Source organism: Curcuma longa, chromosome 18 (assembly GCF_044706935.1).
Source record: "Curcuma longa cultivar G26 ecotype Majalengka, Jawa Barat chromosome 18, ITB_CL_G26_1.1, whole genome shotgun sequence".
In the NCBI taxonomy this organism is placed as follows: Eukaryota; Viridiplantae; Streptophyta; class Magnoliopsida; order Zingiberales; family Zingiberaceae; genus Curcuma; species Curcuma longa.
This window is the reverse complement of record NC_133878.1, coordinates 1,434,260-1,506,348: the sequence shown is the minus strand read 5'-3', so window position 1 is coordinate 1,506,348 and position 72,089 is coordinate 1,434,260. Positions and strand designations below refer to the sequence as shown.

The window sequence follows — 72,089 nt, the reverse complement described above, 5'->3', positions numbered from 1 at the left end:
TTGTGGATTACTAAAGAGTCCATAGATTATAAGATGATATATATCCAACTAAGCAACTATTAAATAGTATTAATTTGTAATCTTTGGAAATCTGAAGTTGCATGATCAAGCCTTGGAAAATCAAAGAATGCATGATCAAAAACATGGAAACCGAAGAGTTACTTCTTGCATGATACTTTACTGCATGGTCAAAACATGGAAAACGAAGGGTTGGTTCTTGCATCATATCTACACAAATCTTTAAAACTTGTTAAGAGTTAACATGATATTAATGCATCTTGTTACTTTTTTACACTGTAAAAACAGAACATGTAAGCTCTTGAGAGCTAAGTGAGTGAGAGAGGAATTGTAAAGAGTGTAGTGTAGCAACTCCAACTTTAATCTAAAATCTCATTTTTTCTCATCTACGCTTCCGTACGCAACAAATTTGATATCAGAACTAAGTTAAACATCCATCCATCCTCCTCCTAACTATGGTCCTCTTAAAGATAGAGTAGGATTCTTGGATTCTTTGTTATTTGAAGCAAGGTGTTTCAACCGTCATCTGCATGAAAAAATTCCAACAAAGCTTGTGCAGGAGATTTCTCTTTTTCTTAATTAAATGACATCTACTTTGTTTGCATATTCTCCGAGCCAAGTACTTTGAAGGCGAAGATTATGAGTTCTGGAGCAGTCAAATAGAGACATTCTTTATCTCTTTAGGCCTCTGGGATATTATTGATGACGACGAGTACCAAGCCCCAACTAGCAACGATAAAAATAATGAAAAGCTGCTAAAAGAATACAAAAAGCAAAATGCGATGGCACTGTGTTACATTCAACAAGGAGTTGGAAAAACTATTTTTCCTCGTATTTTTGGTGTCATGAATGCCAAAGAGGCTTGGCAAATATTAAAGCAAGAATTTCAAGGAACAGAGAAGACCATTGCAATAAAACTCTAGTCTCTATGGAGAGATTTTGATAATTTAAGAAGGGAGGAACAAGAGACCATATATGATTTTTCTTCACGGGTTTCAAATACTGTCAATCAAATAAAAGATTGCCGAGACAAGATTCAAGATAAAAGAATTGTTGAAAAGGTACTTCGATCTCTTCCTCCTAAATTTGATTATGTTGCTGTCGCAATTGAAGAATCAAAAGATTTATCAAATATGACTATGTATAAGTTGATTGACTTATTTGACATTCATCAAATAAAACCAGAGGATATATATCTAAAGTGATACAACGAGTATCTAATTTTTATCAAATGCTACTTGACGTGACCCCTTAAATACTTAAATAACAATAGAATACCTAAAGTGATACAACAAATATCTAATTTTTATTAAGTGATACTTGTTATAACCCTTTAACTACTTGAATTCAGTTAAAAACTACATTTAGAATTTAATCTTGAAAGATTTATTTGACATTTATCAAATAAAATCATAGGATATATATCTAAAGTGATACAATGAATATCTAATTTTTATCAAATACTACTTGATCTGACCCCTTAAACACTTAAATAACAATTGAATACCTAAAGTGATACAACAAATATCTAATTTTTATCAAGTTATACTTGTTATGGCCCTTTAACTACTCGAATTCGGTTAAAAACTACACTTGAAATTTAATCTTGAATGACTTATTTGACATTCATCAAATAAAACCATAAGATATATATCTAAAGTGATACAACGAGTATCTAATTTTTATCGAATATAATGCTAATTGACGTGACCCCTTAAACACTTAAATAACAATAGAATATCTAAAGTGATACAATAAATACCTAATTTTTATCAAGTGATACTTGTTATGACCCATTAACTACTCGAATTTGGTTTAAAACTACACTTGAAATTTAATCTTGAATGACTTATTTGATATTTATCAAATAAAATCATAGGATATATATCTAAAGTGATGCAACGAGTATCTAATTTTTATCAAATGTTACTTGACGTGACCCCTTAAACACTTAAATAACAATAGAATACCTAAAATGATACAACAAATACCTAATTTTTATTAAGTGATACTTGTGATGGCCCTTTAAATACTCAAATTTGGTTAAAAACTACACTTGAAATTTAATCTTGAATTTGATACGTAATTCGATATCGTACTTATTTGTATTCATCTATAATATTTATTGATAATCATCCACAATTCGTAATTTGATATCATACTTATGAGTATTCATTTATAATACTCATTATTATTCATTTATAATACTCGTTAATTTCTTGCAAGCATAAGCAATTGCTAAACTAAGGAAGCAGTTCTGAATGTTGTTAAAAAATAGCTACAAGATCTAGTGACATTTTGTGATTTGTATTAAACAAAACTAGCATTAGTATAAAACTTTGTTACTTATATAATAATGATCCATTTTTGTGGTTAAAAGTGGATAAATGTAGGGGTGCAAACGAATCAAGCCGGTTCGTGAGCTTTTCGAGCTAGTTCGAATAATAAATGATTCATATTCGAAATTATCGAATTCGAGCCGAACTCGAACATGTTCGATAATTTTTTAAGCTGAATTTGAATCTATAATATTATTCGCGAGCCGCTCGAATTAAGACATTTCGGACTAAAGTTTTATTTTGTTCGAATTAAGGTTCGAATAATTCGAATCGAACTCGAATAATTTAAGGCATTTCAAATTAAAGTTTGATTCTATTCGAATTAAGGTTTGAATAATTCGAATCGAACTCGAGCTCGAATCATATTTCGAATCAAACTCGAGCCAAAATTATCGATATTTTCGAGCTTCGAATCGAATTCGAATATCATATATATGTTTTGAGCTCGAATTCGAATATCAATATTTTTATATTATTCGATTCGATTCGACTCGACTCGTTTGCACCCTAGTTAAAAGTTGGATGTTGGTTATGTAATTACAACTGAGAAATACATTATGAAGTGATTTATGCATTAATCATTAAACTGTTGTGTTTAGTGGTAGTTTTATATATGTTGTTATATGTTGTGATTTTATACAACTACAAATGCACCTTGGCAAATTTTTTCCAAAAATGGTTTGAAAAAGTACTCAATTTTAGGCTCTTGGAACTTAATTTACCTCAAGTGATACCCAATTTTGTGATTATTTGAAAAAGTACTTAATTATTTATTTCTTAAAAGAAACATGTTCTCCACTCACCATGGAATATGAGTAAATACTTATTTGACATTCATAAAATAAACAAGAGTTCATTTTCGATACTCATCCGACCATTTTTGGTACTGTAAAAAATAAACTCTACTGATTGCCCGTAGAGTTGCACAGAAGCGAGGGAAGCTCGACTATTGTGTGTGTGATTCATGAAATAAAAATATAATACCTAAATAGGTATAAGAAGTACTTAATATTAATCAATTAGTACTTATTTTGGCCCCTTAAATATAAAAAAATTCAACATGATCTTCACGCACGAGTAACATACCATCACTACAAAAATGCAAGAAAAAATTCAGCATGATCTTCACACATTAAACATGAAATTATCATCCCACCAAAATACTGTTCTACAGATTCATAATATCATGACACCAATTTAAAACATAATTATATCTCCATCATCACTAAAACTTAACAACTGTCATATAAAATCATCGAAGCACTGATTTTGTATGATAAGTCATTTCAATCCTTTGAACAAACCTCGTTTATCAGACAAAATGGCCGAAGCAATCCGAGCTCTATACCCTTCGATTGATGTATCCCATTCTAGTTTCCAAAATATTGGATTATCTTGGGCAAAACATTCACCCCATAGACAAACATAAACACCACAATTCAAATCATTTCCTTGTTGCCGACTCTTTACAGCAATTACTTCACCTATGTCAATATCACAATGTTCCACATTCCAAAGATATCTGGACAAAAATTTTGCCTGCACAACCAATTCAAACAAATATATTTATCAAATCAATCATAAAAGATGTGTACAAATTTTTAAAAAATAAAAGTAACTTATTTTTTTATCCAACTTACAAATTTCTTTGTTGCACCTTTGTAAATAGGGCTACTAATAGAATTTTTCAGCGTGAAAGATTTTTCGCTTGGAGTATACACGAGCAAGAACCAATGTGCTTTGTAATGCATAGGGAAAAGTATGTATTTACAGCGTTCTAAGAGCTCTTTCTTTAACTCTGACAGCTTGACCAATGAACTCTTGATCAACTTTGATAAAAATACTAAAAAATTATTATTTGTAATCCTCTTCTACTTGGTATTTTCGAGCATAGTAATCACATCATTCTATAAAAAATTAAAAAATAATCATTAACTATCACTATGATGATGATATAACTCAAATACTATTAAGAGTATGTACCGGGACATTGGGAGACATGCAATATATTTCATGCCCATAGTTATTTTCTTTGTTGCTCAAAAAATTAAAATAGGCATGAATGAGATCAGATCGTAGTTCGGTGCTAAATAAACATTGCAATAACTCATTCTCATACAATAATACGTCATCATCTTGCCAGACTACACCACTACAAAGCCAAAATATCAAACTTAGCAACTTAAAAAACATAAAATGATTAGCCAAATAAGATTTCAGAAAAATAAAATAATATAAGATATTTTTACCCCAAAATATCTCCGCAGATGTACTTCTCAATAATATTTTTTTCTTCCGTTGATATTTGATCATGCCCATGAAAGTCTAATCTTCCTCGGAACTCCTGTAGAGATTCCTCTATAGCACTATCAGCAATATTTTGAATATCTATACTCATATCATCTTATATAGAAACAAGAGAATATAGAAATTTAAAATTCAATCAAAAAAAGTAAACACTACCACACTCGTCAAATATATAAAATATATGTAGGTATTATAAAAAATAATTACTGAAACTACCTGATCCACGACTTGTGTCAAATGTTGTTTACTCTTTCGCTTTGGGGCAGTACTAGGGGGTGTCATATAGTCCGACCGAATCTTTCTTTTTTTCAATCTATCTGTTCTTCTCTGAACAGTCTTCACAATAGATGATTTTGGATTATAAATAACCATCTCTTTCCCTTTTCTATGTTCATTGACACTTTATCATCAATAACTTTATTCAAACTTTCAACAGTAGAAGTAGGATCAGCATCCACAGCAACATCTTGCTCAGTATGACCTTCATCATGCATATATGGGGCATCCTCTTCAACCATTTTATTTTTTCCTTTCAACACTTTAATCTCATTCTCAAGTCTTTTTATGTGATCCAACAATTCTGAATTACCAAGTCGAGAATTAACCTGGAAATAGAAATGTTAATTAAGCATGCTAATTGGTTGAATAATAGACTCTTAATAAATTTGTTATCTTGGATTAAAAATTGTTACCTCACCAAAACTCTCTATATCATCAACAATTACTTTTTCCTCCTGGAGTGGTTTGATTGACACAATCTAAAAGTAAAAAAAGATAAATTGTTAGTTCAATAACACATTTAAACCAAATTATGTAAAATACCGAAACTTTTAGAGATTTATTTGTAAATATCCCTAATTTTAGGGGTTATATGTAAATAACCCTAATTGATTTATAAAGATTAAGAGAATCAATTGGGGGTTTAATTAGAGTTAATTGGATAGCTCAATTAGCTAAACCCAATTTAATAAGCCTAATGGATTAAAGCCCAACTAAAGATTTATCGGTTAAACAGTTGATTGTAAATAATCGAATCCTAATAGGTAAGGATTAACGGGTTAATTGGTCATTAAAGGCTTAATATATAAAGGATTTGGGTTTTAATTGAGGTTAAGGAGGTAACTAATTAATTTAAATCTTTAACCTAACTAAGAGGCTAATTAGATGAGCCCATTTAATCCCTATCTTAAGCTAAATGGATTAGCCCATTAAAGATCAATTAATATCTATTACAATAGCCTAATTAAAGCCATTATTGGTTAAAGGATTTAAAGGTTATTGGATTAAACCCGTTAACCCACTAAGCCATTAAACCCGTTAATATTTCCTTCTCCCACCCGCGGCGTAACTTCTTCCCAAATCGCGATCTCGCGATTTCTCCGCCCGAAGCTTCTCCAGCCGCGAACTTCTTCCTCGCCGACGAAGCCTTCTCCAGCCTCTGATCCCTCTTCTTCCTCCTTCGCTCGAAGCTTCTTCTTCTTCCATGCCGGACGCCGAGGCTTTGTGACTTCCTCCTTCGCCCGATCGCGCACTCCGGCTGCAACCAAAGAGGAAAGGGCGAAAGGAGGAGCCAGCGATTAGAGGTGGATTTCTGTCAAAAGAGGGCTACCGGTGGTGAGGATCTTGATCTGTGGGCTGGAATCGGGTGCGGCGGCGGCGATTGGTGCGACGGCAACAAAAAACGAGAGGATCGGAGGGGAAGATCGATGGTAATAGCCATAGTTTTCTGTTCGCGTTGGGATTCATTTATGATTCTTTAGATTCTGGATTTGGATTTGGATTTATAGAGCTACTGGAGATTGATCGGAGCAGATGGTCCTTGATCACTTTCAAGAACCGGATCTTGGAGCTTTCCACAGCTACCTAGCATAGGGCGACCACGATTGAATCAGAATATGCCAAGGATGTCTTCTCATCGATCGGAGGTGAGATTTCTAATTTTGATGTGAAATTTTGGTTGGATCTATTAGTGTTTTGTTGAAATGAAGGTGGCTTGTGGTAGCTTGAATTGTTAGAAAAATTGATCTGTTAATTTAGGGATTTTAGAATTATGGGACTGATATGATGATTGGGATTTTTGGTTGATCAGATTGGTGGCGGCTTTGATTGCGTGGAATTGAGGCTGGTAAAGCAAGGGCTCTTAGGACAATGGAGCTGATAATTTTGAGGTAAAGGCTTTGGAAATAATTCTTGTGGGATTTACTATAGCTGTTAGGCTTTGATTTAAATAGGAGATTGATTCTGATCATAAGCCTTGGATTGAGATTGTTATTGGTTGGGTTTTACCTAACTGTAGATTGATTTGGTTTATGTTAGATTATGTTGTGCTATTGGATTTAATAGATTAGGATAGAGTTATTAAGATGGAGATTATAAGCTGTTGAAGGAGTTAGTAGGTGTTGGAAATGCATCTATAGATGATTACTATTGGTAGTTACTGTTAGATTAGGTTATAGATTATACATGAGGTTAGTTGTATTGATCGATTCGATTAATACAACTAATTGATTGATTAGTTAAACCTTTGTTAATATCGACCTAAAGATTAGATTAGTCTAAACCGAGTTAAGGTTAGTTAAAGAGGGTTAAAGTAACCCTTAGAGTTTTCTTAGTTTGGATCAGGATTTATTTGATGTATCATTGCATTTAGAGTTGTTATTACTCTTTTGCAGGACCTTGAGCGATTATAGAACTTCGATACGATACGAGAGTATTTTTCGGAGGTTCTATTCGATGTGCGATTACAGGTGGATAGTTTACTGTATTTAGTCAATACAATTCATTTCTTATTTTAGTGCATGCTTTCTTTTTCATTCCTGTTGATTATGTTATCTTTTGTGCTCCCATACTTGTTATAGATTAGACGCTTATGATACTCATGTCTATCACATGTTTGATCTTATTTCTTTGACCTTATTATCAGTTCTGTTTATACTCTTTGATGCTTGCGGTCATTGTTTATCTATGCTTATGATTACTGTCTCTAGTTCAGTTATATTATCATCATGTTGATACCTGTGATCAGTAGGACTTTTCATTAGTACCTACACATGTTAATTAACACGGTGTTAGTTAACATGGTAGAGGATGATTATTCTGACTTATTCATGTCATCATGACGCATGAGCTTGATTGTAAATCCCAAAGATGTGGGTGTATCTTGCCGGTAGTTGGCCTATAGTGATATAGGTGGTTGTTACCCTTCCATCACGGTGATGGTGACTGTATGACAGTACGCAGTCGACGGCTGTATGGCCTGTACGCAGCCAAGTCAGTGGCTTGATCTCGACACCGCGATGGGGTGGTACTCAGTCTGGCTATATGGCCTGTACGTAGCCCGGCTGTATGGCAGTGTACGCAGTCGAGAGTGATTCTCTGGACGAGTATTGAGGACAGCACTGACCATAGGATATTTAGCTTATCATAGCTACGGGATCACCGGACGCGGAGCACTGATCCCCGATTTGGATCACCGGACTACTTTGTTGTAGGGCGCGGAGTACTGATCCCCAGATGCCGGCCATCCCAGCCTCAGATGCTTGCACGAGTGCTGTAGTGAGTGGGGCAGTTGCATCATATGCACACATTTGCATGATGAGATTTATATACATGCATTGGACCGTATGGGTGTGCATTATATTATGAAGTGATTGTGTACGTGTATTGATACTTGGTTGACACATTGCATATATGATCATGCATATGGATTATTATGTATACTTGAGATATGACATTTCTGATATGATACCTGTAGGAGTTACGATACCTTATATTGTTCTCCTGTTATTTACCGTTATGTACCTTTCATATCTGCTCTACTATGATTTACCTTATTGAGCATGCATTTCTTTCTGATTATCCACTGAGTATATTTGTACTCACCATTTTGGACTCTGGGATTTTTCTGTCTTCCCAGATATCAGGTAGGAGACTACAGTTGATGCCGAGGAGATTCTGCCAGTCATGCTATCTCACAGCAACTTATGGTTTATTTGTATTCGGGGGTATTGTATCTATTTATGTGCATGTGGGGTGATTTTATTACTTGTAGTTCGAGTTTGTACTTTCGTATCCGTATTTCGGATTTTGTGATTTCTATGTGTCGATGAGTATTCGTTTTATCCTTACTTTGGATTTATCTTTAGAATAGATATGTTTCCACTGTACGAATCGGTTTTAACGAATTTTATTCGTTAGCGATTGTACGGATGCATTTCATATATAGTAGGATGTGTTGAGTGACCGTGTGGGTCACATTTGTTTTTATTTCCTTGTATAAATCCATAGTCTGTTATGGATAGGCCGTGTGGGCCTTTTATATATGTATGTATCCAGGGAATTGTCATAGTTACTGGGGAGATGCTGTCGAAATTTTTCGGACGGCCGTCTCTCGGGGCGTGACATATACAATGATAAAGAATAAATTGCGCCAATCTTGTTTGGTCTCACCTCCATTAATACTGCCTTTGCACCTTTAGGGTTAATAGGAATTTTGCTCTCTCCCCACTTGAATAATCGAGGAAAGCAATGTAAAACACGAAGTTGACCAACCATAGGAACTCTTTCATAAATCCAACCCTATACAAATACAATGATTAGCATTTACTCACTCAACAAATAACATATAAGTGTTGAAAAAAATACCATCAGTCCAACTATGCAACCTCCCATATATGCTTTCTCTTTTTTGTCCACTTTGGAGTATCCAAGATGGTCTTTAATTTCAGCACGTAAAAATCTAAAAGTTGTGTCTCCCCAACCATACTCAAAAAATATTTTCAAATTGTCCAAGTATGGAAAAATAAAATTAGGTGTACCAAAACTGCTAATAGAAAATATAACACAATTAAAAAGTAGCAAAATAAAAAACCTAAAAAAATCATCAATTTCTAATTTATTGTTTGCTAACACAAATAACTTCTCTATGATGGCATTTCTCTTAACACATTTCATCCCCTTGAAATGTCGCTCAAGGAAGTTAGAACCCAATTTCAAATCGATGTTAACCGGTTGACCAACGCTAGGTAAACCTATAACGATTGAGAACTCCCTAGAAGTGAATGGCACCATGATATTGCTTCCAAAACAAAAGCTGCATGTCTCTACTTCGAAGCGTTTAAGCATTGCATAAACTCTTGAGATGCTTATAGAAAGCTTTTGAATCTTTAACCAAGGTGCAAAAGGTGAAGCCTTAATCTTCTTTAATTGTAGTTCACCCAGTTTGGGAACCAATTATTCCATGACTAACATAAATTTTGTTGGGGAACACCTTGAGTAACCTTCTTTTCCACTTGGTCCAACATCTCCGTCATTATCATCCGTGTGTTGTTTAGTCTTAATATTTCCATAAAATAAGTTAATAAGAAACACAATGTAACATATTAATCTACGTAATACATTCAGCAATATAGGGCAAAATCAATACCACAATAAGTATCGATTGACGAAAGTCACAAACATATGCCACTTAATATTAACTTTTAAATAATTTTTTTGACATCAAGAAATTATCAAATTTTGGTATTTAAATGGCTAAAACAAGTATCTATCGACTAATATTAAGTACTTTTTCTACTGAATTAGGTATCATTGTTTTATTTCATGAATAACACAAACAATAATTGAATCAGGGTATTTAATGAGCCAAAATAAATACCTATTAACTCACATTAGATATAAAATCTTTTGTAGCAATTTAGGTATCATATTTTTACATCATAAACGCCAAACAAAAGTCACTATTATTAACTTCAAAGTATAATTTCTTTACAATACCAAAAATTAATTTAGAATATTTCAGACACAAAATCAAATACCTATTGACTCAAATTAGATGCTCTTTGTACCAATAAAAAAATTATGTAATTATCACAAAAAATTTACCTAAAATTGTATGTAAAATCAGTATCACAATAAGAACTGATTGACGAAAGCCACAAACATAAGTCACTTAATATTAACTTTTAAATAATTTTTTTAACATCCCTAAATAATCAAATTCTGATATTTAAATGACTAAAACAAGTATCTATTAACTAACATTAAGTACTTTTTCTACCAATTTAGGTATCATTGTTTTATTTCATGAATAACACAAACAATAATCGAATCAGGGTACCTATTGACTCACATTAGATATAAAATCTTTGTAGCAATTTAGGTATCATATTTTTACATCATGAACATCAAACAAAAGCCATTATTATTAACTTCAAAGTATAATTTCTTTACAACATCAAAAATCAATTCAGAATATTTCACGCACAAAATCAAATACCTATGGACTCAAATTAGATGCTCTTTGTACCAATAAAAAAAATATGTAATTATGATAAAAATTTTATCTAAAATTATATGTAAAATTAGTACCACAACAAGAACCGATTGATGAAAGCCACAAACATAAGTCACTTAAGTTTAACTTTTAAATAAATTTTTTAATATCCTGAAATAATCAAATTTTTGTATTTAAATGGCCAAAACAAGTATCGATTGACTATCATTAAGTACTTTTTCTACCAATTTAGGTATCATTATTTTATTTCACGAATAACACAACCAATAATCGAATCAGGATATTTAATGAGCCAAAATAAGTACCTATTGACTTACTTTAGGTACAAAATCTTTTGTAACAATTTAGGTATCATATTTTTTACTTCATGAACTTTAAACAAAAGTCACTATTATTAACTTCAAAATATAATATCTTTACATCCTCAAAAATTAAATCAGAATCTTTCAAGTACAAAATCAAATACCTATTGACTCAAATTAGATAGTCTTTGTATCAATAAGTAATTATCATAAAAAATTTACCTAAAATTATATGTAATCAAGCATATTTACCTTGTTTAATCTTTTTTGTGCACTTGCTCGTTGCTCTCCTTGCTGCTCCTATTGCATTTGCTTACTGACGTGGATCGCTAGTGGTTGAAATAAGGGAGACAAAATAGTTTTCAAAGGGGGCGAGCAAACAGTTTGGTCAAGTGGGGGATGCATCAAGGGTCTAGGGTTATCATTGGGAGAGGAAAGACGACGACTTGTTGAGAAAATCGCTGCTATCACATTTGCTGCCGCAGGTCGCTAGTGGTCAAGGTAGGAGAGCCGATGGTTTTCCACGGCGCAAGCAAATGGTTTGGTCGAGATCAATTGAGAGTTTCTGTTAGGGGAGGTAAGAAGATGGGTTGTTGGAAGATGAATTGGTGAGAGAAGATGGATAAAAAAATTAATAAAAACTATGTAAATAACAAGGGTAAAAATGAGAATTCAACCTTGTAGGGAGTTAAAACTAAGATGGGGTAGTTGTCAGGTATTAAATCCTAAAAAAAAATATAAGGACTGAATTTAAATATAAACAAGAGCAGAGCGATTTTACTCTAATTCACCCATAAATTAATAACAATATATCACAAATTGATTTGTTTAGGCATCACTCTTCATGTAAAGCAACTGTCCTCTTTTATAAATTATTTGCCTAGGTCTTTTCTTTTTTAAAATAATTTTAATTCTTTTAACCTTGTACAAAATTGTTTTGATCAAAATTAAATTATCTACTCAAAAGATTATACATATTATAAGTATTCAGAACTATGATTGAATGCTAAAATAATTATCACATAGATAGATAAATTGATCAAAAACTCTTTTAAAAAATATAATCGTTGAGCTGAGCTAAATGTAATTTGATTGAATGCTAAAATATACTTATTATATTGATTAATTGATTATTTTTTTAAAAAATCATAATTGTTGAGCTAAATATAAACTAGAATTATCACATAAATAAATTGATTAAATATTGCTAAATAGAATTGCCATATAAATAAATTGATTGATAACTCTTCTAACAATATTTCTTAGTTTTTATTACTTTTTTAGTTTTGTATTAGTAGAATTAATATTTCTTATACCCATTTGCAACTTATAAGAAATGAATTTTTGATAGGGTGACAATTTGTAAAATATGAGTTTTCTCATTCGGATTAATAAAGATTATATAAGATAATATAAAAATAATTATATACTTTTATAAATTAATCCTATTGGGAACATAATTGACTAAACTTTTTTATAAAATAAATTAATGTATTACTAATATATTTATTTTTATTAACCACATTTTGAGTGTAAATTGGATCATATTATTAAAATATTTTCAATGTCGTAACTTAATTTTTAAAACTAAAAAAATAATTTAAAATAGAGGTTTTTTTTGGGGAGAAATTCCCATTTTTCGTCCAAATTCTTCCTTTTCTGTCCTTTCAAGCATTACCTATAAACGACATGTTTCTTTCCCTCCGTGCAACCGCGTAGCTTTCCATAAACTCTTGCAACTCTCAGATTGTTTTCTTAGTTTCCCTTTTCTAGATTCGACGAGATCCGAAAACCCTAATCCAATTCTGCTCCTGACGCATCGGATCTACATCCTCTGCCCTATAGGAGTTGTGTAGATCTCGCTGGGGCGGCGGCGGCGGCGATGGGGAAGAAGAAGAAACGGTCCGAGAAGGTCTGGTGCTATTACTGCGACAGGGAGTTCGACGACGAGAAGATCCTCGTCCAGCACCAAAAAGCCAAGCACTTCAAGTGCCATGTCTGCCACAAGAAGCTCTCCACCGCTGGGGGAATGACCATCCACGTACTTCAGGTCCACAAAGAGACGGTCTCCAAGTAAGCATCCAACCCCCTTTCAGCCCGACTATCGGAATTAGTCATGGCCGACGATGGCTAAGGTTATTTTGGCGTTAGGTTAATAGATCAAATACTTTTCTCGAGTAATATTTGACCGATCAATTATAAATTTTGACATCCTCATCAGAGACCGTATTGGTCATTTGCAATAGCATACGAACGTATTCTCATTTAGCTAATTTTCTTAGGTGCATGCATGATGCATATGTAAACTCACTTATTTTATTTTTAGTTTTATATTGTAAATCCAATCAAACATATGTTTTATATTAGTTAGATGCTTTCTTTCTTGCTAGTTAACCTGTTTGTTTTGAAGCCTAAAAATCGATCATTTCTGTCATTCTGAATCTCTAGCTCCTTTTTAACAGAGTATCACTGATTTGTCTTGCACATTAACAATCTAGAAGTGAAATTGATTAACAGAAAGTTAATCGTGCAGTTTTCATATGCAATATATAGGTTATCATTATAATTAACAATCTTGCCTTATGTTATTTCCTACATGAATGAACATCTGCTCCAATTGTGCATTTCTCATATGCTGTATATAGGTTATCATTATAATTGACAATTTTGCTTTATGTTATCTTCTACATGAATGAACATCTGATCCATGTTTTATTGTCTTTTTCACTGGTCAGTAAAATCATGATCTATGTTGCATCTTGTTTGATTCTATGAATATCATTTTTCCTTTCATCTAGGGTCCCTAATGCTAAGCCTGAAAGAGATTCAATAGAAATTGAGATTTATGGCATGCAAGGAATTCCTCATGACATCTTAGCAGCTCATTATGGAGAAGGTAGAATTCTATATTTGGTCTTCCTTTCATGACCATCTATTAAATTTTCCACATATGAAGATATACACTTGTTTGTATCTTTGGTCGATGTTACTTTTACTTGTGTGTGTGTGTGTTCAATTTCTACTTTAAGTTTATTTGCATTTTCTTAAGTTTGAGGATTTTAATTCATAATTGATATATCTTCTCTTTAATATTCTTGGACTCTATTCATAGCTACCAGTTAATGGTATATTTAGTGTATTCATTCTTCATTTGCTTGACATGTATTTCCGTATCTTCTTTGGACACACAGAAAATTGCAAGAATGGGCTATGTATGACATATACATCTTTGAGTCCAAGCATTTGGCCATTTAGGCGGGTTATCTTCAATTTTGCAATTTGCTATATGTTGGAAAATTTAATCATTCTAGCACTAAGTCAGCAAAGTGTTTTGTTATGCTGTCATTCTGTTAAGCTGCTTCTTTCTCTATTTACTGTGGTGCTAAATTTTCAAAACCTGTCCTTCTACAGTTTGATAATTTTCGTTTTTGGATTATCTAAAGGATTTGAATTGCTATTGTCGATACATTTCTTATGTTTGGCAGTGAGTTTATGATGACATTTTCTATAGATGAAATAGATATAGTGGCTTTTTTTTACAAAGACCCCACTAGTAACATGCCTTCCACTATATTGCTACAATTGTGGCATATATAGCATATATTCTAACTCTGTTGACAATAAGCAAAAGTAAACAATGCCTAGTAACATTTTCACAATTTATGTGGCTTAGTGTATTTTCTTTATTTGATGAGTGCTTCCTTTCTGCCACATTAAAGAACCATGTATAATCCATATCTCTGTTTAGTGACTGAAGATACCTTACTGATTTCTCCACACTTACCCTAATCCTCTGTCTCACTCACGCCAATCCGCTCACAGATCAGTATCTTTGACCCTTCTTTCCACATCTTCTTCTCCTTCATCTTCCTCGATTTTTCCTCTCCTCTACCTTTCCTCCTGCTGCATTCCCCTTTACTTTTATGTTTTTCAATCAAGTCATGACATCATCCTCTTTGCCTTTGTCTTCATCTTTCCTTCATCCCTAACCCAGCATCTTGGCCAGGCCCATGTCACACCCTCTCAACTGCCCATACTGTCCTCTAAAGCAATTGAAACAAAATAATATAGTCAGGTAGGAAAACTGTCCTCGCACTGCATTTTGCTCCAAGAAAAAATGTACCCAATTGCTTGCATTATTGCATCCTGAACTCGTTTCTTTAAGATTTCATCACTGCACAGATGTTATCCAAATTGTGGGAGTTCAGATTCGTTAGTTGGCAGAACCATTTCCGAAAAGATGGTTAATATTATTGGTATTTTAGTACTTGATGCTGTTAACTGTAGTTTCTTTATCAAATGGGGAGTTTATTCATCAGGATTCTATCAAAGAATCCTGTGCAATTAGTATTTCAGTCTAATGGTTGAAATTTGTTAACTTCTAGTTTATCTTCATTTCTCTATTTCACTTGCATGAACACTATGGAAAACTAGTTATCTTTTTGCTAATTTCTTAAGATAATTTTTTGAGGATAGTATTGCCTAAGATTTACATTGCTTACTGTATATCCTTATCCTTGGAGATCCTTTAACTGGTATTCCATTTTGTAGATTGTTTATTCTGTTGAACCTGAACAGAAGAGTAGATCAAAAGTTGTTTGTCTGGTGTTTTTCTTTTTCTATTCTTTTAATTGATTATAGGTCAATATTAGGACTAAAGCTCCGAACTTATTTATTTGAGGTCTTAACTACACAAATAAAAAAAACTGCTCAAAGTAAGAAGAGCTTGTGTCCTATAATTAAATGTGGATGGATTGTTTTTTGACTTGTCTCTAGTTCCTACTTCAGATTGTCTGTGTGTTCACTGTTTAAACTTGTACTTTCTAGCCATGGGACTGAAATGTTCTACCCTATCCAATTTAATAAAAAAATAATTACAAATTGCAAAAGATATCTTTAGTAAATTTTTTAAAAATGTAAAAAAGTTTGAGAAACCCAATTCAGCCCAACTCTAATGTAATATTATCTAAAATAAAAAGATTGTGTATAAAGACAAAATATCATAAAATCATTTACAAAAAAAGGGGGAAAATTATCCAATATTCAGTTCACCCAAGGAAAAATTATGGAAATTTGCAACTTGATTGATCAAACTTGGGCCTGAACTCGGTTGCTTGTTTTAATAATAAGCTAGGTTTAACTTTTGAGTGTGTTGAGTATAAGGTTAATATGGTTAGTTGTGTAGTGGGGCCAGTTTCACTAAGGTATTTTTATGATTAGGCTTTGATCATGAGTCCTTTGTATACATATACTTATTCCTTTAGAACATATTTAGAATATTCTCTTTCCCAAGCTTAACATGGTATTAGAGTGACCCTTAAGTTGCTCCCAATGTACATTATTTTCATTCGCTTTCCTCCTGCGTATTATATATATTGCTTTGTTTTGTTTGCATGTCAAAACACATCTCCTATGAGTCAATGAAAATCTGAACAAAGAAAATTTCATGTTTTCAGTTTAGTGTTTTTAACAAAGGGTAATGTTGTTCTATTCATTTTCGAGGAACATTTAAATATTGAATGTTTTATCCTTAGTTTGCTACCTAAGTTGTGTTATCTAGTATTCTTTTAGGATTACTGAGTGCTTTCCTCTCAGTCTATTACATGCTACTATATGCATCGCTTCAGGAGAAGCTTATACAGGAGATCTGTTCCATATTTCTTATCCTAGTTTCATTTCATCAATTTTCTCTTTATGCCTCTCTCTAACTGATGTACTGATCTAAAGGCAAAGGAATCACTGGTTGCGTGCTCCATTAATCACAGTAACAATTGTTAAAGTTTTATTGCATTAAGGTCACATCTACATCTCCATTTTTGTTGTTCAAGTAACAAGTTGAAAATATATAATTTCTATGATCTATTTTCCCTCTTGAGGGGAGTATTAAGAGATGTGCTGATATAAAGTAAAATGACAAATTGATAGTGTGGTATTGTTTAACTTGAATATTTTGGGTTTATTCTAATAAAAAATTCATGTTATTTATTTCCATTTTTTGTGTGCATGTTTAATGGTCATAAAATCATTATGTTACTTTTAATATGTTGGTGCAGATGAAGAGGTGGCAGCAAAAACAGCCAAAGTGGAAGTTCCATCAAGTGGGCTTGTTGGTGGAATAGTTCCTGGTTCATTGGGCATTAGATTTCCTCCCCCACCTGCATATGGTGCAGTTCCTCCAATGTAATGTTTATGCTGACTTCATTTAATTATTTGGAAATGTATTGTTTTGAAACTTTTAGTTTTTGTGCCTTATTTTAGCTCTCATAGTTCATGCTCTTACATGATGCATTTCTTACCAGATACAATCCTGCTTTCGTGTACCACGTCCAACTTGGCCTATTCCAGATGCTCGACCACAACCTTGGTTTCCTCAAGTGTCTGTTCCAATTACTCCAGCTGTTGTAGTTCCACAGCAGCCCTTATTTCCTATTCAAAATCCTACGACTTCTTTGATCTCCACTTCTACCCCTCTAATTGAGTCACCATTACAAGCTGGCCCCCCTGGCCTACCCACATCTACACCGGTGATAGTGTCTCAACCTCTGTTTCCTATTAATAATCCAGCTGGTGTTCCTTCTCAGAGTTCCCCATTTTTAGCATCATCGACGGCAATAATTTCTTCAAGCTCCCTAACATTGTTAAGTGGTGCAGTTGATGCAAATTCAACATCAAATACTTCTACAGGAGGTGGTTATGTTGCACCAAATGATCCAGGTGCAATATCTTAAAGTTTCTACATCTATGTACATTGAAATTCAGTGTGATTGCAATTATTTCCATCTTATGATGATTAAAATTATCTGGCTAGACCATCATGGTGCCTCCTTTTTTCTAAATCTTCAAAGGGGTATTCCTTCTTGGCAATTTTTGTTTTTTTGTTTTAAATAAAAAATGTGGTATCCTTTATGTTCTTCCATTAGCCATCTAACTTTTCCAAAGAAAGCCAAAATCGGATATGAAGTCTACCAAAATCTTGAAGACTATTTATCATGCAGATGATCACAGTAAAGTTTAAATATGCTGGAAAGCCATCTAAGTTAGATGTTGTTTACGAAACTCTCTAATTGATTAAAAAAGATAAAAGGGAAAAATGTTTCACTTTGCAACTTATTCTCTTGGAAAGCTTAGCTCAATGTAAATGAACCAAATGTTCCAAGTTTCTTTACAAAAAATATCAACCAAAAATGCCCATTTGAGCGAGTTAATGTATTACTTTTTCTTTCCTCTTCAGATGGTGCCTTGTATGCAAACTCCCATATGTATGCTTCTGGTCCGAACACTGAGAACCCTTCAATTGGACCTCCGCCTGTGATATCCAACAAGCCCCCTGCCTCCCATGCCACCGCAAATGAGGTCTACTTGGTTTGGGATGATGAGGCAATGTCAATGGCAAGTTTCTGAAGCACCCATAGTTTATTGGTTGAAACTTTTTTTTTGAACTTGCTACTTAATGCATAACCTTATTCTTGTTTTATATATGGTTTCTTAATATGGGACTATTGTGCAGGATGAGAGAAGAATGTCTCTGACAAAGTATCAGGTGCATGATGAAACGAGCCAGGTAAGTTTTTATTGCCTCCTGTTTTTCATTTTGATGGATGTCAAATGGATTTGTAATTTGGGTGCAGATCCAGAAGGTAGGAAACTTAACCAGAAAAAATAATCATTAAAGTTAATTGTCCTATATTTCAATGTATCCATCCCATCTTAATTCCACTTCTGCTTAAATATGCAGTAAGAATGCTTTTATGAAAAATTTGTTTATTTTTAAGAGGAATTATCACCCTTGTGAATTTTCTATGAAGCTTCAGTTTCAAGTGAACTCTATTACTAAGAATGATATTCTTCTATTTCCCAATCCTCAACATTCTAGTTCTCCTGGTGTTTTCAAAGTTTTTTCAATTGGATTTTACATAATTTCTACTTTTAGTAAGTTTTATAAAACTGACAAGCTTGTGCTGCAAATGAGCGAGGGTTGCCTACCTAGCACCAGGCCTGTGCGAAAATGTGTATGTGCCGTGTTCTGATCTAGTTTGTGGTTTTATTGATTATCCCTCTCGATTCTTAATGAGTGGGGGCTTAAGTTGAACAAATCAAGAATATATGCCAGCAGGCTTTTCTCAATTTGTAGCATTTCTTGTTATCTGTTTTTGATCACATTGGCGGCCAGAATGGTACAGGTCAGCTTTCATTCAGTGCAAGTTCACTACCTCAGATCAGTTAGATTATTCAACTTGAAGAACAACATTACTCTTTTTGTTATTTCACTCCCAGTCTAATTTATCTTTTGTTTGTTTCATGTTACACCCAGATGACCTCCATTGATGCAGCCATAGATAGAAGGATATCTGAAAGTTGGCTTGCCAGCCGCATGACATTCTAAACCCCATTGTATTGGTGGAGGTTTTGACCCAGTTCCTATTTGTTGTCTGAACAACTCGAATAATGAAGCACCAAGGTCTGCTCCCTCTTTTGTATTAGACCGGCATATTAGTATTGGAATGTTTGGAGGTTGGTTGAGTGTGCCATTGTATGCGCATGCCTCTGAAGACTTTAGACATGATGCAGACTTTAGAAGTCAGTTACTCTTGATAACTCTTAACTAACATTATCAGTTGTTCGCCAAATTAATACCATTGTTTCGAGTTGGTGTTGGGTCTCTGTGTAATCTCTTGACCGTGATGTTAAATTTGATTCTAAGTGCGAGTTTGATAGTCTGGATTTGATTCTGGAAAGTGTATCTGTGACTTTGGCTGTCTGAGACATTTTTTTTTTAGTGGGATAAGGCTTGGTTGTGTTGTTGAAAAAACTAGAACGACATGAAAGTGCCACTATAATCATTGTGTTTGTTATATCTATATAGCTACATATGCATCTGATTCACTGTCACATCGCAACTTTAATGACTGATGAAGTCACAACACGCATAGTTTTTTTTTTTGCATTGAGATATTTAATAATTTAATATGCCTGCTAACTTTAATGACAGATTATGAGCCATTTACAGGGAGGGATCATTGGAAATCGCGCTTGACGAACTTTATGGTAAGTTGTTTTTTCCCGTCGTTGGTTACTTTATGTTCTCTGACTTAGTCTGGTAAAAGATTATGTTCTGGGTACTGTCTTCGATCAAAAAGAAAAAAAAAACCCCCCAATTTTTCTGAGGTAGTTTGGTAGAATATTTTGTTTTTTGTACGATGCATGTAATTATTCTTCGAGCAAAAAATGATCCAATTCTCGTAAGTGAAGTCTGTCGTAGTTTCCGTGTTCTCAAACATCAACTATTTTCCCACTTCGAGCTATAATCTTATTAGGATCGGACTAGTGATGTCTTTATATTACCTTCTTATTCAGTAAATTATATAATAACTCTAAACTATGGCTAAGGGTTCTTAACTAGAATTTGTTATACTCGACTGATTTTATTTGCAGCAAACTATTCTACTATTGGCTGATGTTAATTATCTGATGCTATGTTTGTAGTTGATTTTAGTTGCCTTTTCATCTTATAAACTTTAGCACATTTGTCTGCACTATTAATTGCTTCATCTTTCTCGTATATTTATGCTGTCTGTTAATACTAATTTATAAAGAAAGTTTGATTCATCAAAATAATAAGCATTTTGTGAACCCTATTTTCTGTCTTTCCCTTTGATTTTGCATTATGTGCCACTTTCATTCCTTCACATCTAAATTCTATGATTCTCATTATCATAATAGGTTGATGCATGTGCCTGTGTTGTTCCTCTTCCAATTGTCCTTCTTTAGTATAAAATGAGCATTCATCAGACTTCTCTTATATAGTCATATGCATAGGGATGTGATGACTGGAAGAAGATTGTGAACTATGGTTGCAAGCACCTGGGTTGGAGAATTGCATTGCTGTCCATTGTCACCACTGAATTGTAACATAACTTTAGCTGATAGCTTGGACTTCATATATATTGCACACTCTGGTAGCAACTATTTATTTGGCATACTTATTGGTCTTCGTGTTGCCAAGAATATTTAGTGCCATTATTTTCGTCCTCTTCATTTTTTTCTTCTGTTTTTAATATAGGTCGGCACAAGGGTTGCTGTTGTCTCAAGAAAGAGCTACACAACTACTCATGAAATTTTGGGAGTGATGACAAAAGGAAATACCCAAATAGTATGTGTTTGTTTTTTCTCCTTGTTCTTAGAACTTGATTGTCAACGTAACTCATATTTCTTATTTGTCTTTGTCTAATTTTACCATATGATTATCCACATTGTTTTCCTTGATGAAATGATATATCTTACTGTTGAAACAATAATTCTCTGATACCCTAATTTAGTTCAACATGGTGAGTTGTTGGTTAATCAAGGGGCTTATGACAAGCTACTATTAAATCTCGGGTGCGAGACATTTTGGGTCAATGGTTAGGCACCGGCCACCAAGTTAATAGATTATTTCTTGCGAAATAAATTACAACACTACTGGTTTATTAAGTCTTTGCTGATAAATAATCATGCAAATCTAAGCTTGTCTTATTCATTTCTATCATCACTACTGAATGAAAGAATCTTGGAGCTAGCCATAGATGAAACTCACCACACCTGTATTACTGGTGCTTTTTCATGGAAGATTTAGGTGATATCAAAACATTGGCCTCATGGCAAAAAAATAAGACTTGACGAATAGATTCAATCGATTGAAAGTTAAGTTCAGTCAATTGAACAGTCTAGTTGACTCAATAACTAACTCAAGACGTTATGCTCATAAATAAAAAGGTCTTATGTTAATTTGAATCAATTGAATGAAAATTTAGTTTATTCGAGTGATTTGAGTCAACTAAGTAGTCAATTGTTATTTGAATTGAGTCAGCTGACTAAAAAATTCATTGGAGGATAAGGATCGCAACAATAGTCGGCTTAGCCAACTGATAGATGTTAAGTCAACTAGCTAGATTGGTTTTGAGTTAAGGCAATTAGAATCACAATTAGATGACAAATTGAGTCAACTTGAATGAATTTGAGTTGGTTGGAAATATGTTGAGTTGATTGAAGACAACAATTGATGGATAAGACTTTCGTGATCAATGTTTTAGTCGAACGGAGAAGATGTGAGTCTATTGAAATTAAATAGAATAGTGAAGTTAATGCAAGCTTGGTTTGAAGTGAAGTTAATGCATGCTCGGTTTGAAGACAATGCTACTGCTCCACCAGATCAATGCTTGCTCTATTGTTTTAAAGCCTAGCTATATTATTCTTGTGAAACCCCAGGAGATTGGTTTCTTTCTTTAATTTAAGCTCTTGTACGGAACCTTGCTGCTTTTCTTGCAACCTTTCTTTTGTGCTTTTATTGTTCTATGTTTCAGATTTCTCCATTTTTAGATGAGAATTAATAAATTAGTGAGAATGCCGAGAAGAGAGACTCACCTAACGAGTCAGTAGGTCGTGGAGTAACATATATAGAGTCCGATCGAGCCATGTTAAAACAACTTACTTGCTTTTATTATTTCACTTTTTGTTGCATATCTAACTCTTTTATTTAATCATTGTCCTCAAATTGTTTTATATTTTTAGATTTTTAACTATTCACCCCTGCAAGACTTGACCTAGATATCTCTTTGGCAAATTATGGAAATCTTTAGAGCTGTCAAAATTGGATCTATCGGATTGTCTACCCATTAAATAATTTAAACAAATTATGTTGAAATTTTATCAATTTATTTTAAAGTGAGATTAGGTGGGTCAGCCCGTCTAGGCCTGTGATCCACGTGGATCGACCCGTGACGGATTTGGATTGACCCGCGAGTTGAGAAAATTTAATTTTTTCTTTAAAATTTAAAATTAAAATAGAAAAATCAATGGACTAGTGGTTTGGCCCATCTAAATCTCAATCTAAACTTAAAAAATTTAACTTTATTGTTTAATTCAAATTTAAAATGTTTAATATTTTAAATATTTTTTTTTATTTTTTACAAATCCGTCGGTTAGCCCGTCTAACCCATAATCCGTCTTGGATTGAAGATTTTTTAATCTGCCAAGTTGGTGGATTGGTTTGTCCTGCCTATCATATGATGGATTTCTTACGGATTGATTCGTCCCATCATAGATTGATCCATTTGACAACTCTAGAAATTTTCATCCTTGAAAATCATTTATGGATTTATTAATGCATTAATAATATCTTTCTGGAATTTTACATTAGAATTATTCTTGGAATGAATGAATTAATAATCGGCTTGTGATGAATTACATGTCTTTTCCTTTTATTTAACTACAGGCCTAACTAAGATTTATCTTTTTTTTTAACTACAGACACTAGAGTGGTAAGTAAGTTTAATTAAACGCCTTGGACAGCTGGTTCAGTCAACACAAAAGCAGGTGTTATGCATGAATAAAGTTGATCTTGTGGAAGATAAGAAGAACTTGTTGAAAATCGCAAAAGAATTTGAAGATCTCCTTGGAAATGAAAGGCAATTGTCGATTTTCCATAGGTGTTTTGCATGAATAACTATTAGTTTGTGCCCATAGTGTTCCTTGAGCAGGTTTGATATTATATCTACCTCTCACTTAATTCTATTGAATTAGTATACATTTATAAAAATGTAAATAGCTTATATTCATCAATGATTTCAATCAAAATCTATTGATCGATTACCGTGCATTCATTTTAAGTCATGTGGATTTCTAAAATCGCAAGAAATCCAAAGATGTATGTGATTTATTTTGAGCTCTCTAGAGATGTTCCAGTGTTATATTAACTTTTAATTAAAATGTTTGATTTTTCTTTTCTCCTAAATACTACTCCGATTTTAAAATTGAATTAATTAAAATGTACTACAAAATCTAATTAAAATCAAATTAATTAATTCAATATATTTTAATTTAAATATTTATAAATTAAAAAATAATTTATTTTAAAATTTAAAAAATAAAATTAATGAATTATATTTATTAATTTAATAAATTATTTTATTAAAATAATTATTTTAATGAATTATTTTATTAAAAATACATATATATTTTTTAAAATTTTAAAATATAAAATTAACAAATTATATTTATTAATTTAATAAATTATTTTATTAAAATAATTTTTTTAATAAATTATTTTATTAAAATAAAATTATCATATTATATTTATTAATTTAACGAATTATTTTATTAAAATAATTATTTTAATAAATTATTCTATTAAAATAAATATAAATTTATTTTAAATTTAAAAATATAAAATTAAGGTTTTATATTTATTAATTTAATGGATTATTTTATTAAAATAATTATTTTATTAAAATATATAAATTTATTTTAAATTTTAAAAATAAAATTAACAAATTATATTTATTATTTTAATATTTTTTATTAAAATAATTATTTTTAATGAATTATTTTATTAAAATAAAATTATCAAACTATATTTATTTAATTTAATGAATTATATTAAAATATAATTGAATGAAGGGTAATATAGTAAATATAAAACTGGTTATGTTTTATTCCCTTCAAATAAATAAAATAAACCAAACAACATTAGGTTATGTTTTATGTCCCATAACCTTTTGTATGATTACCTAGTAATCACATAACCAAGGTTATATATCATAAATTCATCTTTCAAACGCCACATGATCGATTTCATGATCATCAAGAAAGTAAATTAAAAAGTAATAATAATTATCCCACTAGATCCTCTCACTTAATTCTATCAAATTATGATTTGAAAGTCCAGTTAGTTGGCAATTTAACGTGTAATTCTTATCCTTTTTCAATCGGATTTGAGACCGATTTCTACTGATGGGTTTAGTCATTATGTAAAAAAAGTTTGGATATTAGTAATCTTGTTGACTTGTATCCTGGAATTTGGAAAATGGCTTTTAACATGTGGGTCTCAAAGACTTGAAGATATGTTTCATTATAATGTGGGAAGATTTTAAAATTTGGCTGAATTATTACATCTTGTGTTTGATTTTCTATCAGATTGTTAACTATAAAATTACTCGTAGATTTATCTGACGATTCTTATTACTGTCATTTGCAGGCAGTTAAAAGGCTTGGGGATAAAGAGCTCACAAATTTTTGTTATAGTTGTATTTCTCTTTGATTATCTCTCTAAGATTTTCATTATTATTATATATATATATATATTTATAATTACTATTGTATTTCTATCTTGTATTTCTTCTTGTATTATACCTTAGGATTAAGGAATTTAATAATTCTTGATATCTATATATAGTATAATTCTCTTAGTGAAATAATACAAAAAATATTTCAGAAATTCTTTTTTATTTCTTTGTCATGGTATTCAAAATTCTGAAATCATTTCATCTTGTGTCTGGTTCCTTATCTAACTTCAAAATCTTAGTGTTTTGTTCTTTTTCGTGTTCTTTTAATCTATTTTCTTTGACTTGATCTCTTAGTACTTGTTTTGGTTGAATCATGTCTTTGGAATAATTTGAACATTTTCTTGTTCGATTTAATGGCAAGAACTATTCTTCCTGGGCATTTTAATTTCATATCTTTGTCAAGGAAAAGGAATTACGAGGTCATATTGATGGGACAGATCATTCACCTAATAACGAGAAGGAGAAGGAGAAATATGTGAAATGGGAGGGGAAGGATGCTCAGATTATGTCTTGGGTCCTTAGAAGTGTGGAACCCTCCATACTTCTCAATCTCAAGCCTTATAAGACCTCTAGAGAAATGTGGGATCAAAATATACAACCAAAGCAATACAACATGAAGGTTTCAATTGGAACTTGAGTTCGGTCAGCTCGGCCAAGGTAGTATGTCAATCCAAGAGTTTTATTTTTTTTCCTTTGGAAATCTTTGGGTTGAGTATACTAATATTGCATGTGCAAGTGTACCTCTTGAAGAACTCATTGATATCCAAAGTGTGCTAGTGATTAGTTTTTAATGAAGTTAAGAGGGGAGTTTGAAGCAATCAAGTCCAACGTGATGAATAGAGAATTGGTTCCTTTATTGGATATTTGTGTAGGAAAGCTTCTCAGGGAAGAACAACAGCTCATTACACAAGTTGTTTTGGAACAAAAAGCTCAACATACTCTAATTCCTATTGCCTACATTGCTTAAGGGAGGTTTAAAGGAGGCAGAGATATGACTAATGTCCAATGCTAAAGTTGCAAAGGATTCGGACACATTGCCACTAATTGTACTAAAATATTCTACAATTATTGTAAGATACTAGTGCATATCATCAAAGATTGTTCCATTCAACCTCCAAAGAAATTTGAAACTGCTTACAATCTCTTGGTTGGATCCTCAAATGCCTCTAGTCTTGGTCAATCTTCTATTACTCCTAAAATGGTCCAACAAATGATAGTTTTGTTGGTGCAGTAGAAGCAATTTGTGGATCGCTAAGAGAGGGGTGAATAGCGACTTGCAATAAAAATCATCTTTTTCTCTTGCCAATTAACTAGCAAAGACACACACATATTAAAATAAAAATATAACATAAAAGTGAAGAGACATAGAATTTACTTGGTTACAACTCTCAAGATGTTAGTCCAAGATTATAAGTAACTCTACTAAAATCTCCTTCTTCGGAAATAATCCAGAGGTGGAGAAGCCTCTTACAATGGTTGCATAAAGACTATAACAAAACAAAGACAATTAAAATCGAGTGTGTTTTTTTTGAACCTAAAATCGATTTTTCGAACCTAAAATCGAGTGTTCTTCTTCGAGCTTCAATCTATTTATAACTTTTACCTCGATTTGACTGTTATGTTGACGTGACACTTTTGGGCGCCTGGGAGCCTTCTGTGAGTCTCGATCTTTCGAACTTAATCCACTCTGGCAATAGTCTGCTAACGGCTCTGAATGACTCCTTACGATTCAAACGCCTAAATTCTACTGACGTGGACTCCATGTTGATCGTCTCAACAATGACTCATGTTGACCTAGAATGGGTATCCAGGCGCTTGGAGTTCATCCAGTCCGAGACACTTGGAACAATTCCAGGCGCTTGGAATGGTCAACCTCGTGTCGATATTTTTCTCCTCCATTCTGCTTTGGTTGTCTTGCACAATCTTCCTTCTGGCTTCTTGTTCCTCAGATGCACTAATGCACTAACCCCTTCTAGCTCGCTCCCGTGCGTCCTTCTCACTCCACCGAAGTACTCTTCTATAGCTCCTCGTACCTCGGATGCACCGAGCTTATCGGCTCCTTTCCCGTGCCATCCTTCTCACTCGCTTACGTCTTCTATCAAGGTTCACCATCTGGATTACGTGTGTTCTCCTAAGACTCTGTACACTTAGATACATGCATTAAACATAACTCTGACTTAATTTCAGACTTATTTGACTACACATCAAAATTTTACTGGGGTACTAACAAGTTTTTATCCTTTATGCTTTAGACTTTTTAGGTAATAAAAATTCTAATCCTAAGGCTTGGTATTTTGATTCTAATAGTTTCAATCACATGACCAACACTGTCTTACCTTTAAATAATATTAAAAAATATATAAAAGAGATCTTCATATTCATAATGTCGATGGTAATTCCTTACCTATCATAGTTGTTGGTGATATTTCAATGTCTTTACATTCTATTTTTGTGTTTCCTAAATTGTCCACTAATCTTATGTCTGTCAGTCAATTAGTTGATAACAATTGTAATGTTCAATTTTCAAATTCTGATTGTCTTGTGTAGGATCAAGTGTCTAGGAAGATAATCGTGAAAGGATCTAAAGTGGGGTGTCTCTTTCCTTTTTTCTATCTCTCTGGTGTCAAATTATGTTACTTATAATGCTATTCAATTTGATAATCAGGTGTGACATAAACGTTTAGGACACCCTAATTCTCATATACTTCGAGTCTTGCTTAAATCTAATTTACTTGGAAATAATACTTCCTCTCCGACTTCTAATAATGACATTGTTGATTATGCATCTTGCAAACTTGGTAAAAGCAAAGCATTTCCTTTTCCATAGCATAAAAATCACACCACCAAATCTTTTGAACTCAAACATACTGATGTATAAGATATTACACTTGTAATCTTTCATGAACATTACAAATACTTTGTTACTTTTATCGATATTATTTTCTTCAATCTAAAAGTGGCGTTTTTTCTATGTTTAAAGTCTTTCATGCTTTAGTTGAAATATAATTTTCTACCAAAATCAAAATCTTGCAATCTGATTAAGGTGGTGAGTATATGTCGAATAAATTTTTTCTCCAAAGTCATGGGATCATATCGCAACGTTCTTGTCCTTTCACTCCACAACAAAACAATGTAGCTGAAAGATAGAATTATCATCTTCTTGATGTTGTTCGCACTCTTCTAATTGAGTCTTGTATTCCTTCTCATTTTTTGTGTGAAGCTTTGTCTATTGCTATTTATTTAATTAATAAATTACCATCTCCAACTTGAACAATGATTCTCCCTGCATTCGTTTGCTTGGGCACACACCAAATTATTCCAATCTTCATATTTTTGAATGAGTTTATTTTGTTCACCTTTCCACACATGAAAGAAATAAATTTATTTCTCAATTTGTCAAGTGTGATTTCTTAGGATATATTGGAACCCAAAAAGGATTTCTTTACTATGATCCTCATGTCCATCAAACTCATGTCTCTAGGAATGCCATTTTTTTAAATCAGTCCTTCTTTAGCACACAATAGACCTCGAATTCTCTTCTCTATTTGCTTTACCATATTTTCCTGAGTTACCAACAACAATTCCAAGGTTTAAACCTTGTTATGTTTATCGTAGATGCACTCCTCTTGCATCTGATCCTCCTATAGGTCTCACTGAGGTTTGTCTACATCTTCCTGAAACATCTAATCCTGTTTCCAATGATCCACCTCCTCTTCAAAGAAGCTCTAGACCTAACAAACCTCTTGAAAGGTATGGTTTTTCAACCCCATGGCTATGTCTACTACTTTGTCTTCTATTTCCATTCCCACTTGTTATAAATAGGTTATGGAATATGAGTGTTGACAACAAGTAATGGAAGCAGAACTTCAAGCACTTGAGGAAAACCATACTTGGGACATTATTTTTTGTCCTCCAAATGTTAAGCCAATTGGCAGTAAGTGTTTATATACTGTGAAACTCAAGTCTGATGGGTTTTTAGATAGATATAAAATTCAATTGGTTGCTTTTGGCGATAAACAAGAATATGGCCTCAACTATAAAGAAACATTCACACCAATTGCACCGATGACCACAGTGAGAACCATTCTTGCTATTGCACCATCTAAATCTTAACCTTTATATTAGATGGATGTAAAAAATGCCTTCTTAAATAGGATCTTAAGGGAGAGGTTTACATGAAACTTCCACCAGGTATGTCAATGATAGCTTCTCATGAAGTGTGCAAGCTAAGACGCTCTTTGTATGGGTTGAAGCAGGCACCTAGAGCCTAGTTTGAGAAGTTTCACAACACTCTTCTTACCTTCTCTTTCACACAAAGTCAACATGATTCATTACTTTTCTTTCACAAGACAAAGGCATTTCACATATTTTTTGGGGAGGGAAGTTCACTCTCGAGAATCATGGTTTGTTCTTAAATCAACATAAATATATCCAAGATCTCATTGAACTAGCTAGTTTATAGGATGCTACTATCATTGATACACCAATGGAGGTGAATGTGAAATACCGAAAAGATGAAGGCAAGTTTTTGCCTATCCTTTTCTATAGGCAACTTGTTGGTAGTCTTATCTACCTAACAATCACAAAGACCAATATCTCATATACTATCCATATAGTTAAAAAATTTATGCAATCACCTTAACATCTTCATCTTGTTGTAGTTCGTTGCATTATTCAATACTTAATTCATCTACTCGTGGGTTGTGTTTTCCTATAAAATCTGCTCTTCATTTGACTGTGTATAGTGATGCACATTGGGCTCATTGCCTGGATACTAAGTCTACAACAGGCTAGTGCATTTTTCTTGGAGATACCTTGATTTTTTAGAGGTGTAAGAAGTAGGATTGTGTCTCTAAATCTTCCACAGAGGTTAAATATAGAATCATGTCTACTACTTGTTCTAAAATTGTATGGTTATGTGGACTTCTTTCCGAACTTGGATTTCCTCCACCTACTCCTACTCTACTTCATGGTGATAATACTAGTGTCATTCAAATAGTTGCAAATCTAGTATATCATGAACACACAAAGCACGTAAAGGTGGACTGTCATTACATTAGAGAGGCCTTTATTTGAGGTGTTATCACTCTTCCTCATCTTACTACTGATCTTCTCAAATAGTTGATGTTTTTACGAAAGCTTTAAAAAGCCAATGACACAAATTTCTCAGTAGCAAATTGATGCTGATAGACTTACCCACTTCAATTTGAGGGGGATGCCAATATATTATTCTTTCCTTATTTAGTTTTGTTATAGTTGTATGTTCTAGTCAAATTCCATGGAGGATCAACCACCAACCAACAAATGGGTTGATATGTACGCTTCTCGGAGATAGTCACCAGAAAGGATGAAAGAACATGAGCATCTTTTTATAAAGTTATCAATGTATACAATCACCAAAAGATCAGCATCCGTTTAAAATATATTCTGAAATATGTGCTACGATTTATAGTATACTCCAATATACATGTTTCAATTGTCCATGTTTTCTAGGATATTTTTTTATTTTTCGGGGGCAACAATCTTAAGGTTTCATGATCTTACAGATGAATCGACTTTATGGGATAACCTAGAAGCGGATGACGAAATGTCCCAAAACTGAGATGAGGGACCCCAAGCTGGCATGAGGTCGGGGCATGAGACCAAGTAGATGTTGAGGACGGAATCCGAGGCTGAGATGAGGTCGGTGCATGAGACCAAATAGAGGTCGAGGTCAGAACCCGAGACTGAGATGAGGTCAAGTCATGAGACCAAGTAGAGATCAAGGTTGGGATTTGAGGCTGAAATGAGGTCGATGCATGAAACCAGTAGAGATTTAGGTCGGGACTTGAGGCTGAGATGAGGTCGGTGCAAGAGACCAAGTAGAGACTGAGGTTGAGATCCGAGGCTGAGATGAGGTCGACACTCGAGATAAAGGTGTATCCAAGGCTTATGTCCGAGATCGAGATGGAGCAGAGGTTTGTGCCCGAACTAGGGCATACCTGTGATTTGGTTTAAATAAGCCCAGGTTCACACCTTACCTTACCTGATCTTGCTTGGCGCTCCTTTGACTGATAGCTCATCATGACTTTAACCCCTGTGTGACACATAGAGGTAATAGATTTTCATCACAAGCATCCTCAATTAGTTTAGTCGAAAGAGGTGTAGTCCAACTGATTGGACTATGCTGAGTTATCGTTGGGATACTTTGATGAGGTGTCATTGCTCCGCCACATATAGATGAAGTTGTCATAGTAGGATCGCGAATTTATGGCTCGGTGCTCCATGTCTGTGATAAGGCTATATATCGAGTTTGAGGCTTGATGCTCCTTATCTGTCGTAAGGTTATGTCATGAATGTAGGTATATATGTCGCCAAACCCGATTAAATCGCATATAACGCAACGGGAGAATGGATCCCTCTAGAGATCCATGTGAAAAACCATACTCATTTTTATTGATTATCTACATGATTGAGTTTACCTTCGATGCGAGCCCTTCGCAATCTCGACAGCAACTCTTGCCTGCGACGGTTGGCGGATCAAGCGTGATCAATATGTTCGCGCCTCCATGGTATTCACACAAACACAAGAAGAGGAGAAACCGAAATTATGGTGCTAGCCACAAGGTGGGTTTCGGCCAAGGAGAGGTGGAGAGGAAGAAGAAGATGATCAAGTGTTCATCTAGCATCTCAAAAGTCTCTTCATCCCCTTTTATATTCATCCATGGAATATAAAAGGTCATGACTCTTGGTATTCCATGAGCCCAACTCGAGTTTGATCCATGAGTCTAACTTGAGTCTAACTCGAGTCCAACTTGAGTCTTGACCCATAAGTCCAATTCGACTCTAACTCGAGTCCAACTTCGGTCCTGATCATCTTGACTTGAGTTGAACTCGAGTCTAATCCAATCATCTCATGATTGGCACTAAGAGCTGACACTAACAGTGAACTCGGAGCTTAGTACTCCGTGCCTGTCATAAGGTTATGCTGTGAGCTCAGGACTCGGTATTATGTGCTTGTCATAAGGTTATGTCGCAAGCTCGGGGCTTGATTTTCACCACATCACAAGCATCCTCAATTAGTCTAGTCGAAAAAGGCGTAGTTCGACTGACTGGACTATATTGAGTTATCATTGGGATACTTTGATGAGGTGTCATTGCTCCACCACATATAGATGAAGTTGTCATAGCAGGATCACGAGCTTGGGGCTCGGTGCTCTATGTCTGTCATAAGACTATATATTGAGTTCGAGGCTCGGTGCTCCTTGTCTGCCATAAGGTTATGTTGTGAACTCGGAGCTTAGTGCTCCATGCCTGTCGTAAGGTTGTGCTGCGAGCTTGGGACTTGGTGTTCTGTGCTTGTCACAAGGCTATGTCACGAGCTCGGGGCTTGATACTCCATGTTTGTCATAAGGTTATGTCTCAAGCTTGGGGCTCAGTGCACCATGCCTGTCATACCTATGTCGCGAGGAGCTCGGGGCAAGGCTATGTCTATCGTAAGTTTATGTTGTGAGCTCAGGGCTCAGTGCTCTGTGTCTGTCGATTTTGCGAACTCAGGACTCGGTGATCCATGCTTGTCGTAAGATTATGTTTCCTATGCTCTGTGTCTGTCGTAAGGTTATATCCGAGAGCTTGAGGCTCGAGGCTAGGTTATGCTTCACAAGGCTATGTCACGAGCTCTTGATACTCCATGTTTGTCATAAGGTTATGTCTTGGGGCTCAGTGCACCATGCCTGTCATAAGGTTATGTCGCGAGGAGCTCGGGGCAAGATGCTTCGTGTCTATCGTAAGTTTATGTTGTGAGCTCAGGGCTCAGTGCTCTGTGTCTGTCATAATGCTATTTTGCGAACTCAGGACTCGGTGCTCCATGCTTGTCGTAAGATTATGTTTCCAGCTTGGAGCTCGGCGCTCTGTGTCTGTCGTAAGGTTATATCGAGAGCTTGAGGCTCGATACTCTGTGTCTGTCGTAAGGCTTTGTCATAAGTTCGGGGCTTGGTGCTTGGTGCTCCATGCCTATCGTAAGACTATGTCGCAAGCTCGAGGCTTAGTGCTCTGTGCATATTGTAAGGCTATGTCACGAGTTTGGAGCTCAGTGCTCCATGCCTATCGTAAGGTTATTTCACAAGCTCGAGACTCGGTGCTCCGTGCCTGTTATAAGGCTATGTCATGAGCTCAAGGCTCCGTGCTCTGTGCCTATTGTAAGGCTATGTCCCAAGCTTAGGGCTCATTGCTCCATGCTTGTTGTAAGGCTATGTCAAGAGCTCGGGACTTGGTACTCCGTGCCTTTCGTAAAGCTATGTCGCAAGCTCGGGGCTCAGTGCTCCATTCCTGTTGTAAGAGTATGTCGTGAGCTTGGGATTCAGTGCTCCATGCCTATTGTAAGACTATGTCGCAACTCGAGACTCAGTGCTCCGTGCCTGTCATAAGACTATATCGCGAACTTGGGACTCGGTGTTTCGTGTCTATCGTAAGGCTATGTCACGTCTATCGTAAGGCTATATCGCGAGCTCAAGGCTCGATGCTCCGTGACTATCGTAAGGCTATGTTGTGAACTCAGGGTTCAATGCTCCATGCCTGTCGTAATGTTATGTCGTAAACTCGGGGCTTGGGGCTCCGTGTCTATTATAAGGCTATGTAGCAAGTTTGGGGTTTGGTGCTCCATGTTTGTCGTAAGACTATTTCGCGAGCTTGAGACTCGGTGCTTCGTGGCTGTCGTAAGGTTGTGTCTCGAGCTCGGTGCTCGATACTCTGTGTCTGTCGTAAGACTATGTCGAGAGCTCGATGCTCTGTGTCTATCGTAAGGCTGTGTCTCGAGCTCAAGGCTCGATGCTCAATGGTTAGTGCTCGGTGCTTCGTGCTCATTGTAAGGCTTTGTTGCGAGCTTGAGGCTCGATGCTTCGTGCCTGTCGTAAGACTATGTCAGGCTCAGGGTTTGATGTCCGTGTCTGTCGTAAGGCTATGTCTCGAGCTCAGAGTTTGATGTCCGTGTCTGTCGTAAGGCTATGTCTCAAGCTCGAGCCTCAGTGCTCCATGCCTGTCATAAGGCTATGTCCTGAGCTCGATGCTCGGTGTTCCGTGCCTGTCGTAAGGCTATGCCGCGAGCTCAAGGCTTGATGCTCCGTGTCTGTCGTAAGGCTATGTCGCAAACTCGGTGCTCTATGTCTGTCGTAAGGCTATGTCACGAGCTCGGGACTGGATTCTCCATGCCTGTCGTAAGGCTTTGTCATAAGCTCAAGTCTTAGTGCTTGATGCCTATCGTAAGGCTATGTCGCCAGCTTGAAGCTCGAGGCTCTGTGTTTGTCGTAAGGCTATATTACGAGCTCAGGATTTTATGCTTCGAGCATGTCGTAAACCTATATCGCGAGCTCGAGGCTCGGTGCTATATGCTTATCGTAAGGTTATGTCGCGAGCTCGAAGCTTGATGCTCTATACCTGTCGTAAAGCTATGTCGTGAGCTTGGGACTCAGTGCTTCGTGCCTATCGTAAGGCTATGTCACGAGTTCGAGGCTATTATGCTCTATGCTCCGTGCTTGTCATAAAGCTATGTCACGAGTTCGGGACTCGGTGCTCCATGCTTGTAGTTAGGATATTAAACGAGTTTAGAGATCGGTGCTCCGTGCCTATCATAAGGCTATGTCGTGAAGTTCAAGATTCGATGCTCCGTGTCTATCGTTAGACTGTCGCGAGCTCGGAGTTCGATGCTTTGTGCCTTCCATAAGGATATGTCGTGAGATCCGGATTCAGTGCTCCGTGCCTGTCATAAGACTATGTCACGAGCTCGGGGCTCGATGTTCCGTGCCTGTCGTAAGACTATGTCACCAACTCGAGGCTTGGTGTTCTATGCCTGTCGTAAGGCTATGTCGAGTCTATCGTAAGACTATGTCGCAAACTCGAGACTCGGTGCTCTGTGCCTGTTGTAAGGTCGTAGGGCTATGTCGTGAGCTCGGGACTCGGTGCTCTGTGTCTGTCTTGAGGCTATATCACGAGTTCAGGGCTCGGTGCTCCATACTCGTTGTAAGACTATGTCACGAGTTCGAAGCTCGACGCTTCGTGCCCGTCGTAAAGCTATATCGCGAGTTCGGAGCTCGGTGCTCCGTGTCTGTCGTAAGGCTGTCTCAAGTTCGGGGTTCGGTGCTCTGTGCTTGTTGTAAGACTATATCGTGAGCTTGGGACTCGGTGCTCCATGTCTGCCGTAAAACTATGTCGCGAACTTGGGACTTGGTGCTTTGTGTCTATCGTAAGGCTATGTCCGAGCTTGGGGCTCGGTATTTTATGCCCGTTGCAAGGCTATGTGGCGAACACATAGCTCGGTGCTCCGTGCCTGTCGTAAGGCTATGTTGCAAGCTCAGGGCTCATTGCTCCTTATATGTCATAAAGCTAGGTCGTGAGCTCCAGGCTCGATGCTCCGAGCCTGTCATAAAACTATGTCACAAGCTTAAGGTTAGATGCTCCGTGCTTGTCGTAAGACTAAATTATTTTCGCGGACCTAACAAGTCCGAACCTATTGCAAGGCGACTGGAGCTAGACCCGAGAATGCCTTATATGTGTCATATTCCATGGTTGCTTGAGCTCTTTTCTTTGGGGTTCATCCAAACAGTAAGACCCGCAGTTGAACCGATGCGCGACTCAATTAGGTCCATCTCAGCATATCTCCAACTTGCTAACGTCTCACATAGACTTCAGTTTCTTCCAAATGAAATCTCCGATTTGAAATGAGTGAGGGATGTCATATTTATTGTAAGTCTAGCTCATGGGCTGCCATGTAAAGTAGGTGTAGGTATCACCAACAGAGACTTTTGAAGGATACTTAGCATACAAATAGAAATACTTGCATCTTTGTATAAACTTCAGAACACCAAGCCATGGAAATGTTTTGTAAACAATACCACAACCAATTGATAAGCTGATTTTATATGAAAGCAGAGCCGCCAATGAAGTAGTCAGTAAGGGAAGGACAAGATGAATAGCAAATGCATGAGCTTGCTAATATTTCGGGTTTGTGGATCCGCCAATTTGCTTCACATTATGAATTAAGGCTACGGCGGAAATTACAACTGTCTGCCCAGCTTCCAGGCCATTTAAACCAGCATGGATGTTAATGGAGTTTGTGCAAAAGTAGAGGTCGGTGCATGAGACCAAATAGAGGTCGGTGCATGAGACCAAGTAGAAGTTGAAGTCGGAATCTGAGATTGAGATGAGATCGGCGTATGAGACCAAGTAAAAATCGAAGTTGGGATCCAAGGCTGAGATGAGGTCGGCGCATGAGATCAAATAAAGATTGAGGTTGGGATCCGAAGTTGAGATGAGGTTGACAGTCGAGACAAAGGTGTATCAGAGGTCGGTGCCCGAGATCGAGATGGAATAGAGGTTGGTGCCTGAGATCAGGGCATATCTGTGATCTGATTTAAATAGGCTCGATTTTGCAGCAGATTTAAACTCTTTACCTCTAGGCCTTGCTTGGCGCTCTTTTGATTGCTAGCTCATCATGACTTTAACCCACGTGTGATACGTGGAGATAATAGATTTCCGCCACATATTTTTTTATTACCTCTCTAAGATTTTCTTTAATATAGTATATATTCTTGTTGTAATTATTGTTATATTTTTTCCTATATTAGATCCTAAAATTATGGAATTTGATCATTTTTGATGCCTATATATTTTAATTCTTTTAATAAAATAATATATAAAATATTTTAAAAATTCTCTTTTATTTCTTTGTCAACTATGACTGAAGAAATGATGAAAACCATACCATTAGAAGTTGTACGAGAAAAAATGCTAAATCATATTCACCAGGTATCGTTGAATTGTATCATCAAGGAAGCATCAAAGTTTTCCTGCCAGTGAGTTGCTAAGATACCTTTTATTTCAGGGCATTCCCTATGTTGTTGAACATCTGCTAATGGATTAGAAGGAACTGAGAGATGGCTCTCTGAGTACTCTCACACTGACCTCCCTCCATTTGGCTTTAACCAATTTTAGCTGATAACAACAGTAATTCATAGGAAGTTGACAAGAGGATAGTACTTCATCCATTCTCATTTCTCATCTTCAAATTCTTTTTCTTTTCAACAAGTAAATCCTTCTTTTAATTGGCATTTGTCTCTTCGCAAATTCATGCTTACTTGCTATGGAACCTCCTGAATAGAAAATATTAGTGTTTGTGGAACCCTTGAACCTAATAGGATGAAGGTGAGAGTCTTTGTGCATGATGTAGGAGCAACCACAACACAATTTACAAAGCTTATAGACTTTCCTAACCATTGAATCTGCTTGGGCTTGGTTCTCATGTAAGTAACAAGCAAAGCCAGCTGCTTCAAACTAATTGGTTTCACTGACCGTCTAGTTCATCTCCTCCAAAGGAGAGGTAACCATAGTCGTGTACTGGCAAGTGTTGATCTAGAAGTTTTTACCTCCTCCAAAGATTTGGAAGTGATGTAGAGAGGATGTCTCCAAGCGCGAAACAATATACACCTTTCATCTCGGAGAGGTGTTTATCTTACTCTGTCCAGCATGAGTTTCAAATTTGACAGCACAGATAGTTGAATAAAGTATGCACAAGTAGAAGTGAACAATAATCTAGCTCCTAATGTGAACAAAGCACATCATTCATTTGGAATCAGAGAACTGTAAGGATGACAAGCTTCTCTAAAGGACCACTTATTTCTTGCGCTTAGTAGCACGCTTTCCTTGACCCTTCGGTGGAGGACCCTTGCCTCGCCGCTTCAACATCTCCAACTTAGCCAATCGCCTGATACAAGAAAGAGGTAGTGGCAAAGAGTAAATAATCTATGCAGTATGCAAAGAAACTAGAGACATAACCATATATATATTTATAAAAATAGAGACAATTTACTCCACATTCTAAGCTAGTAGTGGCTTTGGACCAACACATGAAGATACGGGAGAGAAACTTGCTCGATCGACCTATTAAGTTTAAAGAATTGACAAAAAAAAATTGTAGGTTCTGTATGTTTATCATTCCTTCATGGTTATGTCTAGTCAATGAACTGGTCAAGGTAAGCCGTCAAAATACCACATGGTCTTAGTTGAAAACATCTATATGCTTGAAACTATATATAATGCAAGTAGGCTTATACAGGGGCAATTATCAAGAAGAACTTCATCCACAGAGGCGTCTTCCAGGTGAAACTTTTCAATGATCAGGATATCAAAACTTTTTTGAGTTCATAACTTTGGCAACATATGTACTTTTCTTTCTAATTAAAATAGTTGTTTCTAGCCAAAGCCAATTCTCATACATGTCTTTTTTGTCTATTGATAACTGCATTAATGACCAAAATGCTAATGAACTGACAAATATCGATCAATCAACCATATAGAAATACTAACAAAAATACAAGTTATTAGTAATGAATTTTAACAACGAAATTTTTTTCATCGCAAATTGACGGAATTTGTGGCAAACTCTTATTTCATCGTTAATTGACGATGAATTTAACGACAAAAATAATTTAGTTGCGGAATTAACAATGTATAAATTTTGTTGTGAAAATCATCGCTAAATTTTTGTTTGTCGCAAAAGTCATCGCAAATTGACGATGAATAACGAATTCGTTGCCAATTTGACGACGAAAATGACGATGAATATGGATTCGTCGCTAAGAACCCTAATTTGGTTAGCCGAGCACGATCTTTTTCTTTCACCTCGCGATCCCTAATTTTTCAATCTCCTTCTCCCCTTTCCCCGATCCGGTGATCCCAATCCCCCCAATCTTTGTTTCCGGCGACTGCGACGGCGACAATGACGGTGATGGCGACAAGCTAGGCGACGACGCGACTCGATAAGCTCTTCTCTGCTCTCTCTTTTCCCCTCCCCTCTTCTCCCTCTCTTTGTTGACGACCGCTTAGGCCAGCCGGCATGCCGTTTTGCCTGATCGACCGATCGCTGAGGTGGGCCAGCCGATTAGGTTGGGCATGGGCCGATGGTGAAGGGGGTGGACGACGGTGAGGTTGGGGGGACGGCGGTGGTACCGATGGTGAGGTTGGGGCCGAGGCTAGCTGGTCAGCTTAGCCAGCTGCTGAGGCCACTAGCCGGTTGGCCGATCACCCAGGGAGGCTAGCTGGTCGGCCGGTTGGTCGACCGTTGAGGCTAGTTGACCACTAAGGCTGTTGGTCGGCCGGTGAGAGTGGCTGGTCAATCGATTGAGCGATTGCTGAACGATTTGGTTGCGAGCACTGAGGTGAGCCGATCACGACCACTGAGGTCATCCACGCGCGGACGCTGAGGCAGGTCTTGCAACCATTTCAGCCCCACCTGAACTATCAATCGTTTGTTATTTATCAGTCAATATATACAATTACACATAATTTACATATTTTATATTGTTGACTTTGTAATATTGTTTGTGTAGGTCTCATTTTTACATGAGTTTTAAAGTATTTGGATACACTCGATTTTGGTTCACTTGCTTTAGGTATAATTTTACTTATTATTATACAAATTTAGCATGATTGAATTTTGTTATGGTTGTTAATTAGGTAGTAATAGCTTTTATATATAGTCGTTTTGTTTAATATGCTAATAAATTGAAAACAAGAAAAATACAGAAAGAAAGGAATTGAATGTATAAAAAGAATAAACATGAACGTAGAGGTTTAACTGATGAGTTTATTGTTGGATTGGAACAATTTTTGAATTTTGCTTCTACTAATATTGAATTTATGGATGAGAATGAGGATAAGATAAAATGTCCGTGCAAAAAATGCTATAATGATAAATTTTTACAGTCTGATAAAGTTCGCGAATATTTTATCCCGAATTACTATAATTGAACATGTCATGGTGAACCGTTTATATCTGACGAGGATTATGGACAAAACATACAAATCTCATTTAATGGTGATCAAAATTATTATAATTAATTAAATCTATATCAAAGGATGGTAGTTGATGCAGGAGATCATAAATTTTTTTTTGAACCAAGTTTTGCAAATTCTAATTGTCCTCCCACAGAGGAACACATGTTTTACTACTTATACATCACCGTTTGAGGGGGTAGAAGAACAAAGTATTCATGAAATATGAATAATAATATGACTTTCCGCAGCGTGCAAAAAGTCTATCCGCAGCGCACATTGCATGCTGCATAACTCCAAGCTGTTGAAAGTTATGCACTTTTCCGCAGCGCACGCTTGCGCGCTGTGGATGCACTTTTCCGCAGCTCGCACCCGTGCGCTGCGGAAAATTGCATCCGCAGCACGCACTCGTGCGCTGCAGAAAAGTGTATCCGCAGCGCGCACTCGTGCACTGCGGAAAAGTGTATCCGCAGCGCGCGAGTGCGTGCTGCGGATGCACTTATCCGCAGCACGCATCCGCACGCTGTGGTTAATTATATTTTTAATATATAATATTCTTATATACACAAATATAATATAAATACAAATAATTATAAAATCATATCTCCAATATTTATAATCCAACACACAAATACCACATACAAATATCACATTCACAATTATAAAATGAGAGCTCCAACAATATAATATATATCAGAGTAACAAAAATTCATCTTTACTACATCAGACAAAACTATAAACATTAATGCTCAAGCGACTGTGCTTCCTATTACATCCTCAAGAAAAAACATCTCTTCGTTTAATCGAATTAGCTCCACCTTCTCCACGAAAACTTTATCAATCCAAACTTTCCAATAAGATCCACCAAAAGGCCAAGTGCCGGGACGTTACCGCTGCAACTAGTGATGAATCGAGGCCACCGGATAGCAACACTTCAAATGGAACATCTGTCATGAGCCTTTTGATCACGACCTGCACAAGTGAGGAGAATCTTGCCCCAAGCAAGTAAAATCAAAACAAAACACCAATCAAACAGCACCAAACCTGGTACCCTTGCCATGGTAGACGACCTCGGAGAAGAAATATAAGGATATAAGCAAGTGATTCCAAGTCATCTCTCCTACTTCCAGTTCTTCCTAGGTGAGCATGAACACTGGCATAATGTACAGTTAGCCTAAGATATCAATATGGATAAAGTTTAGCATTGTTAGTCATTCTAAAAGTTCAACAATAGAAAATAAACTGTGCATTATGAGAAATGAATGAAAAAGTACTAGGGTAGTTCAGACAAGTTAAGCAGAATCAAGGAGTTGAATCTCTTCTGATTGGGACCTGGATTTGCAGTTGAATGGCAAAGTAGATTTTCTTAACCTTTAGCAGATCAAAGACAACTTTAAGAATACAGATCTTGCTAGACACCAGAGAGAGATCCAGTTTCTGGGCCAATAATTCAACTGCTGAATGCTCAGTGGAAACCGCATATGAACTCCTGTCAAATACTGGTATAACGTGTGTAGTTGACAAGAATGTCTGGAAGCATTCAGTGCTAGTAAAATTGAAGTTACAATCTAGCTCTCACTTGCAAAACAAAGTCAACAGTAAAAATTCTACAAAGATATATGGTGCTTAATCATAATTCTTAAATATGGTGTAAATCGACTCAGGAAACAAGAGATCTAGGATGACATACATGTTATCAATAAAGTAGCTCAAACAGAAAGGCTAAGTGCAGTGTATATTGATTTTTCTAATGGTGCAGAAATTCCCATACTTCTAATTGATCTGGACGACTAGTTGTTGTTTGTATTAATGATATATATAGTGTGGATTCACTTAAAATTAAAATTAAATCCAATCATACTTATTGATGCATATGGGTATGCTTTCATCAAACGCTTGATCTCACAATTACCAGATCTTGCAATAAATCAACCCAAATGGACAACAATGCAAGGACTGAATTACAGATATGAAGAAGCAAAGCAAGCATAAGGAGAACTTAACTAAGATGAGAGATATCCGTATCCTCAGAAATCTTGAACGTCTTTGCTGCACCAAATTTCTTCCTCCCTCCTTCCCATTCATCATCAGAGTTCTCACTGCCATCCTCGTCATCATGATGGGCACATTTGATTGCGCAGTCAATATATTGCATTTTTAGAATAAAACAAAACAACAAGAATCAAAATAGGGCTAGGGTTAAGTTTCTTCCCAAATCAACTCATACCAGAACAACAGATGCCTCAATCATTTTTCCCCAACAGGAGCAATGACCTTGCCGGACCTGGACGAATTCGGCGAGGGTTAATCACAGAGCTGAGATTCGGAATCCCCATCCTCTGCCCTAATTCCTACCGTCCAAGAACAGTCATTAGAACAAAGAAATATACAAGCCTTACCTTGTTTTTCCGGTGGAAGAGGGATGGTCGTCGTTCCGAACATCATCTTTCCCCGCGTTTGAAACTACGTTGGCGAGAATCGACCTCTGCTCAGAGCTCCGGTGGATGCGGAGGGAGGGCGGCAACCGAATTAGGAAGACTGTCGCTCGCTGGCGATGCGATTCCGTGTTCGGCTTCATGCGGGCGACGCGACGCAGGCGCAGGTGAGGCCGAGGGAGGAGATATAGACAAAGAGAGATAGAAGAAGACAGGAGGAGAGAGAGCCACTCACCGGTTGTCTCCGCCGGAGCCCCGCGAGGTTTTGGGGGCGGGACAGCTCACAGCTGCGAAGGTGGCGGGAGGTCGGCCTCGGGCGAGAAGTTCGCGCGATCATGAAGACGGGGGGCGAAGGGAGGTCGGAAGCAGCAACAGGATGGGAGAGGAATAGGCGAGCAGGATGGGAGAGGAATAGGCGAGCGAAACCGGAGAGCGAGCACGAGAACGAGGAAACCTAGCGCGTGCACGAGGAAACCTAGCGGCGAGATGGGGAAAAGGCGAGCGCGAGGTGGGGAAACCGAGCGCGTGGAAAACAAAACAAAAAATTTTAACCCTTTTAACAGCTTATCCTTTTACGCTGCCGATAATAGGCGAGAAAAGGAGCGGAGCGGGAGGGAAAAAATCTTTTTAACAGCATACGCACGCTGTTAAACAAAAATCTTTTTTAAAAAATCTTTTTACATTCATCCGTGCTGTTAATAATAATTTTTTAAAGACTTTTAATAGCGTACATCAACGTGCGCTGTTAATAATAATTTTTTAAAACCTTTTAACAGCGTACATCAATACATGCTGTCAATAATAATTTTTTTAACAGCCTTTTAACAGCGTATAATTTTTGTACGCTGTAAAAAATAGTATTTACAGCGCACTATTATTTATGCGCTGTTAATTGTAAAATATAAAATATTTTCCGCAGCTCACTTAATTAGGCGCGCTGTAAAAACTATTATTAACAGCACACTTTAATTGTGCGCCGTTGATGATGCGCTGCGGAAAGTCATATTTGTTGTAGTGAACAATTCAAAACCAAATTGATACTTTCTTTGTTCTCTCAATTTCTTCACTGTTTTTCATTCATTCTTTTTCCATCATGAAGATTGATTACTAATGCTCATCATACTGCAATTTTACTGCAAGTAAAGCTCAAATCAGTAGCCAGAAAAATTTAAAGCTCAGCTGAAACATAACTGCAATTTCTGGAATTTCTAGAATTTTTCTAACTTATCTTTTCTACTGTTTCTTCCTGATTTTATGCCATTCTTTTTCCAATTTGTCACTTGATTTCTTTTGTACATCATACTACAATTCCCTGCAGCTCGAATTCAGATCAATAAGCTGGAAAAATTAATGCAGAAAACTGCATTTCTGTTTCTGATTTTTCTGCAGTTTTTTTTCTTTTTCTCTAATTAAGGATATGTATGAGGATGTAACGACCAGAGTGAAGACTTCAGGCGATTAACTGAATCATTTCCAATAAAGATAGGGTTACATCAAGGATTAGTTCTAACTCCTTATCTTTTTACATTAATCATGCACGAACTCACTGGACATATTCAAGACATAGTACCGTAGTGCATATTGTTTGCAGATGATATTCTTTTGATAGATGAGACATGTGAGGAGTAAATGCTAAGCTAGAATTTTAGCGAGAAATACTAGAAGTGAAAAGTTTTAGGCTTAGTAGGGTAAAAACGGAATATATAAAATTTAAGTTTAACAATATTAGAATGTAATGAGATAACTATTAAGATAGGAAATGACGAGTTGTCTGAAATTGAGAACTTTAAGTATTTAGGATCATTTTTGCAAATGATGGAGGGATTGAGAGATGTCTTACATAGAATACAAACAGGATAGTTGAAATGAAAGAGAGTGTCAAGTGTTTTATATGATCATAAAGTATCTCCAAAACTTAAAAGAAAGTTCTATAAAATATCGATTAGACCTGCTATGTTATATAGCGTTGAATGTTAGGTTATGACTTGAGCACATAAGCAAAAAATGAGAGTTACAGAGATGAGGATGTTAAGAAATGAGAGAATAAAAAATGAGAGCATTAGAGAGAGTCGGAGTTGCACTATTGAGAGAAAATTCTGAGAGACACATTTAAGATAGTATAGACATGTACTTAGACGACCAATAAATGTTCCACTTAGGCGATGTAAAACTATAATAAATACACACATCAAACGAGGAAGAGGAAGTCCAAAAAATACTTAGTAATAATAATAATAAAATAAAATAAAATTTATTTAAGTATAGATAATGATATAGTAGGAGATAGCGTAATGACGTAAAAGTATCCATATAACCGACCCTACCTAGTGGGATAAGGCTTGGTTGTTGTTGTATTCTATTTTATAACATATTTCTTATTAAGTATATCATGAGTTCAGTAGCAATATGTTAAATCTTTACAATGTCCGTGCATATTGATAAAATAAGATAAAATTTATTTAAATATAAATGATGATATAATAGAGGATAGAGCATGATGGTGTAGAAAGATCCATATAATCGATCCCACCTAGTGGCATAAGAATTGATTGTTGTTGTTGTATTCTATTTGACAACATATTTCTTCATAAAAATTCCAGATTAAGTATATCATGAGTTCAGTAGTAATATGTTAAATCTTTACAAGGTCCATGCATATTGCCTTAATCTAAGACTTCTTTGCTGCTCAGTGATATATTTTCTCATGGTCTGCCATAATGGTGGCTGTCATGCATGCTTTATGTCTTTCATAGGTAGACAGATGCAACTTTCAGCCAGCAATGGTTGTTGCTACTTTCAGTCACTAACTTCAGATTTGATCTGAAGCTTCAGGCCAAAACTTCCAGATCAGCAACGTGTGTGTATCCAGTTCAATTCCTTCAACTCAATGGTTGTTCATTAAACAATTGAGATTAATAAGCCATCTTTGAGGTAAATTAGATATTTTTAAGTTTGATGCTAATCTATAGGGTAAAGATGGTGCACGGAGATACTCAAAGTCAAAGATGATCATTAGATTAGATAGTTAATTTGAATCAATTAGAGTAGAATATACGAGAGATTAACAAACACCAAAGAAAAACATATCTAGAAGTAATATGATTTGATTAACAATATAGCGTTCGTAGAGTTCGAAGGTGGATAAGGTTCATCTAGCTAACCCCAAATAGTTGGAACTCATGTCCTTTTATATTTATACACCAGTCTAAGCCTAGACAGGTTTAAACCAGGAAAAGCAAAAAACTATCTTAGATCTTAGTCAGTGGTATATTTTCTCCTTCAGGTTATTGCCCAGTGTTCCTGTGTTGTAATCAAATGCATTCTCTGTTTTCAGGAGGAGGAAAATATTAAATCTAAGCACAAGAAGATACTCCTGTTTTTGGATAAGTTGCAAGGTGGAGATCATGACTGGTCAAAAACTGAGAGAACTTTATCTGATGTTGAGGAACTACAGTGTCGAATAATTTCTTTAAAGGAATCAATAAATGAAACCTGTTTGTCCATATCAAAACTCAGGGATGAAGAATTATTTCCTCAATTGGTTGGATTCTGTGGTGGGTAAGTTCAGCATCTTTCTTTCTACTCCTAAAATGAACCCTATAGATTTGAATTTATTGCATGATTAAAAAACTAGTAAAAAAGGCAAAATCAAAATTCCATTTTATAATCAAATATCTAACAATCGCACCCTTGCATTGTTTGGCTCAATATAGAAACAGAAAATACTGATCCTCTTGCTCGTGTTTAGTTTTTTTGAAATTGGCTCACAGGTTCTTACTTTTGGTTATGTTTGTGGGTTAATTGCTTCTTTTTGAAAGGCTTGTAGAGATGTGGAGAACAATGTGCGAATGCCACCAAGAGCAAGACCATGTTTCTCAGGAAGTGAATCATCTCGACAGTAGTCTGGGAAACGATCCCACAACTGATTCTCATCGTCATGCTATCTCTCAGCTTGAAGCAGAGGTGACTTCCTGGTATACTACATTCTCCAACCTATTCCGCTGTCAGCGTGAATATATACGCGTCCTGAACCAGTGGGTTAAAATGACTGACTGCCTTCCAGAAACCAATAACTTGATGGGTTCAACCTCAAGTATCCATGATTTTTGTGATGTGGTGCAGGGAGTTCTTGATAGGCTACCAGACAAGGTATTTTGTCCTGCTCTTCTCCATCTAAACTATGACATTTTCCGTTCCTTATCAAATTGAGATGGAGCAAGCTATGTCTCAGTAAGCTTTTCTACTTCATGAGCTCGGTTTCTTTAAAAAAAAACGTGATTGATAAAATTAGAGTCATTGGTATACCATTCCACTCATGACTAAGAAGATCAATTGCTAGCAGTGTCTTATTTGAATTTAATCATTCAACTGGAGGTCATGACTAGTTGCTGCTTTACAAAAATAATTCTTAGGCGAGTTATTGACTGCACCTTAATCAACTATCTGAAATATAGTTAATTTTGTTCTTTAACCTTCCTCTTATAGATGCAAGAACATTCTTAATAAATTTTGTGGGCATCCTTTCTCAGCATATGCATAGCGATTCATTTTTGAAATTCACTTGCTATCAACATATAGTTGATCGCTGAGAACAAACAAGTATTCTTTTTTTTTTCCCTTTAGTTTGATTTCTTACTGCATTTAAAGCTAATAGCTAAGCAGATGCAGCTTATAAAATTCTATTGAAGATTAGTGACACCTTAAATAAACTTGGCTAGGGATTAGCTTCTTATTTGTAATGTAAATAAACTTAATCCTAGTGGAAAGAAAAAGTGCAAGTGAATGCTGCACTGTGATCTGTGCATCGAGCTGCTGAAAGAAATACGTCTGCCAACTAGCATATTTTGGACATCATTTTCATTCTCTATCTTGACAGGTAGCAGCTGAGGCAATTAACAAATTTTTACTGGTCCTCCGGTCTATAATTCGACAACATACAGAAGAGCATAGCCTGCAGAAGAGATGTGACCGACTCCAATGCAGGTTGGAGAAAGAGAGGCTCTCCTTTCAGACGTTGGAGAAGGATAATCAGCATGCAAAACTAGAAGCTCTAAAGAGGAAAGCAGAGGAAGAAAAGGTCAAGTATCTACATTCCGTTCGTAAAAGCAGAGCCATGATGCTGAACAATCTGCAGACAAGCCTCCCGAATGTATTCCATACTCTGATGGGGTTTTCGAGCACATGCGTGCAAGCTTTAAATGATATTACCAGTCCAATGGGAGTCGTAGCTAGTTTCCCTCAAAGTTCTTCACCAGTACACTAATGAACATATTGCAAAAAATCATTACTGTAAGAAGAAATGCAAGCCTTCATGAGATTTTTCTGGATAGATTCATTATAGCTTTATAAAGTAATTTGTAGAGTGCACTTGGAGCAAACCTCAACTTCCTAGTGTCCAGATAATGTTGTAAACATTAAATGCCGACACAGCATTACAGAACTAATACACATATCTTCCCATATTGAGTCAGATTGCTTGAACAGATCTAGCAAAGTGTTGCTGAGGTCTTAGGTAACATTTGATCCACATGTGAATGGTCTTTCAAAGTTAATAGTTATAGCAAACAACTGATGCTTAAATCGTGTGTAACATTTGATCCTCATGTTGAATCTGCCTTTGAAAAGGTTGGAGAGGAGATACAACATTCATTTCTTGTTTCAAACTCACCGTATGGTATTTCTTAATTTTCACTCTTATATATTCATTTAAATTTCTTTCTATTAAAATTATTTTGATTGATGAAGTATTTAGGTCTATCTTACAATCTAAATTTATTGTGTTCATCTAACTTTATTTGAGGTACATGTATATTAATTATATTAATAATTTCTTTCGTCACCATTATCTTGAGAGTTATAATCTTATTTCATTTTTAATTACTTTTACTATTTCCTCCTTTAAAAAAACTATCAATAACAATATCTACTCCATTATTATTTTAATAATTTTTATATACCATAATTTAAAATTTGAATTCTCTTTCATCATTATCGTCTCTCCTATCAATTTTATTTTTTTTGTCATATAAAATATTAATTTTTTTCTAATTATTATATCTACTACCTTCATTATTTTATCCGTAAATGTTTTTAGATTTCATGTTCTAAATTTTAAACAATTAATTTTTTATAATATTTATTCTTATCCAATTTAAGAACTCTAACATATTTAATACTATATTCAAATTTTCCATGGATATGTAGCAATCCTTACCAAGACGTTATAATCGAATATTACAACGCGTTTCTTACGAAAAACATCTTAATATTAACATGATAGTTTGATGAATTCATTCATTAAATATTATTTGAAAGTTTTCGTTGACTGACAATTTAACGCGTAACTCTAATCCTTTTTCAATCGGACTTGTGATCTAGCATATTTGATTGGAGAGGAGATGGAAAAATAATAATAATAATAATAATAAAATAAAGTGATGCTAATATCATGTGTAATGGTATATAGAAGCTGTAAGTATGTTTATGTGCAGAAACTAATCCTCGTGCTGAATTTCTTGCCAAAGTATGTTTTAAAACTCTCTCTCTCATCTCTCTCTCTCTCTAATTTTTGACACCGAGTCAACAATAAATATCAAATTTTTTCCTAGTGGATGGTACGTTTAAATATCCACATTGAACATGCATGCTTACAAAGAAGATCGTGGCATAGACAAAAATATTCTAATAACACAAATCAACAATCTGCAACAGATAACAAAACCGATTCAAGTTCAGGCGCTAAAACCATAAAAACTGAGGTAAGTTATCATATTTAAGACTTTGTTTGAGCAAAACGGATGCAGTAGACGATGAGTTGATGGCTGAAGAAATCAAAGAGATTAGTTTCTTTTCTAATTCTAACAAGATCTCTTCACAAACATCGCCAAGAACATCGATCTCCATGCCAAGTAGATGGCAAGATAGATTGGTCTGCGATAGACTAGTTACAAATCAGATTTCACTGTCGTCAAGGAAATTGAGAGTGAAAAAAAAAGTATTTATTCCAAATGTTGGTAGCTTTGGACTTCTTCTGTAGTGGGCAAGTCATGATCTTTCGTTGCAATTAGAACTACCACAATGTTCTTCCACCATGTGATAATCTTCTTTTGTTACCTTTACCCTCACACATCTCTCCAAATCTTCAATACCTTTTTTAAGTGTCTTCAAATTTTCTCACAAAGTTATGCACAATGCCACAACTGATTAAATTAACGTGCCATTAGCCCCTATTAAATGACAATAGAGCATGGCAGTATAGTTTGAAAGTGCTATGATTTCAAATGATTGGAGGGATCACAAGAGATCATCTAGGTAAGTGGTCCTAATGCCTCAAAAACTAGGGTACTCTTCAATGCAATATAAAACATTGATAATGTTTTATCTACAGACAATTTACAGGACTTGTTTCAATGTCCTGAAAGTTCATACCTGGATGTGTTTAATCTGTTCAATGCTTCAAATCTTGTGATGTTACAATTTATTGCTTGTGCCATGCACACAGGAAGTTAAGATGATGTTTCTTCCATGCAAAAAAAAAAAAAAGTCAGAAAGAGATGGCAAAAGTATTGTATGAGTTGGGAGAAATGGGAGGCTCCAGACAAGTGCAGGTAGAATTTTTATCAGATTAAACTAAGTATGGCTACAGAATTCAATCATCCAGCAACACTGTTGCTGCTTGCAAACGCTGGATAATAAACCATTCAAACGAGTGATTATAACTGTCACCTCAGATGAAGCTAGAAGATACTTTTCCAACAAAGTAGTCAAAGGGCACATGCCCAGTTATGAGGCCACTGGGGCCAATGTAGATCTGAAAGGGATGGGAGAATGACCATAATAGCGATGGAAGAAAGAAGATGCCAAGGAGGAAGATGCACATACCTTTAGTAAGTGGGAGTTAATGGAGGCCACATGCTCCCACTTTTAAGTCCCAGTGGCATTGTGTCATCTCAACTCAACCTCAACCAACCAAACATTAATCAGTCCTTCAGCAAGGCAGCAATACTGAAATCAAAGAAATGTATTATCTCCATGAAAAGGACAGTGAGAGGGATGTGAGAGAAAAAATAATGGTGGGGAGGATAAATCATACATGGGTTGGTGTAAGCGAAAGGCTAGTTTCTGACCTGAAAAAAGGAAGAGTCTCTTTCCCACTAGGCCATGAGTGCAATTCAAGCTTGGAGAGGGACCAACTTACATGGGGTGGGTCTCTGACTTTTCTGGCTGTGGTCCTCCACACTGGAATGTGACAGACTCCAGCTGTGGCAGAAGCTGACACCATGTCTCTGCTCCAAAGACTTGTTCCATGAATGAGTGTAACTTCCAAGTCTGAGAAGGGAAAAGTTCAGACAATTCTACAGTAGGCAAAAACAAAATACAGATGCAGGTGTTGTAGTTACCTGAGAAATGGAATATGAAGTACTAGTGTGTGCCATACTTTTGACACCAGGTACAGAATAACATGATAACCTACATTAACTTGACTTCTTAGTTAAAGGATTGGTAAATATATCAATGAGCAGTAAGTAAAATTTTGAGACAGCATGCATTGACCAACAAGTCAGTAGGAATCATGTATGACAAAACAAAATAATGGCATAGCCTGCATTAGCTTAATGAGTCTTAAGAAAGTAGAGTTTTGGCATGTGTATCAAGGTTCTGAGCACGTATCATTTAGGTTACAATCATTAAAGATACACAAATCAAGTAGACAACACTCAGTCACATCTCCTAAATGCAACAAAAAATATTGGCCAGAGAGGTATCTAGATAATGGGAATAGAGGATAGTGTCTTCAGTATTTGAAGGTCCCCACTGATGTGATCCTGGCGCCAATGTTTCTTGCGTCCTGCCGACTGACATAGTCATCACAGTTGTTACTTTGAAGCTTAGTCATGGGAGCTGAATTCGCCAGATCTACACCTTGTTTGCTCATCTGTTGCACTTCTTCAGGTGAAAGGATCTTTATGCACGAGACATTGTTTACAAACTCCCTGGAACAAACACATATCAAAAGAATATGAATTTACCAAGTAAACAAGAATCTAAAATTGCTTAGGACTATCTCAAATTCTTAAGAAAATATAAAAACATTGTAGAAGATAACAATTAAGAGAAATCACTAAAAGTGGCAGTAAATGTTCAATGGCAAAGAAAATTAAATGCCAGTGCATTGTGCAAGGAAAACTAAGGAGCCATGTACAGTATGTTAAAGAATGCTTGAAAGAGAATTATCCTATTACAATGTTAGCTAAAAGAACTTACTGCCAAGGATCATCGCCGACAAGAAGAAAATCATTCTCCTTGTCAACAAATACAAGCTGCCAGCCTGATCTCGAAGGGTCTTCCAATTGGCCTGCTAGGCCAAACAGATGCCCAAGCTCACTTCGCAATTCATGGTAGCTGTTAAATCTGGTAATGTCCAATGATCTCCCAAATGACCCTGATTTTGAAACCTGTGATCATTCACATTATAGTGAAAACATGCTAAAACCAAGCAACACACATGCAAAAAGCTGTGCTTTGTAGTTCCAATTTTTCATGCACTAAAATAAATTCCATATAAGAGAAATACAAGATAAATTCAAAATACAGAAGATAGATCCACCTTAACAAAAGTTCCACTCTGTGTATTTGTTTGATCCATATTCTCAGAGGTCCTCAAAAATCCAGATTCATCTAAAACATTTGAAGTGCCCATAGGTTGATTGAAAGAAAAATCATTTCCAGAGGAACTCAATAAATTGCATGCGGAGTAAGACATGCTCATTGAATCAGTCTCATTCTCACCATTGTTGAGGCTCGAAATGCCATTTGGTTCCAAGAGGGATGAGTTGACACCAACACTGAACAAATGCTGCATTTGGTGGTCCATTTTACCAGCATCATTCATTGAGCATTGCCTTCCAGGAAATGATGGTAATGTAACACATTGTAAAGATGCAGTAGGTTGTGCTGCACCTAGCTGTTCTGTCTGTGAAAGCACACTTTGAGCTCCTAAAGGGAGTAAAGATTCAACTGCAATTCTCTTTGATGGCCATGGACTGGAATTAACTACTTGAGCATACCTTGGCAAACTAAGCTGTGGTGTTTCTTCTCTTGTAAACTGATGCAGAATATTATGTAAGGGAGAAGCAGCAGATACAGAAACAGAATTACAATTAGAATCAGGGAAATCTTTCAGCTTGGAAGATGGGGAAACCATGGACGGTGTGGTTGATGGTGATTGAGAACTAGAGCAATGCTCAGGATGATTTGCTGATAAATTAGAAAGGTTCTGATAACCAGACATAACCTTCTGTTGCTGAATTTGTTGATTCTGTGGTGTCTGCAATTGCAGATTCTGATTCTGCTGATGCTGTGGAACTTGTTGCCGCTCTTGTTGCTCAGCAAATGAATTTCTTTGTTGCAAAGAATGCTGAAGAAGTTGAGACTGAGTCTGAGTTTGCAGTTCACTTCCTTGGATGGTTTGAAGATATGATTGCTGAGTTTGAGGTTGCAGATGTAGGACCTGAGTTAGTGGTAATAGGGGATTGGGTCTGCTAGTTCTGTTCTGAGGTTGCTGGAACTGAATCATGGCTGGAGAGACGTGCTTGGTATGATTTGCGGTCGGCATTTCTTGAAGGGCTCCTGCAGCCATTGCCTGGTAGATCTCAGGTTGTAGACCAACCAATGAAGTATCAAATCTGGGTTGAACCCAAGGTGAAACACCAACACCCTGGAAATTCAGTGACTGAAATGTGGGATTTCCAACATCTCCTCTAAGCCACATCAGAGGCGAATTTATACCCACATCATCATCTCTTCCACCTATACATATGGTTATGTACAAAAGAATTAGTAGGAATATGACTAGTGGTGTATTCTAAATACTTGAAGATTATGGTCTAGCAAATTAGTGATCTTGGTGATGAGATTTTTAGCATCCCAAGTAGCATCATTAAAGAATACCAGGGAAGAAGGGAAGTCCAGTGGGCCACGGGCGCTTAAACCGAAGCGGAAAGGAAGATGGGTACATAGGAAAGGTTGTTAGGGGTTCAATCTCCCAAAGAGAAACTCTAGGCTGCTTTTCTCCAGCTGTTGATTCATCCCAACCAACCTACACCAGAAAATAACAAACTTAAAAAAAAAAGTATAACCATTTGCAATGTTTTTTATTGCCACTACACTTCTGCAAGATAATTGCACACTCTCAAACCACAAAGCCAAAGCAAGATATTTGCAGATACTCACCTTGACAGATCGCCAATGTGAGTTTGGCCACCGGACAGGGTCAAGATCATTGATTCCTGTAATTGTGCCCATGTATCTGAAGACCCACACCAAATCATTTCATGAATCATATGCAAAGCCAAAAGAGGCAGTTCAAAGTTATCTACTATGCAAGAAGGGTTACATAAAATTAAAAGAAACTGACAACGAAAAAATATACTAATAAGCAGGCAAGACAGATGTATCGAGGAACAAAGAGGAATTCACCTTCGAACACTAGACTCCTCAGTTTCAAACAGCATCCGGAAACGCATACCCATAGAAACACGGGTGTGAAAGACTGCTTTAACATACTTAGCTAATGGAATAACAAATTCTGAAGGACTTGCCCTGAGAACACATTATTTCTATTTTATATAAAAATAAAAATAAAAACATAAATTTTCAGAATGAACTCCATTTACCTTGGGTTATAGAAGATGGTGAATCGGCTATTTGTAGCAGCAGCATGAGCAGCAGCAGCAAGAAGACCAATGTGCATGCTATCGCTAGACAGTACAGATGAGGGCATAACTGTTTGAGGTCGATTAGCATGCCGAATACCCAAAAGCAACTGATTGTTGTCATTCCTAAATCAGAATAAACTCATTAATTTGAGCAGGTGATAGATATGCTCAAAACTTTTAACTAGAGAAAGTATGGTCATACCAGATAAAAAGAACAGAATCTCCTGCAACAAGTCTTTTTGCACTCACAAATACACTCCATCCTGTGGTAAGAAGATGCCTCTTTGGCTGACCTGCATATGAATATTGATAAATCTGTATGTGACATCACAAAACCTAGTAACTGATAGGAAGAACCTTTGAGCATAAGTATCAAGCCAAACAGAGCCACAAAAGTAACACAATATGAAAGCTAACTAAAATAAAATTTGCAGGTATTGACACATGTCTGAGGCGAGAAAATCAGAATGTATAACAATTGTTGGATACTATCAGCAATCTCCACATGCCTAATCTTATATGTCAAGAAGAACATGACATAATACATTCACAAAGATTGTAAGTTGATTGAACACAAACTCACCGCGGAAAATGTGACGGAATTTCCATTCATTTCCATGAAGATCCCTAGCAACCAATTCTTGAGCAGGAGGTTGCTGTGAATAATCCTGTAAAATTCATTGGCAAATAGGCAGATATTGTCAGAATAGGAATTCAGAAAACTGGCAGCTTATCAGCATGGTTCATCAAATACTTACCAGCGGAGGAAATACTTTTTCTGCTGCTCGACGAGGAACAGAAAATCCACCATGTGTACTGGTGTCACTAGCAGTTAATGCCTTACAGAAATAATTGGTTGGTTGTTTGCTAGGGGCACCCAATTCTGTAGGGAGATATGGATCTTTTTGCTCTTGCTGTATATTAGAACAAAAGAGGAGCATACAAATTAAAACTGCAATGCTCATACAATTGAAAGGAGCACGCATGATCATCAAGTTCATTACCGAGCTCAATGGTTGTAGTGTCATCTGTGCATAAACTTCATCAGTCTCCACATCTGCCTATAGAAATGAGAATGCACATCTTTTATAGTTACATCCCCGATAGATCCTAAGTATGTAAATTTTCAGAATACTACAAAACCTACATGCATAGTAACATTATGCAGCTGACAGATCAACTGAGGAGGTAAGTTGGGGTAGTTGGGAATCTGAGAATCAATTTCCTTGTTGGTTGATGCCGCTACCTGAGGACAAAGCTGAAATGATTAAACAACACGCCTGAAAGAATATGACATGTTTCAAAAAAATTGTTGAAGAACTTTGATATAAATCTGACTCAACCAACCAACCTGTTCACTGTGACCTTGTGGGAAGTATACCACCCGACTTCCTACAGCTGGTAATGACACTAGAGGTCCAGCACATGCATGCCATAACTCTGAATTCAGACACCGTGATTCTTCTGCACATGAAAATCCACAAACAGCAAGAATCAGAATTGAAACAGATTAGTAGACTATAAGAGAATACTGATACTACAATATCAAGATGTTTGTTCAAAAAGTTAATATGCATGGTTTCTTTATCTGCTGGCAATGCCTAAAATGTAGGGAAAGTTCACAGATGATTATTGCTGACCTTAATAACAAGGCAAATATATGAATTGGTCAGATAATTACTACCAGATGATGCCTCTTCTACAGCATTTTTACCTTAGATACCGCTGTTATGCCTATACGTATAAAATAAGCTTGACTGCAGATATCTAGACTATAACTTGAGGAAGGTATTCTGCATGTTAAGTTTTATGTCATCAACAAGTAGGCACAAAGTAATCAAAGAGAAACTTAAAACAGAAAAAACCTTTTTTTTTTAACTTCCAATAAGGCTGTCATGTTAAATCATTGTGTTTCGATAACCAGAAGTTGCAAGATAAATACATATGAATTTCTTCCAGTATTGGAATGTAGTTCGACAAAAAAAATAACAAGCAAAGGAGAAAGAAACATTTTAATTAAAGAGCGATTGAAAGAAAAGAAAAACAACCAATAAAAGTATTTCCAGAGACAAGTAAAAATAAGAATAAAATGTAATATATTTGTTATGACTTTTCATGAGTAAAGATTAAGAGGATAGGCATTTGCAACTCACAAAACATTAACCGATTACTCTTTGAGAACTAGAATGAAAAGAAGTTGACAAGGAAGGAGTCCTTTCTTCAAGGTAAAAGTTACAGTCTAAAAAATATATAGCTCCAGAGAAAAAAAAACTACTAACAATATAGAGAAAAAATAAACTAGTTCATGGCATGGATCTAAATCCACAAGATATAATATATAAAATTAATAATAACAATGCAAAAGACTTGATTTTCACATAAAGAACTGTTAAAGAGCTACCTTCTAGTGACTGATCAGTGAGATTTGAAGATGACAACCTCATCTCTGGCAGTTGAGAAGAAACTCAAATGCAGTAAGAGACTACAAAACTGATATCAGAGTTGATCTTTTCACATCACAAAAATGAACTTCATGAAACAAACACTTGATGCAACAAAATAATCTTCTGATTTTCCACAAAGAATTGGTTGCAATGGGCCTGGTTCTACTAGAAGGAACCCACTATTGTTTTTTCTCTTAATACAAATTATGTACTCTGTAATCTACAGAGCCAAAGTCAGAAGCAAGCTCAAATTGGCTCTCACGCTCCATTTAGGCACAGACCTTGAAATATAAACGTATATCTTCACCAGTAGCTGATTCGTCATCGAGAAAGCTGAACTTCTAATTCCACGTGTGGGAAAGCTTCAATATACTGGTACTAGGGTTACAGCCTCAAACCTTTATCAGGAAATTCTGAAGTTAAAACCAAGGAACCCGATAAGAGATAAAGGTGCATATTCAAAAGGTTCAAGTTCCTGAAGCGCCCTGAAGCTTATTCATTTCATATACCAAACCATATGCTCTAGTCTTCACCTCAACCGCTACAAAGTTCCTTCCCCTGATGCAGAAACTAACAGACAAAAGGCTGTCAAACTTCAAAAGGGGAAGTAAAAGAAGAAAAACGAGCAAAGAACCAAATAAAAATACCAGTTACCTCAACCAAAGCAACCAAGCTGAATCCCAATAATAATATACTTTTTTCTGCGAAACCCCCAAACTCAATAGATTCCAAGCTTCAAATAAGCAGCAGCTTCACAAACCCCCTCACAAAGGCTGAAAATCGTCAAGAAGCAAACTATGTCCCACGCATTTGAGAAGAAAAAGGCCACGGCGACCAAATAAGCACTGAATCTCCGCAAAGTGACTCCTTTTCACACACCTGCCCGACCGCAACACAAAAAAGGAGCCGCCTTTCGACTAAAATCGTGGACCGCGGACCCTATCTCAGCCACAACCAGCTCGGCCGCCATGAACTCGAACAAAGAGCTCCGGAAACCCTAGCAGGAGCTCTCCAGCTGCGAGAACTCATCCTGTAGCTGCAGTAAGTCAAGATCTCCACGGCGAAGTATTACGAGGCGGAGGCACAGCGTCACGCAGAGTCCGTCCGGGTGGAGTAAGCAAGGGTTGGTATTGCTTCGACTGAGAGCTGGAAACTGAGTCTGACGAGGTCCTTCGGAGAGGGAGAAATAGGGGGGAGGATACACCAAGCCTCTCTCTTGCTTGCCTGCTTGATTACTCCCTACCTCTCCTTGTCGCTATAAGAGTATTACAGTGGTCATCATCAATCTGTAGAAGCCATCTCCTTTCTCTTTCTCGCTTTCTCAGATTTCTGTGGTCACTAGTTTTGTGGATTTGGATTTGGATTTGGATTTGTAGTGGAATGAAATCATCGTTCTTTGGGCAAGATAAACATGCAGAATAAATTTGTTGGGCGAAAAACGGAAAAGGAGGGTGGAACCAGAAAACACCATCGCTAGCAATCTCACGGTAAGAAGGAAACAAATTCCAGCTTGCCCCTTCCCCAACTTATCCATTTCAAAAATGTCCATATTTTTTCAGAATTATCAAAATGCTCCCAAAGAGTTTTTTTTTTTAAAAAAAAAATCTTTTCTCCCTCATTCATTCAATTTTTTTATGGAACAGATTAGAAAAAAAATAGGGAGACAAACAATTACAAATAAAGTAATTACATGGAATTTATTTATTTATTTTATGTTGAATTAGTCAACCAACACCTTTAGATTTCTGGGGTCAAACCCAGATAATCTAAGAATAATAAAAGAATATGCAGGGCTTCAAATATAAAATTGTAGAAAGAGCGATAACTGAATAATGCACCCAAAAACTTTACCAGAGCCAGTGCTTTGCAAATCAGAAAGCACAAAAGGCCGGATTAGCTTTCTGAAAGTTCTGATTGGCATGGTAAAGAAAAGAATTACAAATTTTATTATCTTTGGCATTTTACTGATTGATTTTAATATTTATCATCTCATCTCGAATTACTCTAAATCAAAATTAATGTGCTTCTAAAAATCTCTCTAATATATTTAGGTTTTCGAATTTGAATTCAATAACATAAATTAAAAATAATAAATTAAATTGATAGCACATCTTTAAATTTTTTTTTACCCATTTAAAAATTTATTATTCAAATATGAAGACATAGATATATTACGTAGATTTTAAAGAGTACGTTAGTTTTAATTTGAAGTGGTTCAAAATTTTTTAATTCTATCGGTCAGTTTCGGACAAAATTATCTAATGGATCTACATCATTCAAAAATTTAATACTTTTTAAATTAGGAGAGTCATAAGAATTTATTGATGATATTGATTAATAAGTATCACTGTCTTTGAACTTTATAATAAGTTTATGATAAATTTTATGTGCAAGTATAAAAATTTATTATTCTCAATTTATACTATTAAATTCAAATCCAAGGCAACAAATACATTAAGAAGGTTTTCAGTAGTATATTGATTTTGATTTAAAATAATATTTATGTCTATCAATAAATTTCGAACGAAACTAACTGGCATACATAATTAGAGAAAGAAGAGGAATAATTTAAAAATATATTTATAAAAATTAATAATATGTGATCACATATATACATATATAATTATCTACTTAAATAGTAATTTCAATAACAATGGCGACGATGTACCTAGCCACTTTAAAATACGTGAGTCACTTCCATAAAATTGTGTCGGTGCGAGCTCGGAAAACTATTGATCACTTTCAAGCTAATAATTAATGTGCAATATATGCATCACCAACCATCTATATATATATATATATATATATATAACCTTGAGTGTTAATTAGATTCTTATCCTAGTCTTTTAATTTAAGGGACATGATGTGATGGGTGTGTTAAGATACTTATAATCTTAATTAACGAGTTAATTGCTATACCTTAATTTGTACTTTCCAGATTTTCCAATTAAAAATGTCAAAGAGAAACACTAACTAATTAAAACCACAAACCAACATTCTATTAAATTTATTGATTAGTAAATTAATTTTATCATTGTCATTCTCTCTACCATTTTTAATATACACATGGCAATCATATAGAACAATCAAGTCTTTATCTCATCGACCATTAAAGTAAATTCAAAAACACTTACAGTATATTTTTCATCCAATAACCAACATCCAATATATGGAAGGCGATGTTAGATAGAATAGTGATTATTTCGAAGGTGAAAAATTGGAGAAGAATTGAGAAGGAATCGATCAAGAAATGGGAAAAACGAGTAAAAACCCGTCAATCGTGCTGCTTCTAAATTTTTACAAAAAAGAAAAAATTTATTAATTAATCGAACTGATCGTAAATGGCTAAACACGCCTATATATAGGCTATAAATCAAAACCCTAACTTGACAAAGTCAAAAATACTAAAATAACTAAAAATGGAAAATTACTATAAATAGTAAAAATAAGTTCAGAGATGCGGACGGAGTACTAAATGATGTCGGATGGGGCCGAAAGTGGGTCAGTACGAGTTTTATCCAATACTGAATAAAGATCCCTGAAAGAGCTTCAATTAGCATTCGACCATGTCTCATTCTAACTCCCGAGTCAAAAGTTATTATCCATTAAAATTCAACTCCTCATGTGTTACCCTGTATCAGAAGATCACAATAATAACTCTTCATGCGAATCCATGAGTTATTAATTATACAATGAAGATTATATATTATGACAAATTAAAAAGTTTGAGAAACCTAAATTAATTAACTTGGATTTGGTAGGTGCACCATCAAGTCTACTGTAGCTGTTGGCTGTCACTTAGCTAGCCAGCAATGTCCAGACCAGCCTTTCACTTGTTTGGAGTTAATTACCTTCCATCTTGGACAGTGATATATATATGTGATATCCACGTACAAGTCTAGCTAATCATCATCATCTTCTTCTCGCATGAAGCTCCCTAAAGGGAGCATTAAAGAGTAGTGTTGGCATCCGTGACATCGACTGGCCATAGAATTCTTCAAACGTACTGGAGCTAGCTTGCTAGCTAGCTAGCTAAATTTCATGAGGAAGAAGCTAAGTTACATAGAAAGAAAGGCAGTTAATATCATGAGATCTAGTATATCTGATGGAATATATATGCATGCATGCACGTTAGCTATTTAATGTATCATTTGAGTTAGACTCTTCTGGTCTCAATCAAAAAAGTGTGATATATTACTACTATAACTGTGAGGGATCCTAGCCATGTGCCTTAGTTTAATTAATGATACGGCCAGCTCCGGTGATGTCCTTTTCTCTTGCTGGTTTCATTCTTAATTCCTCTGATCTATCGATTTTAAGTTTGGGGAAGATAAGCAGATGTTAGTTGGTTTATGCCACACTTGTCATCACAATCTTATGAAGGGAGAATCCTTCCTGATGGTACAGCAGCTAGATAGATATATATATAGATTCCCATCACTTCATGGTTGTCAGCATTAGGTATATATATATATCAAAGATGATTCAGCTTCTTTTGGAGGTTAATTATTTTGGGATAATAATCAGTCCATTTCGTGTTGTAATAACTATGAATCTCCCGCTACACGAAGGGTGTTTGTAGAATATTTATGTTAAATTATGAGTCAATCGAAGCATATATATACTCTATCGGCCTAAGTTAAGGTTCATAAATTAGATTGTATGCTTGGAATTAAGCCTAAATCAAATTGGAACTCAAAATCAAATTATTTTGGCCTTCTTCAAATCAAGTTTGATTGAATTATGTAGTGACTAATAAAGTTATCATGATGAATTAAATTGTCTAGTACATACATTAATGATTACTCTATCGGCCTAAGTTAAGGTTGATAAACTAGATTGTATGCTTGGAAGTCTAAATTAAAATGATAAATCCCAGTCAGTCTTATGAACTCAATTCCTGGGAGTGGCCGGCTCGGTCCCACGAAAGTTTTCCACCGACCACCAGGGTAAATCGGGAAGCGCATACGGTGGCCAATCCAGATGTCCAACATCCTTTGATTGCGTTTCCCATTTGAAAAAAAAATTCTTGCAAATTCACGGTAGCTGGGGATCGAACCGCGGGTTCCTAGGTCAGAACCCGGATGTCCTACCGTTGCACCGTTGCCCCGGGGACACTTGGAAGCCTAAACTAGATTGTATGCTTGATAGCCTAAACCAAATTATTTTGGTCTTCTTCAAATCAAATTTGATTGAATTATGTAATGACTAATTAAGTTATCATGATGAATTAAATTGTCTAATACATACATTTGTTTAGAAAAATATAATAGTGTATTTAATGTAGGAAGAACTAAATTATTTTTGGACTTCCTTTGTCATGGATATATAAGCCAAGTTGTAACATGAAAAAAGAGATCCAAAGAAAAGGTTAAATTTTTTCCTTAGCTATATCTTGCTCCTCTAAATTATTACAATCCTCTTTCATATTCAAATATTATATCTTATTCTCTTTCAATTGGTATCAAAGCAAGGTAAGGTTCAAGAAAAAAGACAGTTAGAAATGTCACTACTCCATTTCCATATACTTTCAACGGAGAAAATTATAATTATTAGAGTAATAGATTTGAAATTTAGTTGAAAGTATTCGACTTGTAGAATATAGTTGATAAAAGATTTACTGAGCCTGAAGATGAAGAAACCTTGAGTGACGTTGAAAAAAACTTTGGTGGATAATTAGAAGAAGGACACTCATGCTCTCAATCAAACCAATCTCGCAATAGATAAGATGATGTATGAGCAAATTCAAAAAGCAAAAACATCAAAGCAAGTTTGGAAAATTCTACTAAAAGCTTATAAAGGTGATGAACAAGTGAAAAATATTCAACTTCAAATTTTGAGATTAGAATTTAAAAAATTAGATATGAAAGAAAATGATAGTGTTGTTGAGTATTTTAGCAAAGTTGGTTCCATATTAAATCAAATGACTTTAAATGATGAAACTTTGGATGATCTCAGGATTGTACAAAAGGTGTTTCATTCTCTTTCTAAAAAATATTTTAATCTTGTTACTTTTATTGAGTAGACAAGAGATTTGAGGAGCATGACTCTAGAGGATTTAGCTATAAAAAATTTTAAAAGCCCAAGAAGTAAAGATTAATTTATTATTGCTCCTATCACAATAATCTAGTTAAGATCTTAAATCTCAAGTTTCTATTAGAGATCACGATTCATCCTATCATGGCAGGGGAAAAATTTTCAGAGGACGTGATGATTTAAACTCTCATGGAAGAGGAAGAAATAATCAATAATACCATCAAAATGACAACACTGAAAATCAAAGCTTCAAGTTTTAATGAGGAAAAGGAGATGGTGGTTATCAAAGAGGTCAAGGACGTGATTATATTAAATGTAGCTTTTGTTATAAACCAAGACATAAAGCTACAAATTATTGACACAAACAAATAGATGATAAGAAAAATAGTTATATCAAGTGTAACTATTGCTACAAGCCTGGACATAAGATTGTAGATTGTTAGTTTAAGCAAGAAGATGACAAGAAAACTGAAAGTGACCTTATTCATCAAAGTAAGAATGAAAAAGCTTTGTTGGTTGTTTCCAATGATAACAAAGTTGATGAAATGTGATACCTAGACAGTAGGGCTAGCAAACACATGAAAGGTAATAAAAAATTATTTTTTAATTTATCTAAAATTGATTATGGCAAAGTGATGATTAGTGATGCTAATACTCACAAAATTGAAGCAATTGATTTATTTTAAAATTAAGTTTGAAAATATTGAGAAAATATCTTAAGTTTATTTTGTTCCCAGTCTAAAAAGCAACTTGCTTAGTATTGGTCATCTTATGAAGAAAGGGTATGATTTGCATATGCATCATAATGCTTGCACTATATCAAAAGGTAATTAGATTATTACAAAGATTGATGTGATCTCTAATAATTATTGGTGTAGGAAGCACTAGATGATTGAATATTAGTTTTGATAATGGCAAGAGGTTCAAGTTAAATGTGTGGTGATTACTAACAAGCTGATCTAAGTGTGCAGGGAGCACAGGAAAGTCCTAGTTAAGACTAAGCAAAGATAAGTCCTAGTGAAAACTAGGTAATGGAAGTCCTAGTCTGGAGAACTAGACAGGAAGACTTGTCGGATCAAGTGCACCAGGTGAAAGTCTAGGAAGGTCAGGTGGACTAGATGTCTAGTAGTGGAAGTCTAGGTAGGTCAGGTGGACTAAATATTTGACAGTAGAAGCCTAGGCAGGTCAGGTGGACCAAATGTCTAGTAGAAAATCCTGGAAGCCAAGGATCGAGGCTAAATAGAAATCCAATAAGTCTGGAGGACTTGGTTGGCGAACAGGTAAATTCTTTCGAGTGGAGTGGGTAAGGGGGCGCGTTCCCAATATGGAAATAGTAGGCGTTAGTCTGACCTAGAATTTCACTGAAAATCCAAAGTTAAGACCAAAAATAGTTGTAAAAACTATTATCTTTTCCTGTTACTTTTGGTTTTGTGCTAACTTGTAATGCAAGAAAGGAGAGGTGGGAACTTTGGTTCCGACTGCCCTTATCTGGATCCAAGTGACCGGAGTCTAAGCGCCCCGATTGGTTCTAGGTGATCGGACGTCAGCAGAACAGGGCCAGCGAAGCAGTGAGGTGGTAGAGTCCCAGTGATCGAGACACCTCAGCTTCCAAGCGCCTGGATCGATTCCAGGCGCTCTGAATTTGGATAGGCGTTGCGAAGTCAAAGTTTATCCGGAACCTCCACGTCAGTATACAAGCATCCGAAAAGGGATACAGGCACCTGAAAGTGTCGAGTCAGCAGCACCGATTGTGGATCGACGGACAGTGTGGAGGCGCCTAGAAGGGCTTCCAGGCGCTCGGATAGCCTAATAAAAGAGCATCGAGGGAGACCCCTTAGAGCATCATTCCAGAGACAACCGACGACTGTCTACACGCGAAGTATCAACTAGGAACGTCATCGTAACGCCGAAGTGCTGCACAATAAGTCTACATCTGCACTCCTTCGATAACCCTAAATATTCTGTACTTAATTTATAAGGACGGTATCGTTATTATCATTCCAATATTTTTGTAATCGCTAACTCCTTTTCGTAAGAGGGGAGTTATTTAGTTGATTGTCCAACGTAAACGGCTGATCATGAGCCTTAGAGTAGCAGCCTGTGGTTGTGAACCAAATAAAACACCCGTGTGTTTTTTGTTGTATTTTTATTTTTCACTGCATTTACAACTCTGATCGTAAGAATTTACGGGTAATTTTATGAAATTCAAAAATGCTACCAATAGCGCTATTTACCCCCTTTAGCACTCTCAACGATCTTACAATTGGTATCAGAGCGAGAGGTGCTTGAACATAGTGCAACCACTGGTCAAGCAAGTTTTCTAATTTTTTTTATTTTTTTTGATTCGTTATATTTTCTCCTACACTACTAATCCAAGATCAAGTCTTGGTACATTTTATTATTTTTTTGTGTACGAGATTTAATGGCCTATTAAGAAGGATACAGTACTGCAAGGCCACCTCTATTCTTTGGGGAGGACTTCATCTATTGGAAAGGTAGAATGGAATATCATCTTAAGACACAAGTGAGCATGTGGATTGTCATACAAATAGAATTCACAATCTCAACTGATAATGACTGTAAAATACCAGAAATTTAGGGGTAATTTGTAAATAAATTAACCCTAATTGTTGGGGTTTAAAGGAGACCATTTGAGGGGTTAATTAAGATAAAACTTTAGCCCAATTAGGAGTCTAATTGGCTGAATCCATTTAGCCAATTAAAAACCCAATTTTAGCCTAATTAATCAACCATTTATTAAAGGGTTAAAGGGGTTATTGGGATAATGGATTATTGGATCTTAACCCCTTTAGAAAGATTAAAGACCCGGTACTATTGATCCCTAATTCGCGATTTTTATTCATGTTTCTTCTCCCATCGCGCGACGAGCTCTCTGTTCGTGCTCTTCTTCGCCAACGCCAAGTGGTGGAGCTAGCCAACGTTGGTGCCGGAGTTAAAGAAGCGTTGGCGTGGATTGGTTGGGGCTTACCCTCGCCAGAGGTTGTTGAAATCGGGGGAGAGGAGGCTGCAAACAGCGCGATCCGAAAGAGAAGAAGGTGATTGGTAAGTGGAAATTTAAGCTAGGTTTTGGTTGTGGTTGGTTTACTGAGTTGGATCTTGTTGGATGGCTTCGAATCTCCTTAGATTTCCGATCGGTATTTGATAGGTTGCTATTTGACAGGGTCAGTTAAGGATTATTTTGGACTAAATTGATTACATTTCATGTCAAAATTGGGTTTATTGAGCTTGATTCGTATTTTGGGTGAAATTATGCCTTCATTCTATTTTCTCATGAATTTTTGGTACTTATTGATATTAATTTTTGTGATCTTTGATTTTGCAGAATTAGAATGAAAGGAATGATAATTGGAGGGTTCAATTGTAATTTTTGTTCGAGTCCAATTCAATTCGGATTCAATCAGATTCGAAATCACCTTGGTCCAAGCTGATGGTTCAACTCATGTGCGGTTCAAAGATCAATTTAGCTCAATTCAACAAGCTCAGCTCGACCACAACCCAAAGTTCAACTCAATTGATTCAACTCAACCAAAGTCTAAAGCATAAATCAGTTCCATCATTGAAATTAGCCCAACTTGAGCTCAACCCAACTCAAACCGGTTAAACTCAATCACATTGAGTTGAACCAGTTTGAGAGGGAATAAAGGTTGAAGTCGGTTCACAGGCGCAAAGGGAGGCGCGGCGCTAGGGTTCCACGAGCATTCTCCATCGCGATTTCTCTGCCGCCGTCTCCGACTCCCATCGCACTGTCTCCGTCCATCTCCCTCCGTCTCCGTCTCCGTTTCCGTTCATCTCTGACCTTCCGTTTATCTCCAACTTTCCCTTTGACCTCGAAAGGCAGCCGGCGATGACAGATCGCGCATCACAGCGGCGTGCGACGGTTAACTCTCTGGCGGCGATTTGTAGCAGAGAGGCTAACCCATCCTCTGGCGGCAATTTGTAGCAGCGGATGACCGCATGCCTTCCATCTTCCATCCACCATCGGAGAGGAACAGGTAAGGGTTGCATTCTTTGTTCTAACTCTCTGGTGGCGATTTGTAGCAGGGAGCAGGACTTGGGATGTTCCTCCGAAGCTGAGCTTCTCCGTTCGCGCTCTCCGTGAGCGATTTGCTCCGGTGAGTTCACCCTCCACCATTGTCCTTAACCGGTTACCTCAGGGGTTAATTAGGGGAAGTTATTCATCCCTAACCCTAGCTGATCTTGATCCATCCATTACCCTATGCTTAAATTGCAAATTGTTCTTGTTTTGCTAGATCTTTGGTTACCATGCAAATCCCCCTATTTTTGTGCTTGTGAATCTGTTCGGTTCTGTTTGAACAGAATAATGGAATGTTGATAGTTTGATGCCTTCGGTTGATGCATTTTGATGTTAATCGGGTGTTGAGATTTTGTGGTTGATTGAAGATATAACATTCTTATTCAGTAATCCTTGTAAATAGCAACAATCTGTACATTGAATTCTAATAGAATAAAGAGTTGTTTGTTGTATTTAGATAGAATGTTGTAATGTGATTGTGTTGAACATGTTTACTTTGATGTGGATGAATAATTTGTATACTATGATGGTTCGTTGTTGTGTGTAGATGTAGATTAGATTGTGAATTGATTGTATACGTTGTATAACAATTAGTATGTTTATCTACAACTTGATGTGTATGTTGCATGAGTATGCTTGTAGTGTAAATAGACATATGTAAATTGTATTTATTTGTAAATCATTGTAACTATGTGAGTGTAATTGTGTAATTGTTTTATTAGTTATGAGGAAGTGTAGATTTGAATAATGCTTGAACGATGATTTGTAAACCGATGTTGTGCATGTTTGTATTTAAAATGCATGTTGTAAGTTGTGGGAATGAATTTTAGTTGTAAATTTGTGTCTTGGTTGTGTGGATCTCAAGTTAGGTTGTACATATATTTTTAATTGTTTAGGATTAGTGTGTAAATTATATAGTATGTATCTCTGATTGTTGATTGTTATTGTACGGTGTAGGATTTAAATTTTAATAATTAAATTTTGTAAATAATTGAGGGAATAAAGATGATAACCCCTGTACTAACTGTCTAGGATGACTTTCATCATATTGAGTCCGAGAGAGACGACCTGAACCTCTCTATACTACTGTAGCGATAAATAGGGGTATGGTAATAAAATAAATAATTAATTTTGATTGGTATAAGTGACACAATAAATAAGGGAATACAAATATATAAATAAATTATCCCAACAAAACACCTACATCAGTATTCTCTTCACAGCGTGGATTTGGGAATTGGGAGTTGTCTTCGGGTTGCTGCCGCGAAGGAAAGAAGAAGGAGGGATTGAAAGCAGGGCTCTCTAGGGCACGATTTGGAGCTGAGTTGAGGTAAGATCTTGACTCAAGTAAATCCTTGTTTGGTAATATTGGATTTTCTAGGATTTGGCCGATTCTGTTGGATTTTGCTGATTCTTGTTGGGTTATTGCTCGATCTCAGTTTTCATGGATTCTGTTGGTTGGGGTTGATCGATGTGAGGAATTGATTGGTTGGTGATTGTTGCACGTTGAGGATGTGATTTGAATTCTTAGAATGGTTAGAGCTGGGTTTGGATTTGGATGATGTTACTATTCTGTTAGTTTTGGTAGAAATCTGAAGTTAGACCCACAGATAAGGTTAGGTTGTCTTGTTTGCTTGTATGCTTGTCTTGCAGGGACCAGGAGCTGGAAGCAAGAGCAAAGGAAAAGTAAAACAAGGCAATTGAACCAAGTCAGCTCAGCTGAGTCGACTCAGATGAAGGCTTGAGTCGACTCCAGCTGATTCAGCCGAAATCCGAAAGTCAGTGTGTCGATTTTCCGCCAACTCGGCCTGGAGTCGACTCAGGTAAGGTTTTGAGTCGACTCAGGCTGATTCAGAGTCAAAAGTTATCGCAATTGACGCCACAGCGACTGAAGTCGACTCAGGAGGCAACTGGAGTCGACTCAGAGAGGATAACGGGCGGAAGCGATAAAACTTCATCTGCCATGCCAGCTGGAGTCGACTCAGATAGGCATTTGAGTCGACTCAGGACCAGTATAAAAGAAGGCTTCAACTAGCAGCTTGGAACACAATTCATACGCCCTTTTTTCCGACAAGAGCTGCTACCGAACGCAACAGAGGCCAACCGCTTGCAACCGAGGAAGATCTAGGAGGAGTGCGCGGCGCTCAGGACTTCTGGATCGGCTAAGTGTTTGGTTTATTATTATTCTTTAAAATTATTTTTATTATTGTTTGTTTATACGGACTGTAAGACGGGTTTCTCCGCCTCCGATCGACGTTCGGAAAGGAGACCACTAGTGGACGGACGCCTCCCGTGATTAGGCCTTGGACGTACTAACCCTGGGGGGTTAGGAACCAAGTAAAAACCGCGAGTCCCCTGCATCTTATTTCTATTTCCGCTGCAAGTGTTTTTAATAGATATCGAACGATTTTGAAAAGCTACACGCGCTATTCACCCCCCTCTAGCGCGTACAAGATCCTACAGCTCAGTCCTCACTGGGTAAATGTAGGTCATCATCTCAACTTATCAAAGGGAATCCATCACTAAGTTATATCCTCACGCAATCCAAGAACTCTTCATGCCTTGTAATCTCTAAAAATTCGACAAACTCATTTAACTACATTATCACAAATCCTAAGATGGACGAAGTCATGCATAGGAGAAAATTATTGTGAAAGAATGATAAATAAATACACATCCTAAACTAAATTATTAAATATATACACATCCTAAGCTAAGTTATGGAATATATACAAACAAATAAAACAAACAATAAAATAAACAATGAATTATATAGATATCCTACCAAATAGAAAAATAAAACTATACATATCCTACAAACAGAAAAATAAACTATACACATCCTATTAATAGAAAAGAAACAAAAGAAAATAAAGTATATACAAAAACAAGATGAGATAGATTATTCCCCTTTTCACCGAGAAGATGGATTGTCCCAAAAGTGAGACCCTTGATCCTTGATCGTCCTGGGTACTCAACTCTGCAAACTCTGACCAGTTCTTCAACAAATGAGGAAAGTGATCCTAGGGACGTTGCCTGCAGTGCAACTCCCTACACTTTCATGTACTTCCCCAATATAGAAAAGCACAGATAAGTCATAGTGTCACTGAAAATCAACAACATCCACCAAATAATTAGAAATACAAGAATTAAATAATTACAAATGAATAATTAAATGAATAAATAAATAAATAAATAATGCGCAAATAAATAAATGAATGAAATGAATAAAGAAACAACAACACCACTATACAATCTAAAATATACAAACATCATATGAGTCCCCGGCAACGACGTCAAAATTTTGATGTACGTGTGTTTTGGGTTTGTTTTATTTATATAATTTATTCCCTTATTTGTTGTCACTCACACCCATCAAAATTATTTATTTATTTATTTTACCAAACCCCTAATTATCACTAAAGTAATATAGAGAGGTCTGGGTCGTCTCTCATGCACTCAATGACTAGGAAGTTCTATTCTAGACACATGGTGCGGGGTTTTTATTAGTTGACTTTATTCATTTCTATCTACAACTCCATTTATTCACAATTAAATCCTATAATTTATAATAACAATCAACAATCAATTATCTTATTTACAATAACATACATACATTATGCACCACCATATAACACATAAATAAAAGATCCAACAACTTATTATATGAATTCCATTTATTAACATGAATCAATGTACAATATGGGTTCCATTCATTCAACATACAACATATACAACCTACATAATTCCTACCTAACAACATGAATTCTACAAATCTGACAATTGGTGCACCTAATGAACTTGTTCTTATTCAAATGTTACAACAACCAACCACATGCATCATACTAAGATACATAAGCATACAATATGAGACATAAACTCAACATATACAATTTCCTACAACAGCTAAGTCACAATAATTTACAAAATACTTTACAATCTTTACTTCTTATTCACAAGCATTATTCAACTCCATAACACAATACAACATCATACTATACAAGCACAACATCAACATGCATTCACTACAACAACCTTAACTTCATTCAACACAAGTGTCATTGATAACACAAGCTCAACAATTCAACATGAATTCCAAGTCATACAACCTGTACAACGGATTTAACATACAACGTACAATATGTTATTAATACAACATGCACAACATCACCCAACTATGCACTATATAATAACACAACTTAAATCCGTGCCAAATATTACAAGTTCAACAATAAGCATGCATCTTTACATCATTTACAACCAAACATTCATGATACAAATCCAATTCATTGCATTCCATGGCTTAAGTCAACAGAATAATTACAAATGTGATACACACTCCTACACAACACTTACATCCTATCATTCAACCCAAAGGGATCATGTGATATACTTAAATTCAATTCAAACCTAAGCATTTGATACAACAACTCAATCGATTAACACCTTACCCCATTTCACCTCTCACAACAGAACATGTTACCCTCAATATTATCCCTACAACCATTGTTACAATTCATTTGATATTCAACTTGATTCACAACAGAACTTCATCACAACAGATCATACAAACTGAACTACCAACAATATCATATCATTCAACAAATTTAAGTATCAATTCACAATTCGAATCACAATCGTTAAACCAAGATATAAATTATTGACAGAAACATAACACATCAACAAATCGAGTGTTCTTGATTTACACAGCTAACAACAGAAAACTAAATTAACATCAGAAGTTAAGTTAGAGATTGGGGTTGGCAATTTACAATTAGTGTTAAGGTCAGAACACAATTAGGTATTCGGGTTAGAGTTTACAACATATTTACAGTGAATGGGGGTTTCGTTTGATGTAGTAATTGAAGTGCAGAATGAGAACAAGAACAAGAACAGATCAATAGAACAATGAAGAGTTTAAGGTTTCTTCCCTCTTCCAATTAGCACAGAACAAGGCTTCCAGCGGTTTCCGATTGATTCGCACCAATGGGACAGTGGGTTGCACCGGAGCAAATCGCTCACGGCGGAGCGTGATCAGAGAAGATGACAGCGACGTCAGATGCTCAGCCCTTGCCCATGATTCTCTGCTACAAATCGCCGCCAGAGGAGTCAGAAACAAAGACATAAACAACCTTACCTTGCCATTTTCCGAAGACAGCGGGTGTCGAAGACGCACGGGAATCCCCTGCTACAAATCGCCTCCAGGAGACCAATCGAATCTCTGCTACAAATCGCCGCCAG

At 36.0% G+C, this 72,089-nt stretch overlaps 2 protein-coding genes, 1 long non-coding RNA gene and 1 pseudogene across 4 annotated transcripts; 3 read left to right on the top strand and 1 right to left on the bottom strand.

The window, feature by feature from the left end:
- The first annotated feature begins 6,018 nt into the window (after positions 1-6,018).
- On the top strand, positions 6,019-8,930 carry LOC141812268 (uncharacterized). Its single transcript, XR_012600258.1, has 5 exons — positions 6,019-6,373; positions 6,452-6,589; positions 6,754-6,832; positions 7,337-7,411; positions 8,581-8,930. It is a non-coding gene; the product is annotated as an uncharacterized LOC141812268 (long non-coding RNA).
- Positions 8,931-12,989: 4,059 nt separating this feature from the next.
- LOC141812343 (protein SUPPRESSOR OF FRI 4-like) lies at positions 12,990-19,978 on the top strand (annotated as a pseudogene).
- A 22,738-nt stretch (positions 19,979-42,716) lies between these two features.
- LOC141812324 (protein ALTERED PHOSPHATE STARVATION RESPONSE 1-like) lies at positions 42,717-48,081 on the top strand. Its single transcript, XM_074700369.1, has 4 exons — positions 42,717-42,764; positions 45,932-46,155; positions 46,416-46,746; positions 47,474-48,081. Exons 1-4 carry the CDS (start codon positions 42,717-42,719, stop codon positions 47,858-47,860), a joined length of 990 nt encoding a protein of 329 aa, XP_074556470.1. The 3' UTR covers positions 47,861-48,081.
- A 3,091-nt stretch (positions 48,082-51,172) lies between these two features.
- Positions 51,173-58,199, bottom strand: LOC141812235 (auxin response factor 17-like). Of its 2 annotated transcripts, XM_074700285.1 has the most exons (15): positions 57,413-58,198; positions 56,716-57,328; positions 55,666-55,778; positions 55,462-55,560; positions 55,319-55,375; positions 55,073-55,228; positions 54,898-54,982; positions 54,517-54,607; positions 54,273-54,437; positions 54,076-54,198; positions 53,830-53,905; positions 53,548-53,695; positions 52,205-53,406; positions 51,862-52,052; positions 51,173-51,590 (listed from the first exon to the last, which is right to left on the bottom strand). In XM_074700285.1, exons 2-15 carry the CDS (start codon positions 56,756-56,758, stop codon positions 51,392-51,394), a joined length of 2,748 nt encoding a protein of 915 aa, XP_074556386.1. In that variant the 5' UTR covers positions 56,759-57,328; positions 57,413-58,198; the 3' UTR covers positions 51,173-51,391. The 2 variants fall into 2 exon arrangements, with proteins under 2 accessions (XP_074556386.1, XP_074556385.1); XM_074700284.1 differs by having other exon boundaries at positions 55,073-55,375; positions 57,413-58,199.
- Between the last annotated feature and the right edge of the window lie 13,890 nt (positions 58,200-72,089).

Bases quoted from the DNA above. Each gene is read 5' to 3' on its own strand.
- LOC141812324 (XM_074700369.1), top strand. From the start codon at position 42,717: ATGCGATTCCGTGTTCGGCTTCATGCGGGCGACGCGACGCAGGCGCAG. The intron at 42,765-45,931 runs GTGAGGCCGAGG...CTCTGTTTTCAG, and splicing joins GCGACGCGACGCAGGCGCAG to GAGGAGGAAAATATTAAATC. The intron at 46,747-47,473 runs GTATTTTGTCCT...CTATCTTGACAG, and splicing joins TTGATAGGCTACCAGACAAG to GTAGCAGCTGAGGCAATTAA.
- LOC141812235 (XM_074700284.1), bottom strand. From the start codon at position 56,758: ATGAGGTTGTCATCTTCAAATCTCACTGATCAGTCACTAGAAG. The intron at 55,561-55,665 runs GTTGGTTGGTTG...CTTTGTCCTCAG, and splicing joins CACAAGGTCACAGTGAACAG to GTAGCGGCATCAACCAACAA. The intron at 54,983-55,072 runs GTAAGTATTTGA...TGAATTTTACAG, and splicing joins AAAAAGTATTTCCTCCGCTG to GATTATTCACAGCAACCTCC.